Source organism: Arachis ipaensis, chromosome B5 (assembly GCF_059453495.1).
Source record: "Arachis ipaensis isolate K30076 ecotype BB chromosome B5, ASM5945349v1, whole genome shotgun sequence".
NCBI classification, from domain to species: Eukaryota; Viridiplantae; Streptophyta; class Magnoliopsida; order Fabales; family Fabaceae; genus Arachis; species Arachis ipaensis.
The window spans coordinates 141,086,805-141,158,893 of record NC_142440.1 but is presented as its reverse complement, the minus strand read 5'-3'; the positions used below and the strand labels follow the sequence as shown (position 1 = coordinate 141,158,893).

The 72,089-nt window shown below is 34.6% G+C and overlaps 4 protein-coding genes across 5 annotated transcripts; 3 read left to right on the top strand and 1 right to left on the bottom strand.

Annotated features, from left to right (window-relative positions):
* Nucleotides 1-1,677: 1,677 nt before the first annotated feature.
* LOC148565999 (uncharacterized) lies at nt 1,678-4,589 on the top strand. Of its 2 annotated transcripts, none has more exons than XM_088487927.1 (2): nt 1,678-3,383; nt 4,336-4,589. In XM_088487927.1, exon 1 carries the CDS (start codon nt 1,719-1,721, stop codon nt 3,372-3,374), a length of 1,656 nt encoding a protein of 551 aa, XP_088344053.1. In that variant the 5' UTR covers nt 1,678-1,718; the 3' UTR covers nt 3,375-3,383; nt 4,336-4,589. The 2 variants fall into 2 exon arrangements, with proteins under 2 accessions (XP_088344053.1, XP_088344054.1); XM_088487928.1 differs by lacking the exon at nt 4,336-4,589 and having other exon boundaries at nt 1,710-1,961; nt 2,234-3,549.
* Nucleotides 4,590-28,850: 24,261 nt separating this feature from the next.
* Nucleotides 28,851-29,872, bottom strand: LOC110265399 (uncharacterized). The gene is made up of 5 exons (XM_088487929.1): nt 29,747-29,872; nt 29,522-29,656; nt 29,274-29,386; nt 29,110-29,203; nt 28,851-29,024 (listed from the first exon to the last, which is right to left on the bottom strand). The coding sequence occupies exons 1-5, from the start codon at nt 29,870-29,872 to the stop codon at nt 28,851-28,853; spliced, it is 642 nt and encodes a 213-aa protein (XP_088344055.1).
* Nucleotides 29,873-37,379: 7,507 nt separating this feature from the next.
* LOC107644156 (putative serine/threonine-protein kinase SIS8) lies at nt 37,380-39,236 on the top strand. Its single transcript, XM_088487930.1, has 5 exons — nt 37,380-37,551; nt 37,705-37,782; nt 37,886-37,984; nt 38,092-38,160; nt 39,090-39,236. Exons 2-5 carry the CDS (start codon nt 37,768-37,770, stop codon nt 39,141-39,143), a joined length of 237 nt encoding a protein of 78 aa, XP_088344056.1. The 5' UTR covers nt 37,380-37,551; nt 37,705-37,767; the 3' UTR covers nt 39,144-39,236.
* Nucleotides 39,237-50,919: 11,683 nt separating this feature from the next.
* LOC107644161 (uncharacterized) lies at nt 50,920-53,156 on the top strand. Its single transcript, XM_088487333.1, has 2 exons — nt 50,920-51,055; nt 51,879-53,156. Exons 1-2 carry the CDS (start codon nt 50,920-50,922, stop codon nt 52,805-52,807), a joined length of 1,065 nt encoding a protein of 354 aa, XP_088343459.1. The 3' UTR covers nt 52,808-53,156.
* Nucleotides 53,157-72,089: the final 18,933 nt, after the last annotated feature.

The following is a 72,089-nucleotide window of genomic DNA, read 5'->3' as shown; positions in this document are numbered from 1 at the left end:
TAAATTGGTATTTTCTTCTTCTTTGAAAATTTTTATTAAGCCCATATTTTTGGGGTATCTCTTCATTATCCTGACAGCAAATTCTAATTATATTTGCAAATCTTTTTTGAGTTGCTTCTTGCATACAACGTTCTTTTATTTCCTCTCTTATTGCAGAGGTTGCTCCACCAAAATTATTTTCAATTGTCCCTCTATTTATTTCTCTTATAAATCTTCCCATTATAAATTCATTAGCAGGATATGGAAGTTTTGTTATATACATACTAAGATAATGATTTTTATCTTCTTCTTTTAATTTGTAATAATGTATTCTATATTCACATATATAAGACTCCACATTACATAGATCATATATCTGAATATTAGCTAAATAGTTTTTTGCTTCTTGATATTCTTTATTATAGACTTCTTATCTATGATCTATAATATTTTTTCTAAAAAATTCTTTATATAGAATCATCATTATATATAATATCTTATCATAAGCTGTTGTTTTTGTTGCTAATTCTTCTATTATTTGGTTTTCTATTGATGTCATATAATCTCTTATAGTTCCTTTAGTATGAAACCCTATGTAATTTCAAATATCTCTTCCAGACAATTCACTAAGTTTTGGATTAGTAAAGGCTTCAAATAAAAAGGAATTCAACCAATTTTCGAAAATTTCTTTTTCATTCTTTTTACAGTCTAAGTCAAGCATTCTTTCTCCTTCCATTTCCTGGATTTTAGCAACGTATTTTGATGGTATTTTTGTATATTTTGAATCTTTATTTATAAACCCTTTTTTAAAAGCATAATTATCAAAACCTGTTTCCATTTAAATTGAGATTGATTATCCTTAGATGTTCCAGCTTCATTTTTAACTTGTATTGGAATTGCTGGTTCTTCGTCACTTGAATAATTTAGGATGTGTTCTTCATTTTCTATATTGTCAGAATTTACTAATTCTTCTTCTATTTGAAATTCTTGTTCCATAATATTATTTTCTTGAGCCATTTTTAATTGTTTAAAAAGCATTGTAACTTCTTCTAATTTTTCTTCAATATTCATAACTTTAGTGGTGGTTTTACTTTTAAATCTGTTATGTTGATTATATTTTGAAATTTTTCTTCCTTGGAATTCTCTTTTTCCTTATTTCTTTGAAATTTTATGGATACTAATATTTCTTCAAGCATATCTACTATAAAATTTAATTGTGGGTTAAAAGTATGATAAAGATGTGGGGAATCATTTCCGTGGTAACATTTTTTAGAAATTCCGTGTGAAAAATAAGTTTTTTCAGGTTTTTGAAGTCATTCAATAAAACTTATAATAAAATAAAGATTTTGAGAAAAATCATTTTGTATTGATTTTAAGAATTCGGTGTCATTACAGTTAACATTAGTTAAAATCATTAATTTTTGATCTATTAATTTTGATAATTTAATTATTTCTTCTCTTAAATCTTCTAATTTATTTTTTTCCATTAGGTGACACTTTTCTTTATGAAGAGTTACGATTTTAAGTGAAAAATGTGTCTTTAGAATGTGTGGTTTAAATTTTGCCACGTAAGCACATCTTTAAATCTTGCTGAGTACCTTATAATTCACCTCCAATTATTATGTTATTAGGATTAAATCGGTGACAGGGGCAGGGGCAGGGGCAGGGGGGGGGGGGGGGCGGGCTTATTTCCGTAGGGTTAGCAAACTCCCTCAAACTTAGACGTGCGAATCACTAAAATGTTGTCATCCTCAACCTCAAGGATCACTTTCATTTTTAGGTATTCTCTTCTCCAAATCCCTAATTTTGTTTCCTTCCCTTCCTCTTCATCCCTTCACTCTCATTCTGAGCCCCCATCCCTTCGTCAAGTTGATGAAGCTGTTGATTCCTTCACTCGCATGCTCTCTATGCGTCGCCCTCCGTCCATCATCCAATTCACCAAGATTTTGGGATCTCTTTCCAAGACCAACCATTTCTCCACCGCCATTTCCCTTTTTCAGCAATTGCAAGCCAGGGGAATCGCTCCCGACTTATTTACTTTGACCATCGTAATTAATTGTTGTTGCGGCATGGGTTGTATGACGCTTGCTTTCTCTGTATTGGCCAAGATTTTCAGAATGGATTATCAACCTAATACGGTAACATTGACAACAATCCTGAAAGGTCTCTGTCTCTGTGGTAGTGTTGAAAAAGCAGTGCGCTTTCATGACAGACTGCTGGCTCATGGATTTCACTTTAATCAAGTCACTTATGGGATCTTGATTAATGGACTCTGTAAGACCGGACACACATCAGCTGCTATTCAAGTGTTGAGAAAGATCCCACGGTATGGCATTGCTCCTGATGTCTTCATGTACAGCGCAATTATTGATAGCCTCTGCAAGGATACACTTGTAAGTCAGGCTTTTCATTTATTCTCTGAAATGCTTGCTAAGGGAATTTCTCCTATTGTTATCACATACAGTTCTCTCATTTTTGGATTGTGTCTTGTGGGTCAATATAAGGAAGCCATTGATTTGTTAAGTGATATGGTGCTTAGAAACATTACTCCAGATGTTTATACCTATAGTATTTTGATCGATGGGCTATGCAAGGAAGGAAAGATCAAAGATGCAAAAAATGTGTTGGCTGTGATGACAAAACATGGTGTGAAACCAGATGTGGTTACTTATAGCAGTTTAATGGACGGATATTGTTTGGTTAATCAGGTAAATAAGGCAAAATATGTATTCAACACAATGGCCCAAAGTAGAGTGTTACTTAATGTTCAAAGTTACAATATCATGATTAATGGCTTGTGCAAAAGTAAAATGGTCGATGAAGCCTTGAGTCTCTTTGAAGAAATGCGTCGAAAGTACTTGGTTCCAAACACGGTAACTTACAACACTCTTATTGATGGCTTGAGCAAATCAAAGAGAATCTCTTGTGCTTTGGAGCTTCTTGTCAAGATGCACGAGAGAGGTCCACCCGCTAATGTAGTCACTTACACTTCCTTGTTGGATGGGATGTTCAATATCAAACAAGTTGACAAGGCACTTGTGTTATTCAAGCAAATGAAAGAGAGTGGCATTGATCCAGATATATCCACGTACAATGTACTTATTGATGGCCTATGCAAAGGTGGAAGACTTGTAGTTGCAAAAGAGATTTTTCAAGATCTTTCTGTGAAAGGCTATCCTCTAAATATGAGGACATACACTATTATGATCAATGGGCTCTGCAGAGAGGGCTTGTTTGAAGAAGCATTGGCCCTGCTGTCGGAAATGGAAGGCAATGGTTGCTTACCAGATGCTGTGACTTTTGAAACTGTTATCCGTGCTTTGTTTGAAAAAGATGAGAATGACATGGCGGAGAAACTTCTTCGAAAAATGGTTGCTAGAGGCTTATTGAATTGATAAAAGAAGGTAAAATACATCAACTCAAATTGAAATTACATCTCACTGTTGCTGAATATGTATCATAGTTTTGTAAATTCTGTGTCTGTTGGGTCAGAGGACTTTGGCAATACCATAACATTAATTAATTTTGCACTTCCGATTTTTGCAATTGCTATCATCCTTTTTCATTCCACTACATTATTGATTCTTTAGATGATATTCCTAGTTATAGCTTACAGATTTTGTGTTTAAGATCTCTTTATAGCAACAGAGTGTTATTTACTGTTATTCTATGAGATCATGTATTTATCATGTTAAAATTAAGCAAAACTAAAAAGATTGAAAATTTTGTTTTGTTGTTTGTTCTCTACTATTCTGTTGTGCAACTTATTTTTCCGTATCTTTATAGGTACACTATATATATATATATAAGGAAATTTAAATAGGTACTAAGGATTTATTCTTAGGCTATATAGTTTACACTTCCATCTTAAAAATAAACCCACCTTCTAAAATGCATGTCCCCTCTTTTCATCAACCTAAGCAACATCGAGTCAAGGTAATATGGTTTAGTTATCTCAAGATTTTTGGCCATTTTCTTAATTAATGCTACTCAGTTGTATTGCTTGGAAATTGCTGCTGAAAATATGTACATTATGAAATACTTTTTCGGAGAATGTTTTTCTGTTAATTCTTAGATAAATTACTTCATTATTTCTTGTGTACACGTTATTCCATTGTCTCTAAGTCTCTGTTTATTAGCATTTTAAAAAAAGTTACTGGCTTGGAGTTTTGTTATGGGGGTGTTAAAGTGAAACAATACAGAATTCTGAGTGTCGGCGTATTTTGCCTCCAAATACAAATTTTCCCTGCATATATCCTTCCACTTCCTAATTTTCGATCGTCATCATTCAATCATAATTTTTCTCTCCAAATAATTTTTTTATCACCATCATTCAACAATACCGAACACTTTCAGGGCTCCAATAATAGTACGAAAGCTCCAGCATCTTTGGTGGGGAGGGGTCCTCATCCCCGTGGGGATTTTGCGAGTTCCTTTAAAACTCCGGATAATCTCAATAGATATCCATGGGTTCAAGGTTTTTGGTCATCCCTATATACAACATATAAATATATAATGAACTAGTGATTCAACTATTTAGATTGTTATAGAATTCATATTCAGGAATACTATCTTCTTCAATTCTGCAGAATCTATCCTGCTTTCTTTGCATCAAAAAAAATGTTAATACATTGATGAAGATACTGTAATATGGCAAAATGATCAAAGAATTAAAGAATCATTGAATTGCTCTATGATAACTCTAAGTACATGTGTTTTGGTTGCAATTGATGAAATGAAATCTCATAATATAATCTCATCAAGCAAGCCCCCATCCGAAAAACAATAATAAAAAAAATTTCAGCATCAAATAAACAAAGATTCATATATATAAATTTTGTTGGACTATTAATCTAAAATAGAGCAGCAGGCAACAAAGCAAAAAAGCTTGGAACACCAAAACGAATGTCTTGTTGCACTTGATGATTCAGCAGGGGGACCAAACATTTTAGGGTCTAACTTTATATCTGAAACCAGCAAATCTAGTTTGAATTTTTGTCATTATAGTACTATCTGATAAATGTACAATTGACAAACTAATTGATTTGAAATTAATAATAAATTAATTTATTATTGGATAAATTTATTCACTACTATGCATTAATAAAAAAATATAGATATATTTATCACTTTGTATTTGTATCCGTAAGTACTCTTATAATTCCAACATTTAAGTTAAGTTCTAATTCTATTTCTAAGGTTTGATGTTTTATTTCCAAACATATTTATTTGGTTCTAATGATTTAAAAATAAAAGTAACAGAAGAATAAAAGAAATAAGAAGGCAATAATAGAGAGAAAATAATATTTTTGGAAAAAATTTTAATTTCGACCAAAAGATTAAAATAGAATGAAATAAAATGTTTGTAAAAAAAAGAATTTTTAAGCGTTAGGAACTAAATTAAAATGTAACCGAAACTTTAAAGTCCAAAATAATATTTTTATCTTGTATAAATTATCCATAAAAAAATTGTGCTAATTTTTTGTCATCTATTTTAAGAGAATTTAGTTGTATTCAAATCTAAAAGGATGATATTTTTTCTATTTTTTAAGAAATAATTTTGAAAATTTACTTTAGATAAATATATTTGTCATAAATAAATTACTTCAAAATTGCTTAAATTTTATTTAACTTGTTCAAAAATTATTTCAAAATTTCAATGCCTTTTTTTTCAGACATGAAAATTTCAATGCTTCAAACAATAGTATTGGTTGATAATTTGCCTAATAGGCTGATACTGGTGGGCTTTTTACTGCAATGAAAATAAAACAGCAAGTTGAAGGTTAAAACCAAGCCATCCATTAAGTGAACAAAATTTGAAGAATACAAATTATAGACATGTTATTAATTCAAGGTTTCAACTACATTATGCGAAAGCTCAACACAAGTACACAACTCGGTGACCATTATAGAAGGTATATGTTGATTAGGTAAAAGCGAGGATAATATAATAGGGAACAATTCCACAAACTATAAAATGTTCATCTATTTGTTTTAATTTGTTTACTTAGTTGGTTTATAGCTATAATGGTTTTGTTCTCTTAATTTGATTGTGGATCTTTCAATGGAAAATGCAATTTCTCGGTTGTTAAATTTTTAAACCAAGAAAAAAGATATAATAATAAAAATGTTACTATGAAAATAAAAGGAAAAAATTATAAAAACAATCAATATTCCTATTTTCATGTGAAACAAGACAAATATTGCATTAAGTTGTGCAACTTGTGATATTAAAAGAGGGGAGGGGAGGGGAGGGGAGGGGGAAGCTATATATCCTTGTTTTAGAAGGGTACTAATACTTTTTTATTCTTTGATATAAAACGGGGCTAAAACCCAGGAAAAAGAAAAATATTAAACAAGAGTGGTTCTGCAGAACTCCCCTCCACGCTCATCAGTTTTCATCAAGAGAACCATTATAGCTGGGACTTCTTTGAACAACATGACCCTTTTCTCCATTCCTTGCCCATATTTGGTTAGAGCATCAACACATTGATTTGCTTCTTTAAAGATAAGCCGAATCACCACTTTTTGCGGTTTTATCAGTAGCTCCTTGATCGACCTCACCAGGGAAGTTCCAACGTGAGTCGCAACCGCCGTATTCTGGACGAGATTAATAGCACAGCTCGGGTCAGATTCAATTTCCAGGTAAGGGATATGCAAGTCTACTGCTAATTTCATTCCTATAAAGAAACCCCAAAGCTCAACTATAGTGATTGTATATTTTTCGATGTTCATACTGAATCCAGCGATGAATCGTCCTCTGGAGTCTCTGATTATTCCCCTAGTGGCTCCTTTGCTATCAGGTTGAAATACAGAACCATCAACATTGAGCTTGGCCTATCCTCTTTTCGGCGACTTTCACCCAATCAAGACTGTTCTAGTAAGACGAAGTGCTCTTTTATTCTGCTCTGTGATATCCAGAATGTGGTTGTAATTCTCTGCCAAGTTCCTAATCTTGTGATGCATCTGATTATTCTGGGTATTTAGGTTGCTAAACACTAATTCATTTCTGCATTGCCAGGCTAAGTTGCAGGTTGTCACGAAAGTGATGGTCCACGGAGTACTATCCTGGGATGGAGTATGTTTACTCAAGTTATTTTTAATCCATTCTGAATAAGAAAGGCTAAAAAACTCTTGTTATAAACTACTATTGACAAGGCTATTCCAAACAATGCGGATAAAAGGGCAGTCACGCAATGTATAGAGCAAAGTCTCTTCTTCTCCCTGGCATCTTGGGCAGTTGCCATCTTCGGTAAGTCCTCTCCTTCTTCTTTTATGATTTGTCAACAATGCCTCATGAGTGAGTAACCAGCAAAAAGATCCGAGTCTTTGTGGCAACTTGGCTTTCCAAATCTATTTGTATAGAGTATGCTCCTCTCCATCTTCAATACAAAAAGTTTCATAGGCTGATTTAATAGAAAAAACACCATTTGGGCAGGACATCCAACTGATAGAATCTTTCCCGATTTGCGGATTAAGAGCTTTGATTGTATGTGAAAAATCTGTGACCTCTTCGGGTAAAACACGATTCAGGGCTTCCCAATCCCAGTCACCATTTTCGGTGACATAGTCTGCAACCTTTTCATTGAGTTTATCCTCTTTTAGATTAGTTAAGGCCACCTCTTTCAGATTAGTGAATCCAGGGATCCATTGTTCCCTAAAAAAAGGGATTTATTCCCATCTCCAAACCTCCAGATGAGATTGGTTTTGAATTTCTCCCAGACCTTATTAATTCCGACCCAAGCATGTGAGCTACCTGATCTATGCTGAACCTTTGGCAAGATATCTTCACCGCAGTCATATTTGGCTCTCATGACTTTCACCCAAAGCTTGTCTTTGTCGTGAATTAGTCCTCAAGAGAGTTTCATGAGGAAGAGTGAGTTTGAATCCTGAGCCTTTCTCTAACCCAACCCACCTTTCTCTTTGGGCTTGCATATGCTATGTATTTTTCTACCCTTTTCGCTGCTTCCTCATAAAAAGTCTCTACAAATCTTGTCAACTTTTTGACACACTACTGCTGGGATCTTCATGGTTTGCATGCAATAGCTTGAAATAGTTACAAGAACCAATTGTATGAGCGTGCATCTTCCTGCTAAAGAGAGAGTTTTTCTGTTCCAACTAGATAGCTTGCTTTTCATCTTGTCAATAATAAACTGAAAGTGTTGTTTGTTGCACCGTTTGTGAATGAGTGAAACTTCCAAATACTTTCCTAAGTTAACTGTGAGGTTGATTCCTAGATCTTGACTCAAAAGATAGTGTTATGACTGACGTTGCTAGATAAGAAAACACAAGACTTCTTGAGTTTGACCTTCTGACCTGAACAATCACAAAAAAGAGAGAGAGCATTCTTGACGATCCGGACTTGCTTCATATCTACTTTAGCAAAAAGTACTAGGTCATCTGCCAAACAGAGATGAGAAATTTTAGGTCCACCCCTTGAAAGCATGATAGGTTACCATTTTTTGTCATGAATTAATTTATTTATCAAGTGAGATAAGCATTCAATACAAAAAACAAAAATATAAGGGGATAAGGGGTCTCCCTGTCGAATTCCTCTGGTAGGCCTGAAGGTCTCTGAAGGAGAACCATTCCAAAGAATATTCATGGAAGTCGTTGATATGCAGTAGCTGACGACTTTAGTGATATTCTTTAGAATTCATGCATCCTTAAGAGTGTCCATTATAAACACCCAATTTAGCCTATCATGGAACTTTTTTAAGTCAATTTAGCCTTAAAGTCCTTTCCATGTTTTTTATTTCTCATAGTGTGAACCACCTCTTGGGCTACAAATATATTGTTTGCGCTCACCCTGCCAGGCACAAAACTAGATTGGGTGTTAGAGATAAGTGTGGATATAAACTTTTTCAGTCTTAAAGCAATAATTTTAGTTACAAACTTATAACAAACGTTACAACGACTAATGGGCCTAAAATGCCCAAAATTTTTCAGCGAAGGGATCTTAGGAATTAAGGCAATTAGAGTCTTGTTAATTTTTTCAATATTGTTTGGTTCTCTAAAAACTCCTTTCACCCAGTCTATGAAAGAGGTAGCCACCACATTCCATACTTGTTGATAAAATTTTGTTGGGAGGCCGTCACTTTCGGATGCCTTCCAACTACCCATAGAGGAAACAACATTTTTAATTTTCTCATTTGTCATCTCTGTTGCAATCTCTTCATAATCTATTTCCTGCAATCTGGGGAACTGATTAGAAATACCAAAGGAATTAGAAACAAAATTAGAACAATAAAGAGTCTTAAAGAAATTGACACCCCAATTCTTTAACATTTTCACATCTTCTACCCAATCTCTATCTTCACTTTTAAGGGCGGTTATTCCATTCTTCTTCCTCTTCCCATCAGCCTTTAAGTGAAAGTATTTCGAGTTCTTGTCCCCAAAAAGAATTGTGTCACATCTAGACATTTGTTGCCAATATGTTTCCTTTTGAATCGCTATAAACTCATACTCCTTCCACAATTCTTTTTGTAGTTTATCCAAAAAAAGATTGTGATTAAAAGAACACTTATTGTTGATGCCTTCCAACCTTAAGAGGATCCATTTTTTTTTCTTGAAAATGTTTTCAAATACCTCTTTATTCTATATCTTTGCCTTTTTAATGAAACGTGTCATATTAAGTAAAAAAATTATTTTTTTTTCAGCCAGCTATTTTTAATCAAATTGTTGTAATCTTCATGTAGAACCCAAGAGGCAAGGAATTTGAAGGGTTTAGGTCCTTCATCCCTATAGGCCAAACGAAAATCCAACAAATTGGAAAAATGATTTGACTTTAGTTTGGGTAAGTGCTTAACACAAATATTTAGAAAATCATCAGAAAAATTTACGTTACTTAAGAAACGGTCAAGTATTCTCTTAATATTACCTCTTTGCCAAGTGAAAAGGGTTCAGTAAAAGCTAAATCTTTAAGCTCACAACAAATTAAACAATCGTTAAATTTATTAGTATCAAGAGATAGGTTAGAGGATCCTTCTGTGTCGTTTAGGGAGAGAATAGAGTTGAAGTCCCCTCCTAGGCACCAAGGACCACTTAAAGTAGTGGCAATATCTTTTAACTTGGTCCAGAATTTGTTCCGTCCCCCCATCCTCGGACTTCCATAAACCGCTGTATAGAACCAATGATCGCTATTTTGCCACTGGACTTCAAGGTGAATAAGTTGCATATGAATGAGCAACGGCTTAATTTTTCAAGAATTCTGTTTTCAGAGACACGAGATACCCCTGGAATATCCTTCTGTATCACTAATGCACCAAGAGTCAAATCTCAATTTTCTAATAATTGATTTTGCTTTCAGACCTGAGACATGGGTTTCCAACAAAACACAGAAATCAGTTCCATATTTGATCATAAGGTCATTAACAATAGATTCGAGGCCTTTAGCCGAGGCTCCTCGACAATTCCAAGTTAAAATATTCATGGATAACAATAAAACAAGAAAAATTTAATCATGGAGATATAGAAGAAAAAAAACTCCCTAGTTCAGAGAAGTTCAGTCTAGGCTTCTATGTCATTTGGTTCCTTAGCATTCTCAGAGTAGATTCTTCAATTTTATTAATATCGATAGCCATTCTATTAGCTTCACTGCTCATATCCCCATCTTCTGGCGGTCTATCTTTGTAATATTCGTTGCCTTGTGCTGAAGTTCCTCCACCCATGATTTTTGCGATAAGAGCACCTGATATTGCATTGCTAGAACCATTTGTAGGAATATAGTTCCCTTATTTGTGACTTAGGTAGACTTCCTTGGCCAGTCTATTGAATTGCCTCCAGTATTCCTGATGTCTTTGATCTTGATCTTTTTTGTTAGTCTCATACGAGTGTTGGCTGGCTTTCACAATAATGATAGCTTTTTTTTCTGTTTTGATTGTTGCTACCTGAATTCGGATTATCTTGGTTCTGTTTTTTGGAATTTTCTGGGCCCTTTCCTTTTGTGTTTTTGTTTGGAGGGTTTAATTTTGGTGCTCCTTTCTGGCTTTGGTTTCTGGTGTCCAGCATGTCGTGAGGCTGATTTGCTTTAGGAAAACCCTCTTTCTTTTTTAATCTACTCCTTTAACTTGCCTGATTGATGTTTTCTTTATTTTCTTCTCTTGCCTGATCTTTCTCCACTCTTTGTAGAGTATCAAATTTGGTATTGAAGTTGTCTTTTTTATTCTCCCCATTTATATTTTCTGATCCTTGTTTGTATCTTCTTGGAGGCTTTTTGACAACCATCAACAGGCCATAAGGATTTTCTCATAAATATCTGATTTTATTCCTGAAATTTTTGCCCCAGGTTGTTGTTTGTTACTATTATTAGTAATACTATCCTCTGATTCTGTTAATTCCTGAAGATCTGTAACATTAATATCTTTTCTGATTTGGTCACCCTAAACTTCCCGAGTTGTCTGGTTCTGATCTACGGCTACGCCGTTGGTGTTCTGGCCAGTCTGATGTGTTGTTGTTGCCTGATTCTAGTTGTTTTCCGTAGCATTCTTCGCTGTTTCAGGAAATACATCACGCTTGTGTCCATATCTTCCATATTTAAAGCAGATTTGGTGAAGGCCTTTGTATTCAAGCCAGAATTCCTTTTTAAAAGCTGTGAATGTTGGCACCAATTTTTTTTTCTCAAATAAATTTCCATGCAAATATGAACAAATTTAGCCCTTGAATGTATAAATGTGTGCTCATTCGCTTTTAACATCGTTCCAAATATTTTTTCTACTTTTCATAGAAAATACCTATTATACAATTCTACTAGAAGGTTAGGTATTCTTACCCAGACTGCCACTTTTTGGACCTCACACTTTTGGAAAATAAACAGGGTCTCCATCTTTGCACCAAAATGTAGTGATCAGCAATCATCTAGGAACCCTCGAATAAGGCATGAGAATAATCCTCTTGGCTCGAGAAACGAACTAGAAAGTATCTCCCCACAAAATTCATTACTCGAATTGCTTCTTTCTTCGTCCATCTCTTCATTGTTTGAAGATTTAGATTTTTTTCTAGAGGTTTGGTGACGAGTGCTTACTTCCACGGCCTGCACCATTCATCGTATTCTTCTAGAGAGACATCTATGACTAGATTTGGAGTGAAGGGAGTCTGGTGGCTCTCCATGGGATCCTCATCGAAGATATAATCTTCAGTGACCATCTCTACAATCCCATACGGGTTCATCTTATCCAAACCATCTATTTTAAGTAATTACTAACATTATATTTTTCTAATTATTTGCTTGTCTTATTTATTATTTATGCTTTCAATCAATTATATTAATAAACAAATAAACTAAATTAACTTCAGTTATACTTGGACTATTCAACAATTTAACATAATCTTTTTAATTTGGGATTAACTATTAATGATAGAAAATAAAAAAATTTGGAATAATTCAATATTATGAACGTTAATTATTATTGTGAAATAACCTAAAATTTTACAGTAATTTATTTTTAAAGAAATAATCAAGTATTATTGTTAATTATGAAATAACCTAAAATCATAATGCATTTTGTTTTTAAAGAAACAATCATCCATTAATATCTATAAATAGAAACTATCGTCAAAATGCTTTGATTAAAAATATGAGGGGTTAATTACTATTCATTATTAATAATATATCGATTATATCAAAAAGTGAAAATATAATTATCCGAATTTACACCATTAGAAGAATTACCATCATTAGTAAAATTTTGTCAAAAAAAAAAGAAGAATAAAATTGCAAACATAGTGAATTTAAAAAATAAATATAGTTAAGTATATAATTATGCTTTTTTAATAAATAGTAAAAAATTAAATATCATAAACTATATTCTTTCAAAGGTAACCCTTTTAAGTTGTTATGTTTGGTATGGTTTATTTGTATATCATTTAAATTGACATTATTTTTAATTATAATAATCATTTATCCATAATAATTATTATTAGAATTTAATAAATTTTCATACCTTGCAATAATTATCTATAAAAAAATATATATATCCTGAAAAAATTATTAAATAAATTTATTCTTTTTGCCTTATTTTCACATTAAAAAAATTTTTGTTCTGTCTTTTTTAATTGTTATTATGTTTTTAGAATTGTTAAATAATATTAAAAAAATTCTTTAAAAATAAAAATAGCAATGACACCTTGAATAATTAATTCAATAGAATTAAATTTAAACGAATAAGATGATTCAGTTAATTATTATACAAATAATAACATATTTATAAATATTAATAATAAAAATAGTCTCACTATTGTAAATTATCAATACAATAATTATATGAAAAAACAACTAATTACATAATTGCATAATTTTCAAGATCCTATATAGTTGAATCTAATGGACAAATAAAAAATATCTATATGATAATGTCCTAATATTTTAGTATATTATAAATCATATTATAAATTTATATATCATATTATAATTTTAAGTCAACTCTTTAAACACATTATAACATAAACCATCTAAAAAGATACACCAAATTAACAAATATCACATGGGTCACACACAACATATATACACTCTAAATTATTACGATATTTCAAATAAAAAGAGTATCAATACAGCGAAATTAATGAATATAATTAAAATTAGGGATGACAAAACTCTTCGAGACGCGGGGATACCTGCGGGTACTGCCTCGAATGGAGATCCGACTGTGGGAAATTTTCTCCGCAGAGATGGGGATGGGGGACAAAATTTCTCCGATGCAGGCGCGAAGACCCGAGCGAGGATCCCTGCCCCATCCCCGTTAATCCCCGAAGTTCATAAATTTACTGAATTGTCGTTAATAGTATATTTCTCATATATGTTTTTTAGTAATTTCACACACACACACACACACATATATAGATATATATAAACCCAAAACTCCTAATCCTAATTTGCATAACCCTTCTTCAATTCAGAGATCCCTAACGTTGTCCATACTCCATCCAACCTCTCTGTAGCTACCCCCTCGCCACTCTCCCTTCTCACCGCATCGTCACACCTCACCGTGCCATCACCCTCATCATGTCGTGCTCTCTATTTGTGACGTTCCTTTCCGTAACTCTGCCATCGTGTCCATTCTCCTCTCTGTTGCCGCATTTCCCACCTCGTCCACTGCTCTGTCCTCTAGCTCGCCATTGCATTCCACCACTACGTCATTTTGAAAGAAGTCATCATCTTGTCATCTAGATTTTTTGTATAAAATATTACTATTTTTGTATATGATGGATACTTGCAGCTCTATTCATATGAAAATTAATAATTAGTTAGAACTATCAGATAGATGGAGAATGGGGATGGGGATGGGTAGGAGGAGCAAATCTGGGGGTGGGGATGGGGAGCAAGGAGGCATCCCCGCCCCCGCCCTATCCCATTGACACCCCTAATTAAAATAAAGAGCAACAAAGAGACACACGAAAAAAATAATAATAAAGAGAATCAATAAAAATATTAAAATATAAACCACATACACGAACAATGTATATATTAATTGTGAATCACAAAAAAAAGACAATATATATATATATATATATATATATATATATATATATATTTAAAAGAGTATGCACCTAATAATAAGCAATTAAAATAAACAAAAAATTTAAAAAATATAAAAAATAAAATAAAATGTATAAATAAAGATAAAGGAAAAAAATAAATAAATTACGAAAATTGTATCCTAAACATGAGAAAGAGAGAAAGAGAGAGAGGGGGGAGGGGGAGAGGGAGGGAGGGAGGGAGGAAGAGAGAGAGAGAGAGAGAAAAAAGAGCGAATGAATAAAAAATATTTGATCTTGTATAAATAGATGGTATTTAGAAAAATAAACTAATTAAATTAAGGGGCCTGCTACACATACAAGCAATTAAGGCCTACAAGCCTTACAAGTTGGCCCAGCCCAGAAACAATCCACGTGCACTCAAGCCTTAGAATGGAGCGTCAATCTCACGCGCCTCACACAACGGTTACGCTCTCCAAAACACGCTGATTATGGGGTACTCTTCCTCTTCTCCCTCAAAGAAAACGCAAACCGTCAAGTTTCAAGGAAGATTCCAAATAAATTACAATTCTGAAGAGACGTTCGAACTCGTCGCGAAGATTAGAAGAAATCAAGAAAAAAAATAGAACTCTCCATCAAAAATCGCCGGAAAAAACGAAGAAATATTATTCAAGGTAAGTTACTGTTTTACTGATCTTGTAGATTTTCAACATTTCGAAATCGAAGAACTAGGTTTTACTGTTCTTCTAGGTTTTACTGTTCTTCTTGTTCTAGCTCTCATTTTACTGTTTTTAATGTACTTCTTGTTCTAAGTTTTACTGTTCTTCTAAGTTTTTTTAGGTTTTACTGTTCTTCTAAGTTGTTCTAGGTTTTACTGTTCTTCTTGTTCTAGTTCTTCTCCTAACGGATTTTTTGGAGTATATTGCGTAATTTGGTGGGTGTATATGGCATAATTTGTTGGGTGTATATGGTTGATTGTTGGGTGTATATGGAGTAATTTGTTGGGTGTATATTTCTGAACTAATAATGTAATATAATCAACTGTTGCAACTGTTCTAATATTGCTTGTCCTTGGGTGTATATTGCTTGACCTTGTATATTTATGCATGTTTGAGTGAATTGAACATCATTTTGAACTGATCTAATTAAATACTTATGAGAATCCATATAGGTGTATGTGGCTGATCTATGGTTGTATCTGACTGATATATGGGTGTATTTTTCATTTCAGAAAAAATGGCAAGCAAAAATCAAGCTGGAAAAAATGTAAGCACAAATATATGTCTTAGATCAAATCAGTTTTTCATAATAAAAATATATCTGACTCTAATTTTACTTTGTTTATAGCAAATCAAAGACCTTAAGTGTGCAACCCATTTGTTGAGTGAGAAATTCAGAAATATGAGCGAAGAGAAGAAAGCAATTGTTAGGGATTTGGGATTTGGTGGCCTGATGCACATCTCGCCGCTAAGGGTGCATCACAAGTTATTAAAGGAGTTGGCTAACTCCTTTAAATTAGGAAAAAACACACTCGAAACCGGCTACGGTTCGTTTAGAGTAAGACCAAGCACAATAGGGGCTGCACTTGGCCTCAACGCATCAGGTAAAACATAGGTGTATATGAGCCATATTGGGGTATATTTCAAGTGATTTTTGGGTGTATTTCAAGTGATTTTCATACTATGTTGTTTTCCTTTTTGTAGGAAATCTATTTCCTCAGAAAATCAATTATAAGGATCTTTCTGAAGACAACAAACAAATTTTTAGAAGATTCCAGGGGAAGACCCTAAAAAGTCTCACAGATGAGATGATGACTATTGCTGTTGATAATGAACAGGATCGCCTCATGTTCAAGAGAATTTTCATCCTCTATATACAGATGGCATTCCTCTTACCAACAACAATTAACAAAATCTCCCTTGTCTACTTGACACCAATTTTCAAGATGGACGTAATAAAAGAGGGAAACTGGGGAGCACATGTTCTGAATTTCATCATCAAGGGCATAACAGATTACAATCTGAAAAAGAAAAAGGCAATTGACGGCGGCCTGTTTGCCCTGATGATAGTTTACTTCCATCTATCAAAAAATAAAGACAAAAAAGGAGAAGAAAGACCTCCAGAACTCTGGATTGCCAACTGGATTAGAGAGCAGTTGGTTGAAAGAATGAAAGCAGAAGTGGATGAACATATGGTAAGTGAAAAGAATACCTTGGGTGTATTTTATTTACCTGAATGCTGCTAACTAAAATTTCTAATATTTCAGGAGATTGTAAAGATGGCTGAAACAAAGGAGAAGTTAAAACAAATGAAGAAAAAAGATAAGAAAGAAAAAAACAAAAAAACAAAAAAAAAGGAAAGCAAGTTCATCATTATCAAAGACTGAAACATCTGAAGCTAAAGTCTATTCTTCCTCTGATTCTGAGACAGAAGAAGACTCAGAGGGACCAAAAAGGAAACAACCCACCCAAAAGGCCAAAAAGTAAGTAACATACTTGGGTGTATTTTGTCACTTTTAGGGTGTATTTTGTCACTTTTAGTCCTTTTCTTAATAATGATTGTTTGCCTACGAGAATTGAATCCAAAAAAAGGAAGAAAAATCAGGAAGATTCCGATTCAGAAACTGAATCGAACGATGAGTAATGTTCTAAAATTATCATCGCTTTCTTTTTTGTTTATTCTCAAAATTTCTTGTATTAACAGTGCGTTTCTTATTAACTTTCAGAAGCAAAAAATCATCACCAATAGAAAAATAAAAAACAAAGAAAAAGAGCAAGCTCATTGTTGAGGATTCATCTCCTGAACAAACTCATACCTATCATGGGTGGGATATTTTATAAAACTATACTACCATTTGTGTTCAAAATTATATTTGTTAACATGTTGTTTTATGCATATGCTATCAGATCTGAAATTGGAACTGAAGAATTAGAAGAATTATTGAGGGAATCTAAAAAGAAGAAAAATAATGAAAAATCTGCTGCACAGGGGTTTGTAATTTTTGGGGTGTAAACTTTTTTTTGGGTGTTTTCGTTGCTAATAGCTGTTTTTGGTTTCCCAGGGAGAAGGGAGCTGACTTGCAATCGACAGAAGATCACTATGACTCATCTGAGACGTAAGAACCTTTATTTGATAAAATCTTGTTATTCTGATTTAACCATATGGTATTTTTACTGAATGATATCTATTCCATCTTTAGAATACCAGACGTAAACTTAGGAAGTGATGATCCTTTATCTCAAGGACACACGGATCAAAGCAGCATAAACAAACCAGCAGAGAGCATGTAATTTCTCTTTCTAATACCAGTCGCTTTTATCTTTTATTACCTTATGCTTCTAATTCTGTATATATTTTTTTTAGAAAAAAAAGCCTTTTTATGTTTTATTCGAGAAAAAAAAGGCAGGAAAAAAAAGCAAAATATGCAGGTACATAAGTTCTCAAAAAAACAAAGCTTGTGTTTCTTATGATTACTTCGGGTGTATTTTTTACTTTCTTTGGGTGTATTTCAGGTTGAGTCTGGTTGAAGAGTCAGCCAGTGAGCCAACTGAAGAGAACATGATGGTTGTCCGGGTAGAGACACAATCACAAACGGAAGCGCTTTCAATGTGAGTTTTTCAAGAAAATTTCAACCTTATAACCATTTTATTTTCGGGGGCGTTGTTAACCTTTTATTTTTCTTCTTATTTAGAGTTCCGATTCAAGTTTGTCTACCACTGTCCCAAACAACCACTGTGCCAGAAATTGAACCAGCCCCTGTGCCAGAAATTGAACCAACCCCTGCAAAGTCTCCAAGTGAAAAAATTAATGAAGAAACTACAAAAAGGTAAGGAATAATCTTGGGGTGTATTTGTTAATTGTTTGGGTGTATATTGTCCTTGTTGGGGTGTATATCCTCACAATTATTCTGTAACACTGCAGTACTCCAGAACCGCCGCCAAAAACTAAAGAAAGCACACCCACGCTTCCACCAGCTTCATCTAAAGTGTAAGTTCAGCAGAGTAAAATTTTGTTTTCAATATCATTCATCTATTCTTACTCTTATAGTATGTTATATCTCATCACACAGTAATCCAGCCTCAGAAGATGCTGCTGCACTAATGATGATGGCACGGACAGCATCGTACATTCCTAAAGAAGGTTCAATGCCATCATTCAGCCTCGGCTTGATTGATTCAAGCCAAGAAGAAGCAGCAACGCAAGAGGGGCAGAGGGAGAAAACTCCTGAAACGCCAAAACTAATAGAACAGTTAGGGGAGCTGGTGAAAAAAATTGCAAGCAGTGGGGTGAAAACAGAAGGTAAAACTCCACCTATTCATAAGCAAAGTGGTGAACAAAGTTTTGAAAAGTTTGAAACTCCTGCGAGGACAAATGAAATGAGTGCTGAAATGAAAGAGAAATGCTACATCTGGGCCACACGTGTCAAAACATCCGCAGATGGACGTACTAATGAGTATGACGCCGTGTGCACACTCATTGCCCAAGATAAATACATTTTGTCAAAACTCCACTTCGCATCTCTCCAAGCTGATACACATATAGAAGCTGAGGTAATATTAGAATAACATTAATGATTTTATCATGAAAAGTAACTGCAATATCAATTTATGTAAAATTGATTTGGGCTTTTATTTCTAGATTATCTCTGCCATGTGCCTCATCCTTAACTAGCAAAAGATTAAAAGGTTTCAAGAAGAAATATACTGTCTCCCCCCTGATATTTTGGTAAGTTGTACTGCAACAAATCTTGGGTGTATTTTCTGTATTCATTTAGTGTTTCACAATTTTTGCAGAACATGGCCATTGCAAATCATCCAGAAGGGGTATTCTTACAGCCTAAAACTAATAAGCCATTCAGGGTGGAAGACTACCCAATGTTTATATCCTTCTTGGACCTCAAAAAATTAGCATCGCATCGTTATGTAAGTTTTCATTTCTAAAACTTCTTATTACCATTCTTTACTTATGTGCCAAATAAATTAAAACACTGTTCAATCTGGACATACTTCAAATTTTTGCACCTATTTGCCATTCACAACATTGGTGGTTATGGGTGGCTGATACAAGAAAAAAAAACTTTTGTACTCGACCCATATCACACGACTTGTCCAGCCGATGAAATAAAGAACATAAATTTATTCGCTGTAAGTTGGTTTGTATTTTGTATTTTAATATTTGGGTGTATTTAATATTTGGGTGTATTTCTATTCAGTATAAGGTGTAGGTTTGTGCTCATTTGTTTATATTCCTTTATTAAATTTATTCATATATTACTGATTTGTTTTGTGTGTTAAGGGACATGTAATTTCAAGAATGAGAGTATATGCTGGGGGGCACCTCTGAAGAAAGACGATCACAAAAAACACCATACATTGACATCTCAGGCCAAAAGACAAGGTATAAATCTTTTAATCTGAAAGTTAAACTTTCCTAAATGTAATTTGCTAAGTTATTTCTTATTTTTCAGCTATGAATGTGCTATTTATGTAATGAAGTGGTTTGAGATAATTCAGCCCAAAAACATTAAAAGGGGGAAGTATGAGTGGGACAACTGGACCCAGGTAATTATGTTTAAAAATTATATAACTCTATATTACCTTACTAAATTAACATAGTTGATTAAAAAGAAAATTCTTTTAAACTTCAGGACGAGGTGGACCACTTTAGAGTAGAATATGCTTCCCGGATTCTATTCCATGAAATGAATCAAGACAAAGTTGAAGCCATTAGGGGAAGTAATGCAATAAGACTGTCCAAGCCATCCTCATTGTTATTGAGTCCATATTGTCAGATAGATTCTAATGATATTGACACTGATTAATGTAACTGTTATATAGTCTTGTAAGAAATTGAATAGATGCTGTAAAAATTTGCCAATTATGAGTAAAATTTTTTTCCATAATTAAATTCTCTCTGCTGTATTCAAAATGTCTGAATTATAGGTACTATAATATGAAGAAAAATATCAAACCAAATATACACCCATGCATAACCTGATATTTTACACCCAAAGAAAGTTGAATATACACCCAAACATTTATCCCCTGATGATTTATCCCTAAAACCCTAAACCCTAAACTCTAAACCCTAAAACCCTAAAATCCTAAACCCTAAAGCCCTAAAACCCTAAACCCTAAAAACACTAAACCTTAAACCCTAAACCCTAAACCCTAAACCACCCAACCTACTCTACACCCAAATCATTGATTCTTTACACCCATAAGATCTCATTTTACATCCAAGGAAAGTTAAATATACACCAGACTTCTATCCACTAATGCTTTATCCCTAAACCCTAAACTCCTAAACCCTAAACCCTAAAACCTTAAACCGTAGTAAAAAAATACAAACAATATTTTATAACATAAACAGCAGATTGTGAAATATATATATATATATATATATATATATATATATATATATATATATAATGTGAAACACAAGAAAATTCAGAAATACACCCAAAAAACAGTGCTTTACACCCATATTCTGTAACTATACACTCAAAAAGTTGTCCACTGCTACTGATTCCCTGAACTGATAATTCATAACACATCCTTGATATTGGCTGGAATTTGGACGCACCACAGATGCAGCATCAACGAGGTTTAACTAGATATAATAAACTCACATATTAGCTAAACTATTAACGAGAAAATTAAACTCAATCACCACATATTTAAAGAACATCACTTTTACCTCGTTTAAAGCTTTCGTTTTCTTCTTCTTTGAGGCATTCGCAATCTGTTTGTCCAACTTTGAACCTAGCCTATTTTTTGGACGTCCTCTTGTTCGAATCCTTGGAGGGCTTTGAAGCTCATTAACGGATTCCAAGTTGGCGTTTTCGTGAGATAAAGAAGATGTCCCCTCCTTTTGGCTTTCAATGATTCCATCTCAACCATGATGTTATCGTACGCACGGTGCAGAATTGCAGTCGGCTCCTCTGATTCTGATGCAAATTCGCAAATATTTTGCGAACGAAAAATTAATTCGTCAAACCTCTTACTTCTTGGCTCCAACAATGGCTCGTCGTGGCTGCTCTTGATGTGTGTGTGTCGCCTCTTTATCTTCTTGCTCCATCGTTCCAATATATATCTCGATGACACTTGGCTTACTCGTTCAAAGCTTAACACACTTAGTGCGTGATGACACAATATCCCTCTTGACTCGAATAATAAGCATTGACATTTTACCTCGGCTGCTACTGAGTCGTAAGTAACCACAAACTTGTTGAATATTGAGCTGGAAACTTGTTCTCCAACTTCGTATATTGAATAGCCTAGAGCGAAATTCGTTAATCTAGTGATGCAATTCACCTTTCTTCTAAATTGTGCTTGGACTTCCCTAAACTTTTGATGAGTGTACACATCTTGAAATTGAGCTTCAATGGAGGATTTGGTTGCACATGGTATGACCGTATGAAAATCTACAGCATCTGATTCTCTCTCTGCTTGCTCCCTACTTTCGAGGCAATTATCGTATTGTTTGACAAATTGAATAAGCGAGCTGTTCCGGGTAATAAACTTGTTAAAAAATGAATGCATGATCTCGCTGCTTTGTGTGCTTTTCATCCCTGCCCAGAAGTGGTGATCCAGATAGATTGGAACCCATATATGACGGTCTTCATAGAGATCTGCAGAATACACCCAAAAACAGACTATAAATACACCCGAAAAAATATGCAATTTACACCTCTACTGTAGATTTTAAACAACATTACCTGAAAGCCACTTGTTGTCCACAAGACCAAAATTTAGCAGAAAATCATTCCAATTCCTATCAAATGAATCTTTACTATGAGAGTTCCAAACAACTTGGCTCAATTCTTGTTCAATTTCAGCATGTCCCTTGTACCCATTTAATTTGCTTGGGATCTTCTTTGTGATGTGCCAAATACACCAGCGGTGAATTGTTGTTGGCATACAAGCCTCTATAGCCCTTTTTATTGACGCGCATTGATCGGTGAGAAACCCTTTTGGAGCATTTTCCCCATGCAACGAAGCCAACATTGAAATAACCATTTAAACGACTCAATTTCTTCGTTTTTCATCAAAGCGCATCCAAGAAGTATTGACTGACCGTGGTGATTCACCCCGACAAAAGAACCACAAACCAACTTATACCTGAAACAAATTACGACATTGCAGAATGAAAATCATTACGTACATCCATATAATGAATTTATACACCCAAGAAACATCCAATATACACCTCTGCAGCAGATTCATAGAACAAAATTAATTTAGCAACATAAACAAGAACAGCATATTACCTGTTTATATTGTAGGTGGTGTCAAATGAAATAATATCTCCGAAATACTCAAAGACAGCTTTGCTCCTTGCATCTGCCTAAAAAGCAAGCTTAATCGATTGATCGTCCTCGAGTTCAAGCTCGAGAAAGAAATTATGATTCTTCTCTTTCATTCTCAATAAATATTTCCCGAATTCCTTTGCATCTTCTTGTTTCGAAACATTCCGCACTTCTCTCGTGATGTAATTCCTCACATCTTTTTCAATAAAATTTAACTCGCGGTGACCCCCAGCTGCCGCAAAGAATGATTGGAATGTTTTGCTTGGTCTGATACCGACCTCCTCATTATTCTCTATTGTACGATGAACGGACATGCTTAGTTCCCTGTGCTGTTTGAGCATCTCTGCTTGAGTTGGATAACAAGGATGTGAATGATGTAGCACGACCTTTGAAATGATCCAAGCACCAACATCCTTCAATGTGTGTATATAAATTCTTGTAGGACAATTTAAACCAGCTGTGGGATTTGTCTTCTCGGTCGGAGATATTTTAGATTTCCGTTTTCCCTCTCTGCTACATGTAATCAATTGATTCTTACTTTCGTTTCTCTTTTTATTTGTGCTCCGAACTCTTGTAGAAAAACCTGCAGCCTTGGCATAGTCCTTGTAAAATTTGTCAGCATCTTCAAGGGTTTTAAAGGTCATTCCAACCTTGGGAACAAGTTGCTCATCAACAACAGAGAGGGGCTGCAAAAATACAACATGTTTAAAACAAGAAAATACTATAGAATTTCTGCACCTCATAAAAAAATAACAATCAAAGTAAAATACACCCAAGGACTCCTGATCTACATCCGTTACGACAACAAGTCAACTAAAATAATAAGAAAAACCATAAACTGTAAGTACACCCAAACTTCCCCTAAAATACACCCAAACTTCCCTAAAAATACACCCAAAAAGTTATGATCTACACCTGAGCGTCTGCTATAAATTGCAGATAATTAATCAAAACTAATACATTAGATTCAATCCACAGATTATGTTCACGCATTAATTTCACAGTCTATGTTCACGAATTATTCAGCTAGACAATCATAGACGAATAACTGCATCAAATTCAGATTAATCTTAATTAGCTGAATCTAAATCAAATCTCATAAACTTCATTCGATTCAAATTCAAAATCCACTTCACCCTGATTGAGCTGACAATCTGAGGTTGAATCATCCATTATCTTCAAGGTTCGTTCAAAATTTGATTTCAGAAACCAGAAAATCGAAATAAAATGAAGCTAGAGTTACAGTAAAAGAAACTGAGGTGAATGACGAAGAACAAATCAGTAATAAACGCAGAAGAAAGAACGATCGAAAATACAAGCAAAGAACGCAAGAAGGAGAACAAAGAAACTTGGCAAGAGATTCGAAGAAGGTAACGAAATCTTTTGAAAATTGGAAATTATATTATTCGCGCGTTAATTGATTTTGATTGATATAATATTCTGTTATATAGCGCGTGACTTGTACGTAACAATTGGAGCGCATTTAAGGTGTTAGTAAGCTTCAGGACTTGTAACACTTGTAAGTGTTAATCGCTTGTATGCTAAGATTAATCCTTAAATTAATTCATATATTTTATTATTATATTTATTGTTTATTAAATAATTTGATATTTACTTCAATCAAATCAAATAATTAATATAATTAACCAAATCAATTAATTGATATAATTAATTATAATTAATTAATTCATATAAATTATAATAAATGGTGAGATTTGAATGTCTAATCAAATTAATTAATTGATATAATTAATTAATTATAATTGATTTGCTTTAACGACTTAAATGAAATAAATTAGGAAACACCTTAAGAGCATGCCACATCAGTTCCATCATTAAATGCAAAAATTCGATTTTTATATAATAGAATAGAATAGATAGATAATAAAGATATTTTCTTAAATTAATATAATTATGCATTATTTATTAAATATTAATTGTAATATTGTAATATAATTATAATAAAGATATTTTTCTAAAATAAATTTATTTAGAGAAATATAAATTGGTTATTAATAACCAGTGCCATTATCATATAATTATCATATTTTATTATTATTATTATTATTATTATTATTATTATTATTATTATTATTATTATTATATTTTCGATTGATAATTGATAAGTAGTTTAATAATGCATTAAGTATTGATTTTATATAACTATAATAAAGATATTTTCCTAAATTAGTATAATTATGCATTATTACTTAAATGCTAATTATAGTATAATTATAATAAAGATATTTTTATAAACGGAAAAGCTCTGCATACAAGCCATTAGGGCTTGTATGCTTTACAAGCTCATTAAACAATAAAATCAAAATACGCGCTGCTCCACGTACGTTGATTACACGCGCTATATAAGATCCCGCGTATATCTAACTACCAAATTTAAAATATTTGTTTCCTTCTTCGTTTTCATTATTTTGAGATTTGGTTGTTCTTCTTCTCGCGCGTCTTCCCTCGTTCTTCTCTATCGTTCTTTTCCTCTCGCTTTCTCACTGGTATGTTCTTCGTTTACGTTACTTTTTTCTCTCTCTGCAACTCGATCTTCGTTTTCTATTTTGATTTGTTGTTTTCTGAAATCAAAGTTTGAACTCGTTTTGAAGATAATGGATCATTCCACCTCAGACTCGCAGCTGAATTCAGGCGAAGTGGATTATGAAGTTGAATCTAACGAAGTTCCTGAGGTTTGATCTACATAATGAATTTTCTTTCAGTAATTTGTATAGCATTGTGTAGTTGAAAAATTGCTGAACATTGACTGTGAATCTGTCGATTCAATGTATTAGTTGTGATTAATTAACTGAAATTTATAGCAGACGCTCGGGTGTAGATCAGCTCTTTTTTTGGGTGTATTTTTGCTAGAAGTGTGGGTGTATCTACACTACTGGTTTTGTTATTTTAATTGAGTTGTTGTTGTTCAGGTGTATTATATCAGACATGATTGGGTGTGTTTTTAGTTTTTGACATGGTGTATTCTGCAGCCTGTGTATTTACAGTTTATGGCTTTAAAGGTCATTGTGTAGTTGAGTTGTTGCGGTTCGGGTGTATCATATTAGGCATGATTGGGTGTATTTGAATCATATCTATGGGTGTATTCACAGTACTGACACGGTGTATTGTGCAGCCTCTCTCGGTTGTTGATGACGAGCTTGTTCCGAAGGTTGGAATGACCTTTACCACCCTTGAAGATGCTGGAAAATTTTACAGAAACTACGCCAAGGCTGCAGGTTTCTCTACAAGAGTTCGGTGCACAAATAGGAAGGAAAACGAGATTAAGAATCAACTGATTACATGTAGCAGAGAGGGAAAATGGAAATCTAAAATATCTCCGACCGAGAAGACCAATCCTACAGCCGGTTTAAATTGTCCTGCAAGAATTTATATACACACATTGAAGGATGTCGGTGCTTGGATTATTTCAAAGGTTGTGCTTGATCATTCACACCCCTGCTGTCTAAGCAAAGCAGAGATGCTCAAACAGCACAGGAAACTAAGCATGTCCATTCGTCGTACGATAGAGAATAACGAGGAGGCCGGTATCAGACCAAGCAAAACATACCAATCATTTGTTGCGGCTGCCGGGGGTCATCGCGAGTTAAATTTTATCGAAAAGGACGTGAAGAATTACATTTCGAGGGAAGTGCGGAATGTTTCCGAACAAGAAGATGCAAAGGAATTCAGGAAATATTTGTTAAGAATGAAAGAGAAGAATCCGAATTTCTTTTTTGAGCTCCAACTCGAAGAGGATCAATCGATTAAGTTCGCTTTTTGGGCCAATGCGAGAAGCAGAGCCGCCTTTGAGTATTTCGGAGACGTCATTTCATTTGACACCACCTACAATACAAACTGCCCCTGTTTATGATGCTAAATTATTTTATTTTTACGAATCCGCATCAGAGGTGTATATTGGCTGTTTCATTGGGTGTATGCGAAGCATTTGTTAAGGTGTAACTAATGATTTTGCATTCTGGACCATGGTAATTTGTTTCAGGTATAATTTGGTCTGTGGTTCTTTCGTCGGGGTGAATCACCATGGTCATTCAACACTTCTCGGATGCTCTTTGATGAAGAACGAAGAAATTGAATCATTCAAATGGTTATTTGAATGCTGGCTTCGTTGCATGGGAGGAAACGCTCCGAAAGGGTTTCTCACCGATCAGTGCGCATCAATGAAAAGGGCTTTAGAGGCCTGTATGCCAACGACAATTCACCGTTGGTGTATTTAGCACATCATGAAGAAGATTCCAAGCAAATTAAACGGGTACAAGGGACATGCCGATATCGAACAAGAAATGAGCCAAGTTGTTTGGAACTCTCACAGCAAAGACTCATTCGATAGGAATTGGAACGATTTTCTGCTGAATTTTGGTCTTGCGAACAACAAGTGGCTTTCAGGTAATGTCTTTTTAAAATCTGCAGCAGAGGTGTATATTGCATGTTCCCTCGGGTGTATTTACAGTCTGTGTTTGGGTGTATTATGCAGATCTGTACGAAGACCGTCACATATGGGTTCCTATCTATCTGGATCACCACTTCTGGGCAGGGATGAGAAGCACCCAAAGGAGCGAGAGCATGCATTCATTTTTTAACAAGTATATCACCCGGAACAGCTCGCTTATTCAGTTTGTCAAACAATACGATAATTGCCTTGGAAGCAGGGAGCAAGCAGAGAGAGAATCAGATGCTGCAGATTTTCATACGGTCATACCGTGTGCAACCAAATCCCCCATTGAAGCTCAGTTTCAAGATGTGTACACTCACGCAAAGTTTAGGGAAGTCCAAGCGCAATTCAGAGGAAAGGCGAATTGCATCACCAGATTAAAGAATTCCGCTCTAGGCTATTCAGTATACGAAGTCGGAGAACAAGTTTCCAGCTCAATATTCAACAAGTTTGTGGTTACTTACGACTCAGTTGCAGCCGAGGTAAAATGCGAATGCTTATTATTCGAGTCGAGAGGGATACTGTGCCGTCACGCACTAAGCGTGTTAAGCTTCGAACAAGCAAGCCAAGTGTCACCTAGATACATACTGGAACGATGGAGCAAGAAGGTAAAGAGGCGACACACACACATCAAGAGCAGCCACGACGAGCCACTAATGGAGCCAAGAAGCAAGAGGTTCGACCAATTGGTTTTTCGTTCGCAAAATATTTGCGAATTTGCCTCCGAATCGGAGGAGCTGACTGCAATTCTGCACCGTGCTTACGATAATGTCATGGCTGAGATGGAAGCATTAAAAGCCAAAAGGAAGGGGACATCTTCTTTATCCCACGAAGACGCCAACTTGGAATCCGTTAACGAGCTTCAAAGCCCGCCAAGGATTCGAACAAGAGGACGTCCAAAAAACAGGCTAGGTTCAAAGCTGGAGAAACAGATCGCAAATGGCACAAAGAAGAAGAAGACGAAAGTTTTAAGCGAGGTAAAAGTAATGTTCTTTAAATTTGTGGCGATTGAGTTTATTTTTCTCGTTAATAGGTTAGCTAATGTGTGAGTGTTATATTCAGATAAACCTGTTTTGATGCTGCATCAGCGGCGCATTCAAATTCCAGCCAATATCAAGGACACGTTTATGAATTATCAGTGTAGGGTACCAGCAGCAGGGGATAACTCTTTGGGTGTATAGTTTTATAGAATATGGGTGTAAAAGCACCGTTCTTTTGGGTGTATTTTTGTTCATTGAAAATTTACATATAGACACATATATAGATTCATATAGAACCAAAGCTCTAAAAATTCGCAGGTTATGGGTGTATATTTGATTTGATGTTTTTCTTCATATTTTAGTACATGTAATTCATACATTTTGAATACAGCACAGACAGTTTGGGTGTATATTTTACGCAATGTTGGGTGTATTATTAGACCTGCGTTGGGTGTAACAGTTTATAATTTGCGTTTATATATGCCTTGATTTTTTCTTCATATTTTACCATCTGTAATACAGCTTTTGAATACATCACAGACAGTTTACCAGCACAGATAGTTTAACTATGGGAAAAAATATACATGGAACAGAACTTGTTGATAAATGGCAAATATTTACATCATTTGTTCAATTTACAAACTACCCAGCAGTTGGATTACGCAGTTTCTATATCAGCAGAATTAATCTGACAAAACGGACTCAATAATACAGAGGATGGCTTCGACAGCCTTATAGCACTACTCTCCCTAATTGCCCGATCTCTTTCTCTATTCATCTCACTGAATAGTATCCGGGAAGCATACTCCACTCTATAGTGGTCCACCTCCTCCTACAATTAAAAAGTATATTCTGTTTAAACAGCAATATTAATTCAGTAAAGTAATACAGAGTTATATAGTTCTAAAGACAGTTACCTGTGGCCAATTATCCCATTCATACTTCCCCTTTTTTATGTTTTCCGGCTCAATTAACTCCATCCACTTCATAACATAGATAGCGCAGTCATAGCTGAAAATGAAGAAAATAAATTACAAATCTCATTTACGAAAGTTTAATGTTCAGACTCACAAATTTATACCTTGTTTTTTGGCCTGATATTTTAACATATGATGATTTAATTTTTTTCTCATTCTCCCCTTTCTGCAGAGGTTTCCCGCCGGTATATGTTATCAATCTTGAAAATACATATCCCTTAAATAGCAAAATAAATCAGTAATACACCCGAATAAATGCACAAGATACACCCAACTGAATGGACAATATACACCCAACACAACTAACGAAATAGACCTAAATATTAAAGTAAACAAGACAGAGGCAACTTACAGTGAATTTATTAATGTCCTTTCTCTCATCGCTTGGAGCTTTTTTGTGTAGCGGGTCAAGTATATGACATTTTCGCTTTCTTGTATTTATGAGCCATAACCACCAATGCCCCGAGTGGCAAACAGGAGCAAAAATCTGAAGGATTCCCACATTTCAACAGTGTGTTATTTTATTTGGCATATAAGTAAATAAGCGTACTAACAAATTTAGTAAACGAAAACTTACATATTGATGCGAAGTTAATTTTTTTTTATCTATGAAGGGAATGAAACTCGGGTAGGCTTCCACTTTGAATTCCCTTTTCGTTTTTGGTGATATGAATTCCCCCTTTGGGTGATCCGAAAGCGCCATGCACTGCAAGAATTGCGAAACAAGAAATGAAATACTAAACTTACACCCAATGGAACGTAAAAAATACAGCCAAATCAATACAGAAAATACACCCAAAGCTCGTAGAAGTAACACTTACCACAATATCGGGGGGGAGACAGTATATTTGTTCTTGAAACCTCTTTTCATTTTTCTGGTTGAGGATGAGGCAGATGGCAGATACAATCTAGAAATATATGCCAAAATCAATTTTACATTAATAAGCATTGCAATTGACTTTGGTGTAAAAACATTAATGTTGTTCTAATATTACCTGAGATTCTATATCACTTTTTGCCTGGAGGGATACAAGGTGCATTCTCATCAAAATGTATTCTCCTTGGCCAATCAGAGTGCACATCTCCTCATACTCGTTAGTATTGCCATCTGCATCTTCCTTCAGTCTCGTCCCCCAGATGTAGCACTTTTGTTTCATATCATCTGTAATCTGATATAATCCCCCAGGAGTTCGAAACTTTTCAGAACTTTCTCCCCCAGTCCCCCTCTCAATTTGTGGACTTTTGTTGTTTTCCTTCGCCGCACTGCTTGCTATTTTTTGGACCAAATTGTCCAATTCTTCTATCAAATTTGCAGATTCAGGAGATTTTGTCCATTCTGTCTCCTGCCTTGATGCCCCCTCATGGCTCGAATCAGTCAATGCAAGGCTGAATGATGGCACCCCTGGATCTGTTTTAGGAACATAGGATGCTGTCCGTGCCATCATTAACAGGGCAGCAGCGTCTTCTGCGTCTGGATGACTACGTCATCATGTATAAGAATAAGAATATACGGATGATAAGCAAAGATTGATTTTAGTCTGATGAACTTACATTTTAGTTGGAGCTGGGGGAACCGTGGGTGTGGTCTCTTGAAGTTGTTTGGGGGTTTCAGGAGTGCTGCACAGTTACCAAAAATTAATCACGGCGTAAAAAAAACTAATCAGGAACAATATACACCCAAACTGTTAGCTAATATACACCCAAACTCTAAACAAACATACACTCAATACTATTTCTTACGTTTCTGTAGTCCCTTCAATCTGTAGCATAGGGGTTGGTTCAAAATCTGTCTCAGTGGTTGTTTGGGATGCTGGCACAAAAACCTGAATCGGGACTCTAAACAAGAAGAAAAGTGAAAGGTTAACAACGCCTTTGAAAATAATAAGGTTATAAGGTTGAAATATTATTGGAAAACTCACACTGCAAGCGCTTCCGACGGTGTCTGTTCCCTCACAACCATCATATTCGAATCAGACGGACTCAACCTAAAATACACCCAAAGAAATTCAAGAAATACACCCGAACAATTCAAAAAGAAGACAGGCTTTGTTTTTTTGAGAACTTACATACTTGCAGTTTTTGCTTTTTTTTCCTGCCTTTTTTTTCTTGAATAAAATAATAAAGGGCTTTTTTTTCTAAAAAAAAATATATACAGAATTAGAAGTAGAAGGGTAATAGAAGAACAAAAGTAACGATTATTTGAAAGAGAAATTACATGCTCTGTGACGGCTGGTTTACACTACTCTGTTCTGTGCGCCCTTGAGAGGAAGGAGCATCACTTCCCAAGTTCACAGCCGGCATTCTAAAACAGATCTCATGTTATTCAGACAAAATAAGATACAGGTATAAAATACACTCAAATGAATGCACAAGATACAACCGACCGAATGGACAATATACACCCAACACAACAAACGAAATATCCCAACTTAATAAACAACATACACCCAACTTGATCAACACAATACACCGAAATGGTTCCACAAAATACACCCAAATCATGATAACAAGATTTTATTAAATAGTAAAGCTTCTTACGTTTCAGACGACACATAGCGACCTTCTGTCGATCGCAGGTCTGCTTGGTTCTCCCTGGAAAACAAGAAACAATTATTAGCATACAAAACACACCAAAATATGAAATAGACAGCTCAGCAAGACATACCCCTCTGCAGCAGATTTATTTTGCCCTAGCCATTCATCTAGTTCGTCACTTGATATTTCATATGTCTCACTACATTCATAAAAGAAGACGTTAACAAAAATAATTACGATGATAGACGGTAATATAGCTTACGAGGTACTGTACCGGTCAAAGTATTGATCTTCTTTAGGAGGTGAATCCTCCACAACAACTTTTTTCTTTTTTGGTTGTGTTCTGGGTGGAAAGAAAAGAGTACCAATCAGAAATAAGAAATTAATTTTATCACAGAATAGTCGTCTAATCTAATTATATGCAAAGAAGTGCTTACTTTTTTGGTGTTGTTTTTGTTTTTTTCTTCTCCTTCTCCTTCTCTACAGGTGATGATTCTTCGCTCCTATAAGTTAATAATAGACACTTTAGTTAATACACGAAATCTTTATAATGAAGCCAAAAGAAAGGAGTAATAATTTCAGGACATTACTCATCACTTGGTTCAGATTCAGATTCTGAATCAGAATCTGACTCCTCTTGCCTCTGCTTTCTTTTTCTGGAGTCCATTCTGGAAGGCAAACAATCATTATTTAGAACATACTAAAAATACACCCAAATAAATTCACAACATACACCCAACTGAATATACAATATACATCCAACGCAGCAAACGAACACACCCAGCTTAATAAACTACACACACCCAACGTGATGAACAAAATACACCCAACTCAAAAAAGAAATTACACCCAAGTATGGTACTTACTTTTTCCCCTTTTTGCTGGGGTGTTTTCTTCCTGAATCCTCTGAGTCTTCTTGAGTCTCAGACTCAGAGGTAGAAGTGTCAATGTCAGTAGCTGTTTCTGTCTCTGAAGATGATGTTGGACTCGCCTTCCTTTTTTTGTTTTTTTTATTTCTTGTTTTTTTTATTTTTTTTCTTTTTTTTTTCATTTTTTCTCTTGCTCTTGTCTCCGCCATCTTCACAATCCCCTGAAACATTAGATATTTTAGCTAGCAGCATTCAGGTAAATAAAATACAAGCAACATATTATGTTTACTTACCAAAATTTCCTCTCTTTCTGCAGTCATTCTTTCCACCAACTGCTCCTTAGTCCAGTTGGCAATCCAAGGCTTTGGTGGTCTTTCAGCCCTCTTCTTGCCTTTGTTTTCAGAAAGATGAAAGTATATTATCATCAGGGCAAAGAGGCAGCCATCAATTGCCTTCTTCTTCTTCTCCTGGTAGTCTGTGATGCCCTTGATCAAGAAGGTCAAAACATGCCCCCCCCCAGTTTCTCTCCGATATGCCGTCCATGTTAAAAATTGGGGCCAGGTGCACGGGTGATATTTTGTTTATCGTCGTTGGCAAAAGGAACGCCATCTGTATGTAGAGGATGAATATCCTCTTGAACATCAGGCGTTCCTCTTCGTTGCCAACGCCGATTTCCATCATTTCATCGGTAAGACTTTTGAGGGTCTTACCCTGGAATCTTCTAAAAATTATTTTGTCATCATCAGAGAGTTTCTTATACTCAACTTTCTCAAGAAATAGATTTCCTACAAAAAGAAAAACAACAAAGTATCAAGGTCGGTTCAAATACACTCAAGCATCAACCTTAAATACACCCAAGCATCAACTTAATATACACCTATAATTTTGAGCTAGTTACCTGTTGCATTGATGCCAAGCGCATCACCTATTATTTTTGGTGTTATTTGGAAAGAACCATATCCTGTCTTCAGTCTGTTCTCCCCAAGTTTGAAGTTATTTGTCAGTTCCCTTAAGAGTTGGTGATCCACCCTAAGTGGTGGGATGTGCATCAACCCACCGAATTCAAGATCCCTCACAATTGCCTTCTTCTCCTCAGTCATGTTTCTGAACTTATCACTCAGGAGATGTGTGGCACACTTAAGGTCTTTTGTTTTGTTTCTTGCTGCCATTTTCTCTGAAACGTAAAATACACCCAAAGACATCAGTACGATACACTCATATATATGAGTCAGATACACCCATTGATAACAGTAAGATACACCCATAGATATGATTCAGATACACTCATTGATAACAGTGAGATACACCCATAGATATGATTCAGATAAATCCATTTATATCAGTCAGGTATCACTCAAACATGCTTCAATATCAAATTAATTGAGATCTCAGTAAGATACACGCATATATGAGTCAGATACACCCATTGATAACAGTAAGATACACCCATATGTAAGAATCAGATACACCCGTTGATAACAGTGAGATACTCCCATAGATATTATTCAGATACAGTATCCATATATATCAGTCAGATATCAGTCAAACATGCTTCAATATCAAGCCACATTACAAGTTCAAGCAGTATACACCCCCCAATCTACGGAATAAACCCCCAAAAATCAACAACAATAGCAGGAGAACTTAAAACAAGAACGTAGAACGACGTAGAACTTAGAACAGTGTAACAAAGAAGCAAGAAGTAAACCCTAGAAGAACGGCGTAGAAGAAAAGTAAAATATACAGGAATCTTAACGAACTTACGTTGAGTATTGTTGCTTTGCTTCAGATTCTTCACGGAGAGTTTGATCGTGTTTTGATGGAGGTTTCGAAGAACGATTTGTATGTTTTGAACTTTGATTTTCGCTCGAAAATGGAAGGGTTTCCTTGTTTTCGAAGCGTTTTGAGAAGTGGAAGAAGTGGAAGAGTTTTCCATACGTAACGGTTGTAGTGTTGAGTGCGTGATTTTGACGCGCCATGTTGTCTCTCTTTATGCGCGTGGCTTCTGTTTGGGCTGGGCCAACTTGTAAGCTTGTAAGCTTGTATGTGTAGCCCAGCCCTAATAAAATAAACTTAGAAGAGAAAATAGTATATTCATTTTGGCGGGAAAATGGATTAATGAGAAATCGACACCTCACTTCCATTAGTTGAGGGAAAAATCCAATTTTAGTATATAAAGTAGAAGTAGATAGATAAGTAGATATTTTCTCTTGATCCCATCTATAAAATATATGGTAAGAGATCACATTTTATCCCCTCAAATAAAAAAAATTAAGAGGATCCAATCTCTTAGTTCTTTAGTTTTGACAAATTTTAAAAGTAGAAACAACTAAACAAAGAATAAATATCCATCTCCATCCCTAGAAATTTCTTCTAAGGACCAGGAGCCCCAAAAAAAAAAAATATCAATTTTGGCCCTCGTTCTTTAACATTGTGAGACTAATTAGTCCTCACGTTAATGATATCTCGTCAGAATATATTTATGTGACACATTAATCACGAATATATTCTCAATTTAATTTTTATAAGTAAAAATAAATTAAAAATTACTAATATTACTTAATTTGACATAGTAAATTTAACCAATGTATTTAAAAACGGTAACAAAAATATATAAAAAAATCTAAACGACCCCAACAACTACCCAAAACACCAGACTCCCAACAAAAAAATCTATCAATCCTAATTAGTTTTTAACAGATAAATCAATAGTTTAATATGTTACACAGGTTTATTTCATTAATATAGAAAAAAATATTAACAAAAAGATTAATTAGTTTTACAGAAATAAAGATTAAGGATTGGAGACATAATTTTTGAGTAATTACCCAGATCAATCCCCAAAGATTTTAAAAACGGACATTTTAGTCTCCAAAAAAATTAATGTATAAACCAATCTCCAACATTTCTCTCCATTAGACATGACAGTCCTTCATCCAAAAATAAAATAATAATAATAATAATAATAATAATAATAATAATAATATTATTATTATTATTATTATTATTATTATTATTATTATTATTATTATTATTAATTGCACAAGGTGTATTTTTTTGTATTTTTTTAATGATAAATTTATTCATTAGATTCTTTTATATATATATATATATATATATATATATATATATATATATATATATATATATATATATATATAGTCACTTAATAATAATAATAATAATTTATTATTATTATTATTATTATTATTATTATTATTATTATTATTATTATTATATTTTTAGAGGAAGAATTATTATGTCTAACGGAAAGAAACATTGGGGATTGATTTGTACATTAATTTTTTGGGGGACTAAAATATCTATTTTTAAAATCTTTGGGGACTAATCTGGGTAATTATTCTGCCGGAAAATGAACTGGGACTGATTTGTCTGTCAAAGTAAAATCTTGGAGATTAATCTGTGTATTAATTTTTCTTAGGGACTAAAATGTTCAATTTTAAAATTCTTAGGATCTGATTTAAATAATTACTCCGTAATTTTTTATTAAACCTCACTGTCGTTTAAAATTTTCTCTTAAAAAAATAATCTCAAATAAATTTGATACTATTCTCACTCTCTAATATGTTTAGTTAAAAGAAAAGAAATAAAAAAAATAAGAAATAAAAAATTAAAAATTAAATATATTTTTATTTTTCTTAAATATATTTAAATAAAAAATATTATAAAAAATAATTTTATTTTTATATTATAAAATATATTAAAAAAAAAAGAATACTATTAAAAATAAAAAAAACATAACAAATTTTTTACTCCTTTTCTTTTAATATTAAAAAAAATTTATTAAATCCCATCAATTTTTTTACATTATTCAACTTTTTATTTCTAACTTTTTTCTGACTAAACAATAAAAAATAATCAATTTTCTTTAATTAGTAATTACCTTTCCTCTCTTTTTCTTTGCTTCTATTTTCCTCGCAAACCAACATGGTAAGGTGGAAAGCACTCTTCGACTCAACGCATTCCATTTTACCATACTCTCTTCAGTGGCAGAACTTAGTTCAGACGAGGGGGTCATGGCCCCCCAAACTATTTATAAAAAATTTACTAGTATTTTTTTAAAAGATAAAAAATAGTTCAATTGACTTAAATACTTTACTATGACTTAAAGTATCTAATAAGTTCAATAAACAACACTCTCTCTATCTTTAGTTCAAATATAAAAAATTAGATATTTTTTATTTATTTAATTTAATATTATTTTATATTTTACTATTTATTTAATTTAATTTTTTATATGATAAAAAATAATAAAATATTCAATAAGTATTAATATTATTGTATTTGTATAAATTAATAAAAAAATTCAATAAATATTATAAATTTTAATATTTGTCCTTCTAACTTCTTCTTTACATATTTTACAGGATATATATTCAAATTTTTATATAAAATAATAATAAAAAATCAAAGAATTGATACATTTTTTAAGAAAAAAGCTAATGTTTAAGAAGGAGAACATATAACTTTTACAATATCAACACCTGTAGATAGTTCTTCTACTCTAATGAATTACGAAAAAAGTGGGATATAACCTTCAAAAGTTCTAAAAGTTACATCTCATGACTTTAACCTTAACTTTTTGGAACGAGATCTTAAAAAACAGTTTTAAGTTTGACAATATCACCCAAACCAGAGAGATGAGATTAGACGAGGGTATCTGAGATTCATATCAAAACATTTTGACAATTATTTTCTATCTGTCCCCAAAATTTTGTTTCAAGTTCCACCACTGCTCCTCTTGAGTTTTGATTGCAAGAATGTTGTCATTCTTCTCATCCTCACCAATCAAATTAAGGTATGCTTTTCAATTCCCAAATTCTGTTCCCCAGTCCGCTCTCCGTCTTTGCTTCCCTTCAACTTCATCCCTACACTCTCCCTCTCAGTCCCAATTACTTGATGAAGCTGTTGATTCCTTCACTCGCATGCTCTTGGATTGTGTGTTGTTGTGACGGAGGTGTTAAAAGTGAAACAATACAGAACTCTTTGAAATTGAATTTGATTTTATTTGATGAATTTCTTTACATTTATTTATTATTTTGATTAATGTTGTTCTAGAAGGATTACTTTTAATGACTCAGAAGTCTGAACTTTATATTTGCTAGTGCAGAGGAAGTTTGTATAGACTAATTCATCTGCCAAACAATCAACTAGATGAGCAAAGGCAGTTGAGATGGCCCTCGATACTGTAAGATTCGTTTTTCTTTTATTGCGATGTAGTTTCATTAAGAAAATTATTGCCATAATTAGTGAAACTCAGTTGACGTGACATATATCTCTTGAATCTACAGGCCCGAGGAATAAACCATTTGCACAACTGCACTCCAGTGATTGTACACCGTGATTTGAAGTCACTAAATCTTCTTGTTGATAAAAATTGGGTTGTGAAGGTGTCAACTAATTGTCATGTTTGAATTTTCTTGATAGCATGCTGAATGCTACCTGTAGATATGGTTTAATTGGTTTTTTTCACCCTTTCTTTTTTTCTTTCGTATAGTTATGTGATTTTGGCTTATCAAGAATGAAGCACATTACATTCCTTTCTTCCAGATTAACTGCAGGAACAGTAAGCTGTCATAATCCTTATTTCTAAGCTCAAATACTGTGTCATACCCTCTGCATTCTGAATTATTCGTTCTTTCATGTTCTTGTTCTACATTTTGCTGCATATTTTTTATGTTCGTTGTGCTTTATATTCTTCTAAATCTATACAAACATACACAAATGGAGGCATTTGCTATTATCTTTTAACAAAAAATTTGGAAAACCAGGAGCTTCTTGCCGTTTAAAAATTCATTATGTTTGACATGTTATATTAATCCTTTTGTGATGATGAATACCTATCTTTAGCCTCGGCTTATGTTATGTTCAATTTATAATACAATTACAAGTTCTATGTGCCAAGAAAATGTCAATTGAATAAGGTTTGAGAGAATGAGAGAAGGAAGAAAACAGAGTGAGAAAGAGAAGAGGATTTGAAGAGAAAGACAAGAAATTTATGATCTGCATTACTAGTGAGCTTATCACTAATCTGTGCTTATGTATAGAGAAGGGTAGCTTGCTGTGCAAGCTAGTACAAAAGGCACAACAGTCCGTTCATTCTTAAAATTATTTATGATAGCTGTAACTAACAGCTCTCCTATGTAGCTGGCACTGTTCTAACAGCCAACAGTTCTTTCATAACCAACTCTTGTAACTCTTCTCTAGACTTTACCAACTTACTCTACTACGATGAATGTTCTTTGGTAACAAATGAGCAAATCTTTCTTAATTTTGTTGAGGCCTAAAGTTATTGTTTGGTAAGAGTTTCAAATAGGTCTGTGTCCTCTGATAATTGCCAAATGGGGCCTTAGTGTAACTACATGCTTTTCATCTCTACCTCAAGCTCCTCTCTTTCGTATGCGTGATCAGTTCCAATATTCTGCACGCATTTAGTTTTGCTGCTAAGCGTTTGTTTGGCATTGCAATATATTCATTTTTTATGACATGTTGCAGGCCGAGTGGATGGTGCCTGAAGTATTAAGAAATGAACCTTCAAATGAAAAGTAAGCTCAGTTATCATTGGTTTTCGTCATTAAATTTTTCTTTATTTTGCTTGTGGAGGAGGATTTCATAGTCTGTGTTCCTCTCTAACCTGAATCATCTGGCATAGGAAAAAATAAGTTGGAGTTTTTATTACATATAAGTGTTGTTCTTTGGCTTCCTTGTCTCGTCGTTCTTCTCATTGGTTTTGCCACCCTTTTAAGGCATTCATAATTTTATGATAACAAGTGGTGATTGGATATCCCGGTGCGATGTTTATACTTTGAGTCATATTATGGGAGCTCTCTACTTTGCAACAGCCCTGGGGTGGAATGAATCCGATGCAAGTTGTGGGTGCTGTCGGTTTCCAGCATTGTTGCCTTGTCATTACAGATGATATGGACCCTGCTATCACGGATATTATCAATCAATGCTAGCAGACGTGAGTGTACTCTTCAATCATTTTATCCGTATTCTAAGATATCAGAACTCTTGCTTATAGCATTCTGAAAACCACTTGTTCTATCTGATATGAATAATCACATGAAAGGAAATACACATTTGATCTTGCCAAGGTACAGTTTTGTTTCAATATAACCATTTTTTTAATAAAAAATCTTTATAAAGTGCAAGCCAGTTTCAAGAAACCCCTTAATGACGACTCGTTTTCTCTTAAAGATTTTTATGCATGATAGGGACTTGATTACACAATTCTTAAAGGAAAAGTCTAGGAGGCCAGTAACTTTTTCAAATTCTAGCCAGCATGTAACCAGCAAAGAAATGTGAGCCATTGGATGAAATTTCATGCCAATCTCACACCATTAAAATCATCATTGATAGTTATTTGATGGCTACAAATCACAAAAATTGCTGGCCCCCTAGCACTCCTCATTTTTAAACTAGAATACTTGGTTGAAAACTAGGGACTTGACGAGTTGTATAGTATTTTTGCTCATTCAGTCCTGTGAGGCTCTGATTCTTTTCAGTCTTGACCCTTTCCTTTCTTTTTTTTTTATTTTCTTTCTTCCCAGTTTTTTTTTTCTTCGGTGGAGTCATTATCAGTTTGTACCATTTGTTTGTGTACACAATTCTTTATAATTTTGCTGTAATCAATTCTAAATTTTGATGTGCATAAATTATGAAATGTTGCAGTTGTAGCTTGAATGGGAAAAAAATTGATAGTGCGTGGAAATTGTTTGGTGCTGTAAATGCAAATTGGATAAGCTTTTTATTCTTTTTTTGTTTTTCATTTTTTTATTTGGATGGGTCCAAGTGTTATGTCTAAGGCTTGGTTTGGTAAAATTTTTTGAAAAAGTATTTTTTATTTAAAAGTACAAATTTTTTATTTTGCATTTGGTATATAAGAAAGATTATGTATTTGTACTTACAAATTTTAAAAGATAGAAGTGTTTTTAAAAGCATTTAAAATGGAATTTTTCAAAAATAATTTTGCATATTAAAATTAAAAAATCTAATATAATCTTATACATTAATTGATATCTAAATATAATTTTTATATTAATGTATATTATAGTATTTTTAAATTTTAAAAATTATTTTACTAAATGCTATTATTACTTCTATTTATTGAAAATTAGTTTTAATTTAATTTATTAATGTTATAATTTTTAAAATGTTATCTTTTAAAAGTTAATTTCTATAAATTACTTTAAAAAAAAGTAAAAATTTTACTAAATAAAACATAACTTCTTCACCTTTCTTGCTAAAAAAATAATATTATTTATATTTTTATCAAACTCGTAAAAATAATGTCTTTTGGTGTAAATTTGATGGAAAAAAAAAAGTATAAAAGTGCTTTAGTATTTTATTATATACATATATTTAATACGTGATGTTATATTTGTAAAAATAATATGAATAGTTATTTAAGATATAAAATAATTTATATTTTCTGTATATTAAAATTAAATGTCTTTTATCTTTTAAAATGATCTTTTTAGCGGATCAAACATAAATTTTTGTTAGTTTAGTCAACATTTCTTTTTCTTTTAGAAAAGTAATTGAGAAGCCAATTTAAACGGATTAATTGTAGTAACAAAGGGAAAAGAGTAAATACTCAAATTGATGCCTGAAAGATTATTCGATCTTTAAAATTGGTCTTCGAAAAATAAAATTAATCAGAATTGTCCCCAAAAAATTTAAAAATACTCATGTTAGTCTTTCTGTCTGTTATTTGACAAACAACGTCATCATTTGCTTACCTGTCTGTTAGTGTCACAAGTCAACAAAAGCTTCAAAGGCGTTGTTTTCTTTGGTCACCCTTTTCAACCCTTTTTCATTACGGTCTATTCTATCTTTCTTCTCAAAATAGAACATCTCTCTAATCCAATCCTTCGACTTTGGTTCTCACCTCCAGCAGAAAAGGATGTTTGGCTTTGTGACGTTTATTGATCCACAAACGGTTAAAACCATTTTAGACAAAGGGAATCCCCATTATGTTCGTGGGTCTCGAGTGCTTGTTAAATCTTATCGGGGAGAAGTCAAAGGTTATTGAAAAGTACTTCCTTGTCTAATGTTTCTTCGGTTAATTTATATTTTCAGCTTAGAATTGAATGCTTAAACTCTGGATTTAAACTTGAAATGTGGGTACAATTGCACTTGACATTAGAAAGGGTTGTTGTTATAATTTGATTGTTTCTTGGTATAATTGTATCAATATCATTATCTTAAAGGTTAGTTTAGAGAAATTTATATACGATAATAGTATATATTAATTAATTTACTTTCGTCCTTTGTGTATGAATGAAATTTAGTAATTTAATTTTATCTTTTGATCATGCTAGTTATGTTGACAGATACTTCTTTTTTCAAGAAACTTTTCGTATCAACTTTAATTTGGTTGCAGAAAATATGCTGATAGAATTTAACACTCTATGTGTTACTCACCTCACCACATAGACATGGATTCTGAAATGAACTCAAGTGAGTATCATATTATCTTGTTTGGAATCTATATTACTTGTCCTGTTCATATGACTTGTTCTGTGATCATTCTCTCATTAGTCATTAAAATAACAATTTTCAATTTTTTTTGTAATTCTAAAAAATTGTGGCAATGCTAGATCTCTTAGGAGACGTTTGGCAGCGTTGCAGTTTGCCCAAAATTTTTCTGTCTATTTCACCCCATTTTCGCTTCTCCACGAATGTAACGAGAGCTTCAGAATGTATGTAGTAGTAACATGAATTGCATTTATTTATTATGAGTACATTCTTTGTATCATTCTTTATAAGGCTACTTTACATTTTTCAGATCATTTTAATTTCAACTTTCATTCTCAAGAATCTTTCAAAAACACACACGGAAAGAAATATAGAGTTTAAATAGCCCAAGGCCAATACACTATACAGTACCAAGTAGCTTTGAAGTTTAGTCAAAATCTCTGACTTTTAAGATGAAGGTAGCAGCAAGAGGATTATAAGTTATTAGCAGGAATATATATTATATTATGCATAGTTTTCAACCATATTGTATCCTTGTCTAGACTCCGGCCAACTAGATGCTGCCCATGATGTAGTTCAACAACAATTTTGGCCTCTGCACAATTAATTTGTTGCTGCAACAACAATGGCATTTAACGAGAATAAGAGATTAGGATTTATTCTCTTTAGGACTAATTTGACAAAAATTTCTAAACATATCTTGTCATCAGCCATTCTGCACCAACCTGTCATGTTAATATGACACACTAACAACCACATAAGTAAGATTTAACGTCGTTACTGACAGAATGAACGGAGGGGAGACGGAAGGACTAACGTGACCATTTTTAAATTTTTTGGGTACAATTTTGATTAATTTTTTTTTCGAGAACAAATTTGGAGATCGGGTAATTTTTTAGGAACCAATTTGAGTATTTTTTTTTTTTGTGACTGAAATAAATTAAACAAAGAAAAACAAAAGAAACAAAACAAAGAACTGTTTAAATAGAGGGACAGTCCTGTTTAAGACTACTCTTAAACTCCTCCCAAGGTGAAAGAAGCTCCACATGCGAAAGTTGTAACTTCATCGCCATCTTTGCCATAGTATCTGCCACCGTGTTTGCATCTCTCATAATCAAACGAAAGTCAACACGCCAATTCCAATGCATGATATCTCTTATTTTGAGCACCAGTGGATCAATAAACCCAAAACCATCTTGAGTAACAAGATTAAATGCTTCCACACAATCCGTCTCACAAATAACATCTCGTTGACCCACATCCCAAGCTAAGAGATATCCTCTCCAAATAGCAAACAATTCTCCTTGAAGAATACTATTACTCTCAATCATTCCCAAACACCCCCTTTGCCAGCTCCCATTACAATCTCTAATAACACAAGCAAAACCAACACTATCACCCGAACCAAAATAACTAGCATCACAATTAATCTTAAAAGTACCAATGGATGGGGGATTCCAAAAATCATTTAGAGTAGAGGGAAGGGACATACGTTGTAATTCAAAAATATTTCTAAGCTCCTTTTTTGAAGTTAATGCCAGACAAATGACTTTTTCCGGAGGCCAAGTTTTATGGGGATTAAAGATGTCGTTATTCCTTGCTCGCCATATCCACCAAAGTCCCGAAAAGAACTTGAACGGGTGCTCTCTGCTATGATACAAGAACCAGTTCTTCAAATCCAAAGGATGACAAGGAATATCCAACCTTTGCCAGACAAGCTGAGCTTTTGGACAATCCCGAATACAATGTATAACCGATTCCTGGCTAGAAAGACATCTTGGACACCTATCCGATGACGACATCCCTCTTCTAAAGCGAAAACTTGCAGTAGGAAGAGCCTCCTTAAGACACAACCAAGCCAAAAACTTATGCTTTTCCGGAACAAGCTGACGCCAAAGCCAAAGCCAATTCTCCCTCTCCTCCCAACCAAACAGCTGCTTACACAACCACAAGTAACCATTGCGTGAGTCATAGACTTTGGCAGCAGACCCACTCCAATACCAACCCACTTCCAGACCTGCTTGTTCATCTGGATTGTAAGAGAGAATATTATCTTTCAGATTTTGAGATAAAGGAGAATAAAGAGTATCCAAATGCCACCTACCAACCGACCAAATATCCTGTATCCGGAGATTCGAATCAGAGATGTGGACATAATCCATCTCATTAGATAACCGTCCTTCTCTCCTCCAGCTAGAAAACCAAAAATTCTGGTTCAAATCTCCAATACACCAAGCAAACTCATCCTTCAACACTTTCCAAGCCTTGCAAAGACACCTCCAAATGGGAGAGTCCTTGTTCTTAGGATAACTAAAACAGTCATATAGAGATGATCGGTATTTGGCATCCAATAATTGGACCCATAGCTTGTTTGGCTGCTGGAAAAAAGTCCAAACTAGCTTCCCAAGAAGAGCAATATTTACACAATAAGGATCTCTAATCCCCAAACCTCCATATTTTTTTGGAGTAACCAGTACCTTCCAACTAACAAGATTCAATCCTCTTCCATCAACTTGTCCTTTCCAAAGAAAATTCCTCATCATAGACTCCAATTTACTAATGATTCCTTTGGGAAAAATAGAGACCTGCATCTGGTACGTGGGAATAGCAGCGGCAACAGAATTAACCAAGCAGAGTCTACCAGCCCGATTGAGTAAACTCCCTTTCCAGCTTGCTAGCCTACTCCGAATCTTATCCAGGACACCATTGAAAGCTGAACGAGTCACCCTAGAATGGCTAAGGGTAACTCCAAGATACTTGCCCAAATCCTGGACAAATCTGATAGAGGATACCCCAGTGAAAACCTCTTTCCTTGTTGCAGAGACATTCTTGGAGCAAAGCGCTTTAGACTTCTCCACATTAATCTTCATCCCAGATGCTTTGCAAAAAGTCTCTAAAACCAACATCACATTTTGCACTTGTCTCTTTGTAGCTTTACAAAATAGAAGCAAGTCATCCGCAAACATTAAATGGGATATTCTTGGTCCCCCTCTAGAAATAGCAACCGGCTCCCACAAACCCAAATCAACCTGATGACTAATAAAGCATGCCAGTCGCTCCATACACAACACAAAAAGATAGGGTGACATAGGGTCTCCTTGTCTAAGACCTCGGCTAGGAGTAAAGCCATTCAGACGACTCCCATTCCAAAGAATAGATAAGGAAGAAGCAGTGACACAATTCATAATCAAATTAAGTGTAGGAATAGGAAAACCAAAGCTCTTAAGGGTATGAGCTAAAAACCTCCAGTCAACTCTGTCATAAGCTTTCTCCAGATCAATCTTAAAGGCCAGTGTGCCTTTCTTTGATTTAGTCTTCTTCATAAAGTGGAGGACTTCTTGAGCAATAATGATGTTGTCAGGAGTTCCTCGTCCCGGAATAAATCCTCCTTGAAGCGGGCCAACAATCTCCGCAAGATGAGGACGAAGCCTATTAACAAGGACCTTCGTGATGATCTTGTAAACTACATTGCAGAGACTAATCGGCCTGAAATTTTTCATAGATACCGGTGATTCAACCTTTGGAATGAGAACCAGTAAAGTCTCCAACATTCTCGGATCAATAGTAACACCGGAGAATGCCTGCTTAACCATCTTCCAAACATCAAGACCAATGATCTCCCAATATTCTTTGAAGAAGAAAGATTGAAACCCATCAGGACCCGGAGCTTTAAAAGAGTTCATGTGAAAAACAGCTGTTTTGACTTCCTCCATAGTAACCGGTGCCGTAAGATTATTGCAAGCTTCCTCATTCAGAGAAGGAAGAGGCACATCACCAAGGCAACCCAAATCAACATCATCCAAATGACAGAATAAGCTTTTATAGAAAGACTCTGCTTCTTGACTCAGAACCTCTGGATCAGTTTCCCACACTCCATCCTTGAGAAAAAGGCCATGAATCTTATTATGCTTCCTTCGCGCAAGAGTTTGAATATGAAAGAATCTTGTATTCCTATCCCCGAACCTTACCCACTGCTCTCTGGACTTTTGGAACCATAGGAGCTCTTCTTGCACTAGAGTATTATTATAATCATCAACTAACTGTTGCTCTTTCTGACGCAAATAAATACTATCCACCACTTCCAAACGCTTTTGTAAATAATTAATCTGCTGCTCTAATTCACATTTCTTAACAAAAATGTTACCAAATACCTTCGAGTTAAACTCTAGTGAATTCTTCTGTACTTCTGAAAGCTTGCCATGAATTCCTCTATTACCAGACCACCATGACTGGTTCACAATATCTTTATACCCAGGATGAGTAGCCCAAGCAGCAACAAATTGGAAAGGTCGATTCCCTTTAGGCTGAGGACGACCTTTACAACGCACCAGAATAGGGCAATGATCAGACTGAAGCCTATTTAAAACTTCTGCATAAGCCTCTGGAAAGATAGATAACCAACTACTATTTATACAGACTCGATCAAGCTTTTTTGCCACGTCAACATAATTTTTCACCCTCCTGTACCAAGAAAACTGCCTCCCGATAGTCTTCAGATCAAACAAACCACTATCTCCTAATGAAGTAGCAAACATGTCTGCTCTTTGATGAGAAAATTGACAGCCCTTAGATTCATGAGAAAATTTGACTTCATTAAAATCACCAAGAACAATCCAAGGTCCTTGAAAAACCATGGATTGTGCAACAAGATAATCCCAAAGGAGAACCCTTTTATTAAATTGAGGACTGCCATAAATACCACTACACCTCCAAATTAAATTATCAAAGTGAACCTCAACAGTAACACCCTGATTAAAAGCATCAATGAACTTACAACAAACACCCTTCATAGAGGATAGAAACCAAATACCTCCCTTATGCCCCTCTGCCTCTTCTATACCAACAGAGTGATACCCCAACCTTTCCCAAAATAATTTTAAATGCTGAAAAGGGGAGTGAGTTTCAACCACAATAAAAAAAACAGGTCTAAATTTCCTAACAAGTTCCTTACAATGCACCCGGGCTAACTTATTAGAAGCACCCCTAATATTCCAAACAATCATATTTAAACTATCCATAAATAATAGGGACAGAATAAATAAGAACATAAACTCTAAACAGAATCACCAACCTCAATAGGTGGTTTGTCCTGCGGTACTAGCACACTCTGATCCTCAATAATTGCCACTTTTGGACCCCCTGACACTGCACCTGCCATGCTTCCATCTACTAAGGTTTCCTCCGTTGCACCACCATTTTTATCAACTGGTGAGTTCTGCAAGGAGGAAGGCCGAGGACGCTTCCGTAGAGAAATTCCACGACGTGCAGGAGTTCTGCGCGATGGAGATGGCGCAATTTCATATTTTTCTTGTTTCCCCATCCTAATGCCAGTTGATTTGCCTCCATCACCATGCAAATTGGGCCTTGGAACCCTTCTCGAACCAAACTTGTGCTGCTTTCCATCTTGGTCCTTCAAACCTGATGACTGGCCCATTGTAAATTTTTTCTTACGCAGCACTTGTTGCCAGCCCTCTCCATCATCCATGCATGCCTCATTAACAAGACCATCAGGCACGTGAGGAGCCAATGATTCCGTAACCACATCCTTCCCTTTAACAACTCCTAATTTCTCACCCAAATCACGAGCTTCTGATTCAGCCTCTTTTTGAATCTCATGATTATTGTGTGGCACTAGTGTTGGGGCTTCATTATTTTTTCCATCACCAAAGGAATTTATGTTTCCTTCCAAGGACTCCTTCTCCATGCACAACGATTTATCATGCCCATACCGTGCACAAGTAGCACAAATCAACTGTAAACTCTCGTACTCCACTTCATAAGTCACACCCTCCACTATAATATGTTTGATTACAGGCAACTCAAGATTAATTTGAACACAAGCTCGGGCATATTTTTCTCTTTCTGCAAGCTTAGTAGCCAAATCTACTTTCACTGGAATCCCAATTGCAGAAGCAATTCGCAGCATTGCTTGTTCCTGGTAGCACTAAATTGGAAGTCCCGAGACTCGAATCCATACCAACGTTGATCCAAAGGATTTTTCGCATGGCCTAAAATCCACATCCCATGGCTTTACTGCAACATAGTGACCGTCTATCAACCACGGGCCACCAAGAATGACTTTCTCACGATCCCCAGCAATATCAAATTTAACCAAAAAATATCCAAACCCCACATCCAACAAATCAAACCCTCCTTTGATGCGCCATACTATCCGGAGCTTATGCATGAAAGCCGTGTAGCCATAATACTTATCCAGCACCTTGATCACGATGGCTTCCTTATAAGGTTCAGCTAGACAACTCTTTGCCTCCTTGGTAAAACTGACACTTGGTGGACGAGAATCACCCTGCTTACCTGTCACCGTCGCGATACCATTCCCAGATAAAGACCCTACTAATGCAAAGGCCTTAGACTTTTCTGCACCAATGACTTTATCTCTAAAAGAGACCTTGGATGGCTTTCCTAACCCCTCTCGAGAAGAACCCTCCTTAACACCGGATACACACCCACCCACGCTCTCCCCCTTATCTCTTCCGATGGCATGGCCATCTTCCTCACCGTGTTTCACCCTCAACCGCTCGCCCCCGCTTTCTCCTTCTCTCATTCTCTTTGAGTACGGAGTCAATTTGAGTATTTATTCAAAGAGAAAATATATCTTTTCAATTTGCTTTTTTTAATTAATGTTATAAAATAGACTTACATTAAATTATCTTTATATAAAATTAATAGTTAAAATTTTTGTTAGATAATAATTTAGTAAAATTTATTAAATTATTTAATAATTTTTAAATATTATTTTATATAAAAATATTTACATATAAGTTGTTGTCTATAAAATATAATTTTTATCGGTATTTTTTAAGTGAAATAAAAAAGTAAAGAAAATGTGATATAATAAAAGACTATTGCTATGCTAATGAAACTTTTTTTTTTCTTCACATGATGAACACAAGTAGCATACTCTAGAGCAAATATATTTACCAAGTCTTGGACAGCTTTTCTGCTTCGTTACAGAAGTTTTGTTTCCTCTATAGGATAAATAATTAGTGAAGTTTTTCTACAGATGGGCTTCGAGACCTTTTTTGTGTGTTTTTTTAATTTTATTGATTGTTGTTCCTATACTTTTTCTATGCTTTTTGTGAGTTTTTTTTTGGAATGATGTATATTAGAATCTCTTTTTTTGGGGGGGGGGGTGGTTTATTTATCAGGACCCAGATTTGGTCTTCTGCATGTTTTTCATTGTATGTCCAAGACTTCAAATAGTAGTAGCTATTAGGTTCAGTTTGGTAAACAATTTAATTAAACTTTTTTTTGAAAAAATAGCTTAAATAATAAATAATTATATTAAAAGTAGTTTATAAATAAGTTATTTTGTATTTGAATTTTTAATTTTAAAAGTGCTTATTTTATAGAAATATAATAAAAAATAATAGTATTAAGAAAGAAGTCATTTTTTTAAACTTCTTTATAAGCTCTTAAATAGCTTCTTAGAAAGTTGCAATTTGATTTTAAAAATTGCACTAAACATTAATACTACTACTTTTCATAAGTCAAAAGTTTAAAAAATTTATTTTTGAAACTTCCCAAGGTCCTTAATGTTTAGAAATACATTTTACCAAAAAAAAAAAAACATGTTTAGAAATACATATTGTTGAATGAAGGTTTAATTCATTTCGCGAAATTTTCAATTAGGTTCCTATACTTTTTTTTTCTTTTTAATTAGGTTCTTGCACCAATTTTTTTTTTCAATTGAGTTCTTACATTTTTTTCTTTTATTTAAGTTTCTGCACCAATTTTTTTTAGTTAGGTCCCTATATAATTAAGTCAATTACTACCAAGAGAGACCTAATTGAAAAAAAAAATTGGTGTAAAGACCCAATTAAAAAGAAAAAAAAGTATAGGAATCTAATTAAAAATTTTGCGAAACTATAGAGATCAATAGAATGATTAAACCTTGAATGAATTCACATTAAAAAAATTTATTGAAATTAATAGACCTGAAAAGCAGTCATTATTTCTTGGTAAAAAATTATTATTTTGCGTCCCTAATTTTAATGATAATAACTAATAGCTATGGGGTGCAATATTTTATTAGGTGACAATTTTTTATTTATTCCATTCAATTTTTTTCTAATAATAAGTTGATTTGTCAATATTATTTGATAATTTTTTTAATATAAATAAACAATTATCAAGAGATAGAAACAAAAATTAACTCTGATTAATTGTTAGAGCATGAATATTCTCCAAGTATAAATTTTCTAATATATTCTTTCCTAGCATAATATTAAATATTTTTGGTCTTCCACTTCACTCGAAAAAATATATAGTAGAGTTGGACAAAATTTTATAAACAGGTGTATATTAAGTGTATCAGCAAAATTATAATAAGTGTGATGCTAACCACTTCAAACATACTAATTCAGCCTCTTTTAACTTTATACTATTCAACAAATTTTCTAAACCATAAATCTTAAAATCATCTGATCATGTTATACTTTTCTAAAGATAACATATCTCTTTGTTGTTATTATTATTATATTTAATTATTTTATTAACATTTATAATTTTATCAAGTTTTTAATTAATTTTTTATATTTTAAAATTTGTAATTAAATCTATATACTAGATTAAAACTTTCAGTTAGATCATCTCATTTTTTTAATTAAAAAATACTATTTATTTTAAAAGTAAATATTTAAAATTATTAAAAAATTTTAAATAAAATTAAATTACACAGTTGATTCCTATACTTTGATAAAATTGTAAATTAGTCCCTACACCAATGAGAATCTTTGATTCTGCCAAAATAACGTCGTGTTTCTGGCATTATCACCATTAATTTCAAAAACGGCTTGGCGGCGAGGCATTGGCAGAAGTTATGGGATGGGAAGAGGATGAGAAGCTTCCTGCGTTCCAAAATGGTGCGTTTGAGGTTGATGGCGGTGATGGTGTTGGAGCAATGGAGGAAAAGACGTTGATGGATTGTGAATTCTTGGATCGGTATGTGTCTATGGGTGGGATCCAAAGACATACTATGAGGAATTTTTTTTGGTGACTTTACTACGAGGGATTTGATTAGTAAGATTGAGTTGTTAGAGAGAAGGATTTTGTTTATGATGAGGGAAATATTTTAATTATTGATAATTTAAATATAATTGGGATGAATTGAATTTAGTTCATTCATGATAATAGTTCATATTATCGTGATAGTTTGTATAATTTCCGTTAATTTTGGTTTTTACTGTGTGTTCATAAATTTGATCATCAGTAATGATTTTGGCATTGTTGTTGTTAAAGTCGTATTATTATTAAAGAAGAATAAAAAAACAGGAGAAGAAAAAAAAGAGAAAAAAAAGAAGATAACATTATAATAAATTTGCGTTTTTTTTTACGATAAATGTTATTAAAGACTTAATTACAACAAAATTATATTTTGTACAAGAATTTAATTATAAATTTTTAAAATGTAAAGATTAATTTGTAATTTTAGTAAAAATATAAAAATTAGTAATGCAATTTGATCTTTAAATAACAATTAATAAAAATTTAATTATAAAAATTTAATTATAATTTTTTAGATTCCAAAAATTTAATCAAATGATAAGAACTAATAAAATAATTAAATTTTATTGTTATTGCGTCGTTGTTTGATAGATCACCTTTTTTTCTCGAGCATAATGAAACCATTACTCGCCCAAGCCTTGTAATTTATTTGGTATATACGTCCAATTCATAAAATTGATAAAAAAAAAAAAGAAAAAAAAAATCAATAGAACCCAATTAAAACGGAACTGGAGTCTGGAGACCTTTCATTAGTATGGGGGGTGTTCGAAACAGAGGACTATTTCCGCAGAGTTAGCAAACTCCCTCAAACTTACACAACAGCGAAAGTGCGAATCACTAAAATGTTGTCATCCTCAACCTCAACGATCACTTTCATTTTTAGGTATTCTCTTCTCCAAATCCCTAATTTTGTTTCCTTCCCTTCCTCTTCATCCCTTCACTCTCATTCTGAGCCCCCATCCCTTCGCCACGTTGATGAAGCTGTTGATTCCTTCACTCGCATGCTCTCTATGCGTCGCCCTCCATCAATAATCCAATTTAACAAGATTTTGGGGTCTCTTGCCAAGACCAACCATTTCCCCACCGCCATTTCCCTTTTTCAGCAATTGCAAGCCAGAGGAATCGCTCCCGACTTATTTACTTTGAGCATCGTAATTAATTGTTGTTGCGGCGTGGGTCGTATGACGCTTGCTTTCTCTGTATTGGCCAAGATTTTCAGAATGGATTATCAACCTGATACGGTAACATTGAATACACTCGTTAAAGGCCTCTTTCTCTGTGGTAGTGTTGAAAAAGCAGTGCGCTTTCATGACAGAGTGCTGTCTCATGGATTTCACTTTAATCAAGTCACTTATGGGACCTTGATCAATGGGCTCTGTAAAACCGGACGCACGTCAGCTGCTATTCAAGTGTTGAGAAAGATCCCACGGTATGGCATTGCTCCTAATGTCTTCATGTACAGCGCAATTATTGATAGCCTCTGCAAGGATACACTTGTAAGTCAGGCTTTTCATTTATACTCTGAAATGCTTGCTAAGGGAATTTCTCCTAATGTTATCACATACAGTTCTCTCATTTTTGGATTGTGTCTTGAGGGTCAATATAAGGAAGCCATTGATTTGTTAAGTGATATGGTGCTTAGAAACGTTACTCCAAATGTTCGTACCTATAGTATTTTGATGGATGGGCTTTTTAATTTTTAATAGACTTTTCCCTTTTAAAAAAAGTTACTGGCTTGGAGTTTTGTTATGGGGGTGTTAAAGTGAAACAATACAGAATTCTGAGTGGTCGCTAATTTTGCCTCCAAATACTAATTTTCCCTGCATATATCCTTCCACTTCCTGATTTTCGATCGTCATCATTCAATCATAATTTTTTCTCTCCAAATAATTTTTTTATCACCATCATTCAACAATACCGAACACTTTCAGGGCTCCAATAATAGTACGAAAGCTCCAGCATCTTTGGTGGGGAGGGGTCCTCATCCCCGTGGGGATTTTGCGAGTTCCGTTAAAACTCCGGATAATCTCAATAGATATCCATGGGTTCAAGGTTTTTGGCCATCCTTATATACAACATATAATGAACTAGTGATTCAACTATTCAGATTGTTATAGAATTCATATTCAGGAATACTATCTTCTTCAATTCTGCAGAATCTATCCTGCTTTCTTTGCATCAAAAAAATGTTAATACATTGATGAAGATACTGTAATATGGCAAAATGATCAAAGAATTAAAGAATCATTGAATTGCTCTATGATATCTCTAAGTACATGCGTTTTGGTTGCAATTGATGAAATGAAATCTCATAATATAATCTCATCAAGCAAGCCCCCATCCCAAAAACAATAATAAAAAAAATTTCAGCATCAAATAAACAAAGATTCATATATATAAATTTTGTTGGACTATTAATCTAAAATAGGGCAGCAGCCAACAAAGCAAAAAAGCTTGGAACACCAAAACGAATAAGTCTTGTTGCATTTGATGATTCAGCAGCGGACCAAACATTTTAGGGTCTAACTTTATATCTGAAACCAGCAAATGTAGTTTGAATTTTGTTATTACATATGTAATGAATGAGTCTCTGATAAATGTACAATTGACAAACTAATAGATTTGAAATTAATAATAAATTAATCTATTATTGGATAATTTTATTCACTACTATGCATTAATAAAAAAATATAGATATATTTATCACTTTGTATTTGTATCCGTAAGTACTCTTATAATTCTAACATTTAAGTTAAGTTCTAATTCTGTTTCTAATGTTTGATGTTTTATTTCCAAACATATTTATTTGGTTCTAATGATTTAAAAATAAAAGTAACAGAAGAATAAAAGAAATAAGAAGGCAATAATAGAGAGAAAATAATATTTTTGGAAAAAATTTAATTTCGACCAAAAGACTAAAATAGAATGAAATAAAATGTTTGTAAAAAAAGAATTTTTAAGCGTTAGGAACTAAATTAAAATGTAACCGAAACTTTAAGGTCCAAATAATATTTTTATCTTGTATAAATTATCCGTAAAAAAATTGTGCTAATTTTTCGTCATCTATTTTAAGAGGCTTTAGTTGTTTTCAAATATAAAAGGATGATATTTTTTCTATTTTTTTAGAAATAATTTTGAAAATTTACTTTAGATAAATATATTTGTTATAAATAAATTACTTCAAAATTGCTTAAATTTTATTTAACTTGTTCAACAAATATTTCAAAATTTCAATGCTTTTTTTTCAGACATGGAAATTTCAATGCTTCAAACACAATATTATTGGTTGATGATTTGCCTGATAGGCTGATATTGGTGGGCTTTTTACTGCAATGAAAATAAAACAACAAGTTGAAGGTTAAAACCAAGCCATCCATTAAGTGAACAAAATTTGAAGAATACAAATTATAGACATTATGTTATTAATTCAAGGTTTCAACTACATTGTGTGAAGGCTCAACACAACTACACAAGTACACAACTCGGTGAACATTATAGAAGGTATAATGAAAATGTTCATCTATTTGTTTTAATTTGTTTACTTAGTAGGTTTATAGCTATAATGATTTTGTTCTCTTAATTTGATTATGGATCTTTCAATGGAAAATGCAATTTCTCGGTTGTTAAATTTTTAAACCAAGAAAAAAGATATAATAATGAAAATGTTACTATGAAAATAAAAAAAAATTATAAAAACAATCAATACTCCTATTTTCATGTGAAATACTTGTGGTATTAAAAGAGGGGAGGGGAGGGAAGGGGAGGAGAGGGAAGGGGAGGAGAAGCTATATATCCTTGTTTTAGAAGGGTACTAATATTTTTTTATTCTTTGATACAAAATGGGGCTAAAGCCCAGGAAAAAGAAAAACACTAAACAAGAGTGGTTCTGTAGAACTCCACTCCACGCTCATTAGTTTTCATCAAGAGAACCATTATAGCTGGGACTTCTTTGAACAGCATGACCCCTTTCTCCATTCCTTGCCCATATTTGGTTAGAGCATCAACACATTGATTCGCTTCTTTAAAGATATGCCGAATTACCACTTTTTGCGGTTTTATCAGCAGCTCCTTGATCGACCTCACCAGGAAAGTTGCAATGTGAGTCTCAACCGCCGTACTCTGGACGAGATTAATAGCACAACTCGGGTCAGATTCAATTTCCAGGTAAAAGATATGCAAGTCTACTGTTGATTTCATTCCTATAAAGAAACCCCAAAGTTCAACTATAGTGATGGTACATTTTTCAATGTTCATACTGAATCCAGCGATGAATCGTCCTCTGGAGCCTCTGATTATGCCCCTAATGGCTCCTTTGCTATCAGGTTGAAATATAGAACCATCAACGTTGAGCTTGGCTTATCCTCTTTCCGGCGACTTTCACCCAATCAAGACTGTTCTAGTAAGACGAAGTGCTCTTTTATTCTGCTCTGTGATATCCAGAATGTAGCTGTAGTTCTCTGCCAAGTTCCTAATCTTTTGATGCATCTGATTATTCTGGGTATTTAGGTTGCTAAACACCAATTCATTTCTGCATTGCCAGGCTAAGTTGCAGGTTGTCACGAAAGTGATGGTCCACGGAGTACCGTCCTGGGATGGAGTATGTTTACTCAAGTTATTTTTAATCCATTTTGAATAAGAAAGGCTAAAAAACTCTTTTTATAAACTACTATTGACCATGTTATTCCAAACAGTGCAGATAAAAGGGTAATCATGTAATGTATAGAGCAAAGTCTCTTCTTCTCCTTAGCATCTTGGGCAATTGCCATCTTCAGTAAGTCCTCTCCTTTTTTTATGATTTGTCAACAATGCTTCATGAGTGAGTAACCAGAAAAAAGATCTAAGTCTTTGTGGCAATTTGGCTTTCCAAATCTGTTTGTATAGAGTATGCTCCTCTCCATCTTCAATACAAAAAGTTTCATAGGCTGATTTAATAGAAAAAACACCATCTGGGCAGGACATCCAACTGATAGAATCTTTCCCGATTTGCGGATTAGGAGCTTTGATTGCATGTAGAATATCTGTGACCTCTTCGGGTAATTCTTACCCTTTGAATGTATAGATGTGTGCTCATTCACTTTTAACATCATTCCAAACATTTTTCCTACTTTTTATAGAAACTACCTATTATACAATTCTACTGGAAGGTTAGGTATTTTTACCCAGACTGTCACTTTTTGGACCTCACATTCTTGGGGAATAAACAGGGGTCTCCATCTTTGTACCAAAATGTAATGATCAGCAATCATCTAGGAACGCTCGAATAAGGCATGAGAATAATCCTCTTGGCTCGAGAAATGAACTAGAAAGTATCCCCCCACAAGATTCATTACTCGAGTCGCTTCTTTCTTCGTCCATATCCTATTTATCCATCTCTTCATTGTTTGAAGATTTAGATTTTTTCCTAGAGGTTTGGTGATGAGTGCTTACTTCCACGGCCTACACCATTCATCGTATTCTTCTAGACAGGCATCTATGACTGGATTTGGAGCGAAGGGAGTCTGGCGGCTCGCCATATGCTCCATGGGATCCTCATCGAAGATATAAACTTCAGTGACCATCTCTACAATCTCATACGGGTTCATCTTATCCAAACCATCACTTATAAGCCTATCCTTATAAGAAGGTTTATTGCTGATTATTGCAATATTAGCAGCCTGTATCTCTCTCATAGGAGTACCTTTTGGTTCCTCCATAGCAAGTTCTGGTGCCTCTTCTTCTTGGGTAGCCTCCATAGTTGTTTTTTTTTTTTAATAGTTCTTTGTCATTTATTTTCACTTTTTTAGTGCTCCTTTATACCAGATCCTCCTCTTCTGGTGATCTTTTTTCAGGTTCAGCGCTAGTTGTTGCTGGGTTCATAGAGAGCATTTCTAGGATACTAATACTTTTAATATATTGGAAAACAATAATTTTATACAACAACAACAAAGCCTTGTCCCACTAAGTGGGGTTAGCTACATGAATCAAACGACGTCATTATGCTCTGTCATGTAACATGTCTATAGAGAGACCGTTTACATGTAGATCTTGTTTGACCACCTCATGGATGGTCTTCTTAGGTCTTCCTCTGCCTTTCGCCCCTTGTCCATCTTCCATCTCATCTACCCTCCTGACTGGATGTTCTATCGGTCTTCTTCTCACATGTCCAAATCACCTGAGACGCGATTCAACCATCTTTTCCACAATGGGTGCTACTCCAACTCTCTCCCTTATATCTTCGTTCCTTATTTTATCCAATCGCGTATGACCACTCATCCATCTAAACATCTTCATCTCTGCCACACTCAGCTTATGTTCGTGTTCCCCTTTAGCCGCCTAATACTCCGTACCATAAAGCATAGCCGGTCTTATAGTGGTGCGATAGAATTTACCTTTAAGTTTTAAAGGCACTTTTTTGTCGTATATAAAACCAGATGCACTCCGCCATTTTGACCAACCTGCTTGGATCCTACGATTTACATCCTGTTTAATCTCTCCATTATCTTGTATGATGCACCCAAGATACTTAAAACTTTTAACTTTTCGTAGGCTGTTTTCTCCAATCTTCACATCTATATTAGGGTTTTCCCTTCTCAAACCGAACTTATATTCCATATATTCCGTCTTGCTACGGCTTATGCGCAGATAATACATTTCTAGAGCTTCTCTCCATAACTCCAACTTCTTATTTAGGTCTTTCCTTGACTCTCCCATAAGGACGATATCATCGGCAAAAAGCATGCACCATGGCACAGGCTCTTGGATGTGCTCTGTGAGTACTTCCAAGACTAATGTGAAAAGATATGGACTTAAGGATGATCCTTGGTGTAATCATATACCAATAGAAAATTCCTCTGTCACACCACCTTGAGTCTTCACACTAGTTGTGGCCCCATCATACATGTCTTTAATTGCACGAATATATGCAATCCTTACTCTCCTATTTTCTAAAACCTTCCATAAGACCTCTCTTGGTACTCTATCATACGCTTTTTCCAAATCAATAAACACCATATGTAGATCTCTTTTATTACTACGATACCTCTCCATCATCCTTCTTAAAAAGTATATCGCTTCAGTGGCAGATCTGCCTGGCATAAATTCAAATTGGTTTTCTGTTACTTGTGTCTCTTTTCTCAACCTCTGTTCTATCACCCTTTCCCATAACTTCATGGTATGACTCATAAGCTTGATCCCTCTATAGTTTCCACAATTTTGTATATCCCCCTTATTCTTATAAATAGGTACCAAGGTTCTCTTTCTTCACTCATCAGGCATCTTCTTTGATCTTAAAATCTCATTCAAAAGCTTGGTTAACTAGTTGATGTATTTTTCTCCAAGACCCTTCCAAACCTCAATCGGGGTATTATCAGGTCCTACTGTCCTGCCATTTTTCATCTGCTTTAGAGCCTCTTTTACCTCGAAGTCTCGGATCCTCCAATAGTAGTCAAAGTTTTGATCTTCTTCCCTTGTGCATAACCGACCAAGGCTTGGAAGAGTCTCCTGTCCCTCATTAAATAACTCGTAGAAGTAACTCTTTCACCTTTCATTAATCTTCTCCTCTTGAGCCAACACCTTTCCATCCTTATCCTTTATGCACTTAAACTGATCCAAATCTCTCGTTCTTCTTTCACGGTTCTTTGCGATTCTATATATACCTTTTTCTCCTTCTTTCGTGCCCAAAGACTGGTAGAGACCCTCATATGCTCTTGTTTTTGCTTCACTTACAACCACTTTTGTCTCTTTCTTAGCCGCCTTATATTTTTTCCAGTTATCTGCGTTGCGGCATAGAGACCACTCTTTAAAGCACTCCCTTTTTATCTTTATCTTATTTTGTACACTCGCATACCACCACCAGGACTTCTTGTCTCTTGGTCCTATTCCTTTAGATTTACCAAAACTTTCTTTTGTTTTTCTTCTAATAACTTCTGCCATCTCCCTCCACATCTCTTCCGTGCTTTCATTCCCATCCCACTTTGCTTCTTCTCCTACCCGTCTTAGGAAGTTTCTTTGTTCCTCACATTTCATCCACCACCACTTCGTCCTTGGGTTTTTTGTATGATATCTTTTCCTCAACTTTTGCTCAACGCAGAAATTCATGACGAGCACCCTATGTTGTGTTATCAAATTCTCTCCCGGGAAAATTTTACAATTAATGCAAAATTTTCGGTCGACTCTCCTCAACAAGAAGAAGTCCACTCTTATAGGTTATAAGATGTTCATCTCTCTTTTTAAAACATGTATTTGCGATGAGAAGATCAAATGTTGAGGAAAAGTCCAAAATAGTTTTACCCTCGGCATTGATCACCCCGAAACCATGGCCTCCGTGAATACTCCCATATCCAACCACTTCTCTCCCAACATGGCGATTTAAATCTCCTCCTAAGAAAATCTTATCTTCCAAAAGTATGTCTTGAACCAAACTCTCTAGATCCTCCCAAAACCTTATCTTGTGTTGTTCGTCTGAACCCACTTGCAGTGCATAGGCGCTAATCACATGGAAAGCACCTCCCTCCATCACAAGTTTGATAGAGATGATCCGATCTCCCACCCTCTTAACATCCACTACGTCCTTCTTCCACTGCTTATCCACAATTATTCCAACTCCATTCCTATTCTTCACCTTTCCTGTATACCAAAGTTTGAAACCAGAAGTATCCAACTCCCTAGCCTTCGCACCAACCCATTTTGTTTCTTGTAGGCACATAATGTTAATCTTCCTCCTTGTCATGGTGTCCACCACCTCCATGGACTTTCCTGTTAGAGTGCCTATATTCCATGTCCCAAATCTCAACCTTCTGTCGCTCCAACCTTTACCTTTTACTTTGTGAACTAGCTTATTTACCCTCATCCGTTCATGAAAATGCGAGAACCCTTACTCATTTAACACTACATCCGGGCACCGATGCGGCGGCTCTTGCTCATTTGACACCATACTCGAGCCATATAGCGCGTTACTTCCAAGCAACGACCTAGTTTTAGCGCAATAATGTCTTTGATTCATGTCATGGGGATTCGACTATATTTTTATGTTGGTTGTCGAAGACCTAACACAACCCTCCTCCTTTATCCGGGCTTGGAACCGGCTATGTACCGCAAGTGTAACATAGGCGGAGTTGGAAAACAATAATTTTGTATTAATTTAAAAAAATTAACTATTCTGTTGGTCTCTATAGTTTTATCAAATTTTTTATCAAGTTCCTACATTTTTTTCTTTTTAATTGAATCCCGACAATGCTTTTATTTTTGTAATTAAATCCTTTTTAGTGTAAAATTAGGCAAAATTTGTATTCAACACTATGGCCCAAAGTAGAGTGTCACTTAATGTTCGAAGTTACAATATCATGATTAATGGCTTTTGCAAAAGTAAAATGGTCGATGAAACCTTGAATCTCTTTGAAGAAATGCATAGTAAGGACTTGGTTCCAAACACAGAAACTTACAACACTCTTATTGATGGCTTGAGCAAATCAAAGAGAATCTCTTGTGATTTTAGAGCTTCTTGTTGAGATGCATGAAAGGGGTCAACCCACTAATGTAGTCACTTGCAATTCCTTGTTGGATGGGATGTTCAATATCAAATGAGTTGACACGGCACTTATGTTATTCAAGGAAATGAATGAGTGGCATTCATGCATATATATATACATACAACATACTTATACATGGCTTGTGCAAAAGTGGAAGACTTAAAAATGCAAAAGAAATATTTCAAGATCTTTCAATTAAAGGTTGTTCTCCAAATGTGAGGACTTACAATATTATGATCCATGGGTTCTGCAAAGAGGGAGTGTTTGAAGAAGCATTGCCTTGCTGTCGGAAATGGAAGACAATGGTTGCTTACCAGATGCTGTGACTTTTGAAACCCTTATTCGTGCTTTGTTTGAAAAAGATGAGAATGACATTGCAAAGAAACTTTTTCGGGAAATGATTGCTAGAGGCTTATTGAATGGATAAAAGAAGGTAAGATACATCAACTCAAATTGAATTACATCTCTATTTTTGAATATGTATCATAGTTATGTAAATTCTGTATCTGTTCGGTCAGAGGACTTTGGCAACGCCATAGCATCAATTAATCTTGAACTTTCGAATTTTGCAATTGCTACAATCCTTTTTAATTTCACTGCTTTATTGATTCTCTAGAGGATATTCCTAGTTATAGTTTACAGCTTTAGTGTTTAAGATCTCTTTATAGTAATTGCGTGTTACTTATTGTTATTCTATGAGATCATATATTTATCATGCTACAATCTAAGCAAAACTAAAAAGATTGAACATTTTGTTTTGTTATTTGTTCTCTGCTATTTTGCCGTGCAACTTATTTTTCCTTATCTTTGTAGGTACCGTATATAAATCAAACTAATTCCTATGACTGTTTTATCATATAAGCAACCATAAACTATTGTTTATTAGATTGTATATTTGTATCCTCCAAGAATGGTCGTAAAAGGAAATTTAAGTACCTGTTAAGGATTTATTCTTAAGCTATATGGTTTTTCACTTCCATCGTAAAATAAAACCCACCTTCTAAAATGCATGCCCCTTTTTTTTGATGAGTTTAAAAAACTTGAAATTATTGTGATGATCAAACATTATTAAAAATATTAATTAAAAAAATTATTTATTTAATTTTTACTTCCAATTGTTTGTTTAATAATTTTGTTAATGTGTAGATTTTTTGTTAATGGACCAAAAGCACTTTTTAGTCCAAATAACTAGCAGTCTTGGATGAAGAAAAATTTTGTTACTTATGGCTGAATGTTTTTAAGGCTCAGCAAAGCTAATTGGACTGGTAATTTAATACTAAGCCCAAGTTAACATTGTCTTGGCCCAATATCATCATGGTCCGAATTTGAAAGAAGAAAGAAAGTAGTGGAACATGATGAGTTTGGTTACCTACTCCCCTAGTGGAATGGAATTCAAAATTAAATTAGTTTAATTACATGCATTGGTAACAGGAAAGAGAAAATTAAAAGTGATTTGATTGCTTTCAATGACTCCACACGTTACTATGCATACGGGAATGTAAGTGGGATTTAATTAAGTTTTAATTTTCATTCATTGCTTCCAAAGCTTTTTCTTTCTCTTCTCTCTCCTCTTTCTTTTCATTCGGTCTTGTCAAATAGGAAGGAAGGAAGAAGAAGCTATCAGAAAAACAGTGAAGCTAGAAGAAGGAAAAAGGTTAGGATGATGATGGCCTTGAGAAAAGAAGATCTAAAGCATGGATGTGGCAAGATTGTTACCACTAAAGGCAAGGTGTGAAGAAGAAGCTTCAAGATCTTCATGCTTAAAGTAGAAGCAATCGCCTGGGTCAGAGAAGAAGATCTCTGAGGTGAAGCTCGTTTTCACTTTTGTTCATCCATCACAGAAGGTAGCTACTAGAGCTACGTGGAGGAAGAAACAAAAATGAAACAGATGGAGCTGTCAAGGATCAAGAGTTCATCAAGGGTCGGAAATCTTTCTTAGGGACAAAGTCAAGATGGAAGGCTCAGATTGATGAAGTTTGATGAGAAGGGATGAGAGAGAGGTACATGCATGTTGATTTGCTTTCTGTTTTTCCTCTCTCTTCTCTCTGTCTGAACCGATTATGTGTGATGGAGAAGATATTGATGGCTTGGTTGAACCGGTTTCAACTTTGGAAGCTTCCCCTTCTATAATAAGGGTGAACGGCCAAGGGTTGAAGCAAGGAGAGTAAGCACAGAGTTCTCATAGCTACCCAAGCTAACAGAAGTTCTTCTCCTTCAATGTTACATTTTGCTTTCTTTTCTTTAGTTTTCTCTGTCTGAGTCTCATAGTGAAAAAGGCAAACAGATGTCTAAGAGTTCCTTTGTACATTTGTGTTGTGTTTCATGATCCTGTGGGGATTCCTTTGCAAGTTGGGTTAGCACTTTGTGGTTGAAAGCTTCGTAGGTGACCAAGTCAAGTTCAGTTTTGGGAATAGATTCTGGACTTGTCCCAGATAAGAATGGGTAGTTCCTAGGGAAGAATTGGTGTATGTAATCTATTGATTAAAGTAAAATTCTGTCACTGTTGTGATGGAGACTGGACATAGGCTGCATTGCACTTAGCAGCTGAACCAGGATATTTCTAGGTGTGATTCTCTCTTTCTCTTCTACTCTATTTTTGATTCTGTTGCGTAGGAGACAAAATTGAAAAATATCTCCTAACCGCTTCCGAGACAAAAAGAAAATGTCTCTTGACTAGTTATGAGACAAAAACAGAAATATCTCCTGAAGTTATCTCAAAAGGTAGAAAGTTACACATAGCAAAAAAAAGGGCTAAGATTCAACCCTCCCTTCTCTTAGCCACTGATTACCATCAATTGGTATCAGAGCTTGGTCTCAAAGAGATCAAGCTTTGCAGCTTGGAGAAAAGATCCTGATGGCGGCTAACAGTGGCTCAAATCTGGTTGCCTATACTCTGACAGAAGGGCAGTCAAGCAACAGACCTCCAATCTTCAATGGAAAGAACTACAGTTACTGGAGAGAAAGGATGAAGATATTTGTTCAATCTGTAGATTACAGACTCTGGAAGATAATCCTAGAAGGACCATAGTTTCCAATAGTTACAAGTGCTGATGGTGTGGTTACACTCAAAGGCAAAGCCGATTGGAATGAGGAAGACAGAAAAAAGGTAGAACTCAACGCCAAAGCTGTCAACTTGCTCAACTGTGTGGTTAGCTTCGAGGAATACCGACGGGTATTAAGATGCACAACAGCAAAGGAAATTTGGGACAAACTTCAAATCACTCATGAAGGCACAAACCTAGTAAAGAAGACCAGAATAGACATGCTGAACAGAGAATATGAAATGTTCTCAATGAAGGAAGGAGAGATGATAGATGAACTGTTTGAAAGATTCAACGTCATCGTCACTGGCTTGGATGCTATGGGGATCACATATCTAGAATCTGTGCTTGTGAGGAGAATACTGAGATGTCTCACAAAAGAGTGGGAAACCAAAGCAATAGTAATAGTTGAGAGTAGTAACATTGATACTATGACATATGATGATTTGAGAGAAAATTTTCTTACTTTTGAAAACATATATTTAAAAAGGGATACAAAAAAGAAAGGAATTTCTCTCAAATCTATTACTGAACCTCTGGATAATGAATCCAGTAATAACTCATCTGAAAATGAATTTGTTTTGTTTGCTAAGAAATTCAGGAAAATGGTGAAGCTGAAGGAGCGAAACAAAGGAAGCAGCTCAAGGAAGACAAAGAAGGATCTCAGCAAAGTAATCTGCTACAACTGTAAAGAAGCTGGGCACTTCAAGACTAATTATCCAAAACTGAAGAAGGAGGACAAGCCGAAAAAGGGAAAGAAGAAAGGCCTCATGGCATCTTGGGAAGACTTGGAAAATGACTCTGATGAAGATGATGAAACAAAAATCAAGTCTCAAACGTGTCTCATGGCTAACATAGTTGATGAGGTAATATAACCTGAACCCTCAACTAAAGACTTTCATCTTATGATTGATCATCTTTCTGAAAAGATTAAATGTTTCCTAAGTGAAAACCAAGATCTTGAGTCTCAAATAGAAATTCTGAAGGCAGAAAATGGTATTCTGAAAGAAAAGTTGAGAGAGGCTGAAACCGCTGTTGATCTTGTTGAAGAAAACAAGCGGTTGAAAACTGAAATAAAAGCTTGTGAAAAACAGCATTCTGTGATTGCATATCTTAACTGTTTTGAAGAAAATGAGAAGTTGCTTAAAGAGGTAAAAAGACTTAAAGAGGCCTTAGCCACCTTTGCTCAAAGTTTTAAAAACTTAAATCAACTTTTAGCTAGTCAAAAACCTCTTTATGATAAAGCTGGCTTGGGTTTTTATAAATCTGCAAAATTTATTGAAAAACCTTCTTTTACCAACATGGCATCCTCTTCAGGTGACATAAGGTTTCAAAACCCAACTAACTTTAGAAAAACAGCAACTCAAAAATTTTGTAAATTATGCAATCGGATTAGACATTTTCCTATTTAGTGTTTCATAAGTGAAAGGATGATTGGAAATTAAGTTTACAAAATTGTTTGTGATTATAATGGCTTGGACAAAAGAAATGGTTTGATATCAAAGGATCCAAAAAGATTTGGATACCTAAGGTCACTTGAGCTTGTTTTGTAGGTTTGCCTAGCATCCAAAAGAAAGGACAACATGTGGTATATGGATAGTGGGTGCTCTAGGCATATGACCGGAAAGGCAACATTCTTCATCAAGCTTGATGAGTATGATGGAGGCTTTGTTACTTTCGGTGATAACGGAAAAGGTAAAATAGTGGTCATAGGTAAAGTGGGTAAGAACTTTTCTTCCTTCATTAATGATGTCTTACTTGTTGATGGATTGAAACATAATTTACTAAGCATTTGCCAATTATGTGATCTTGGATATTGGGCTATTTTTAGACAATTGGACTGCTTGGTTGTATGTGAAAAATCTGGTGACATTTTGTTTGAGGCTAAAAGGTGCAATAATGTGTATGGGTTAACTCTAGAGGACTTAAAGGATCAAAAAGTAACCTGTTTTACTTCTTTTAAATCTGAAAAATGGATTTGACATAAGAAATTGGGTCATGCTAGCATGTACCCAATTTCTAAGCTTGTTAAAAAAAATTTGGTTAGAGGAATTCCTAAAATTAAATTTGATAAGGATATTACTTGTGATACTTGTCAACTAGGCAAACAAGTAAAATCATCTTTTAAACCAAAAGAAGGAATTTTCACTAAAAGGCCATTAGAAATGTTATACATTGATCTCTTTGGTCCAACTAGAACTCAAAGTTTGGGGGGCAAACATTATGGTTTGGTAGTGGTGGACGATTACTCTATATTTGGTTGGGTTCTTTTCTTAGCTCATAAGAATGATGCTTTCCATACCTTTTCTTCTCTTTGTAAAAAGATTCAAAATGAAAAAGATTTTAAAATTTCCCACTTGAGAAGTGATCATGAAAAGGAATTTGAAAACCAAGATTTTAAAAATTTTTGTGATGAATTTGGAATAGCACATAACTTTTCATGCCCAAGAACACCTCAACAAAATGGGGTTGTTGAAAGAAGGAATAGAAGCCTTCAAGAAATGACTAGGGCTATGCTTTATGAGAATGATATTCCAAAAATTTTTTGGGCAGAAGTTATAAATACAGCTTATTATATTTTGAATAGAACCATCATTCGAAAAGGTTTAAAGAAAACCCCATATGAGTTTTGGAAAGGAACCCCACCTAATCTTAAGTATTTTCACATTTTTGGATGCAAATGCTTTGTACTCAAAAATAAAGAAAATCTTAAAAAATTTGATCCAAAATCTTATGAAGGAATGTTTGTTGGGTACTCCACCGCTAGCAAAGCATTTAGAATTTACCTCAAGGAACATAGAACAATAGATGAATCCATACATATATCCTTTTATGATTCTAACTCTATTCCTAGTGCTGTGATAGAAGATGATGCAGGTTGTGATACTGAGGTGAACCAAGAAGCCAGTCAAGTTGATCCCAAGTCCTTCCCAGATGCTGAACCTGACTGTCCAAAAACGTCTCGTCAGAATAAAGGAGACATTTCTGTTTTATCTCCTGACCAAGGTAGAGAACCCAGAACAAAGTAGTCAACTGAAACTCATCAAGGCATAACCATCCCTCAAAGGCCACGAGAATGGAAGTTTCTGAAGGTTTACCTTCATGATTTCATCATTGGTGACCCATCTCAAGGCATAACCACTAGATCCTCAAGCAAGAAACAAGTGGAACAAAGCAATGTTGCCTTCTTGTCCCAATTGGAGCCTCTTAATGTAAAGCAAGCCCTTGAAGATCCCTCATGGGTTAAAGTCATGGAAGAGGAGCTTGCTCAATTTGAAAAGAATGAGGTTTAGACACTTGTACCAAATCCTAATGGTAAGAAGGTAACTGATACAAAGTGGATTTTCAAAAATAAATTGGGTGAGGATGGTGGTGTTGTTCGTAACAAGGCTAGATTAGTGGCCCAAGGTTACGATCAAGAGAAAGGGATTGATTTTGATGAGTCATTTGCCCCGGTAGCAAGAATGGAAGCAATTAGATTGTTTCTTGCCTATGCTACCCACAAGGGTTTTAAGATGTTCCAAATGGATGTCAAATGTGCTTTCCTTAATGGTTTTATAGATAGGAAAGTATTTCTGGCTCAACCCCCTGGTTTTGAAAGTAAAGAATTTTCAAATTATGTTTTTAAACTCTCAAAGGCTCTTTATGGCCTAAGGCAAGCTCCAAGAGCTTGGTATGAAAGGCTTAGTGCCTTCTTGTTGGAAAATCATTTTCAAAAGGGTACCACCGATACTACTTTATTTATAAAAGAATCTAATGATGATATTTTACTTGTTCAAGTTTATGTGGATGACATAGTGTTTGGTTCGGCCAATGAAACCTTGTGTGAAGAGTTTGGAAAACTTATGACTAATGAGTTTGAAATGAGTTTGATGGGTGAATTAACCTTTTTTCTTGGTCTTCAAATTAAACAAACTCCTAGTGGTATTTTTATTTACCAAGGTAAATATGCAAAAGAATTAATTAAGAAATTTGGCCTTAAAAATTCCAAACCAATGGGAACACCTATGCATCCAAACACTAAACTTGATAAGGATAAAAGTGGCAAAGATGTGGATGAAACACGATATAGAGGAATGATAGGCTCACTTATATATCTTACTTCCTCTAGACTGGATATTGTTCAAAGTGTGGGTGTATGTTCAAGATTTTAATCACACCCAAAAAAATCTCATCTTTCGGCTGTTAAAAGAATCATTAGATACATTAAGGGCACATATGACCTTGGCTTATGGTATCCAAAATCTAATGAATTTTGTGCAGTAGGTTTTTGTGATGCAGATTATGCAGGTGACCGAGTGGATAGAAGAAGCACTTCCGGCATGTGTTGCTTCCTAGGAAGCTCACTCAACATGTGGTCAAGCAAGAAACAAGCCATTGTTGCACTATCCACGGCTGAAGCTGAATACATATCTGCCGCCGCTTGTTGCTCACAATTAATTTAGTTGAAAACTCAATTAGAGGATTATAAATTGAAAATCAATAGTATACCTTTATTTTATGATAATATGAGTGCTATAAACATTTCTAAAAATCATGTTCTGCACTCTAGAACTAAGCACACTGAAGTAAGATATCATTTTATTAGGGAACATGTGCAAAAAGGTACTATTGATATTCAATTTGTGAATCCGAAGAGCAACTAGCTGACATATTCACTAAACCTCTATGTGAAGATAGGTTTTGTTCTTTAAGGAACAGTTTGGGAATGATGGATTTGAGCTGTGTTGAAAAATTGTAATTTTTATGTTTCTGTTGGTTTTTGTCTCGTAGAAAGCAGGGAGACAAATCTGGGCATGTGATGAACAAGCTATGAAACAGGGGGAGACTGGATCTTGGTGCCTTCTAACTTAAGCCCAACCCAACCACTTTGATCAATTCCATGATTCTGGCCCGCTTTCAATTTTTCTTCATCATAGTTTCAATAAAATAATTTTTTAAATAGTTTTTGGAAAGATTGTCACATCATATCTTTAAAAGGGAGTTCATGTCATATCAAATCTCTTTTCCCTTATTCTCTCCCACGTTTCAAGGAAAAGGTTTTTCAATTACTTGTTTTAATTTTAAATTTCCTTAATTGAAAACCATTTCCATTAAATACTCATTACTTTAAATGTTATTCCCCACTAAGCATTTAATGCGTTGTATCCTCTCCTCACCTTCCTTACTCTTCGGCCTCTCTTCACCTTCTCATTCTCTACTTCATCTCTTTCGTTAACAGGAAGAAGTTAGCTACCCGTAGAAGCAACCGAACCCCCTCATTTTGTCTCATAATTTATGTCTCTTTTGCTACTTTTGAACTATTTCATTTTGGATGACTGTAATAACTCTTAATATTGATGCACTTCAGACAGCTTAGTTAGTACTTTAAACTGTGCTCTAACTCTTTTCTGCAGGATACAAGACTTTGTTTTTGTTGATTTCGTTTATTATCCACCCTTGATGACAAAAGGGGGAGTAATAGCAATAGGATAGGATAGTAGATCCTAGTACTTCTTTTGGTTTTTTGCTGCATTAATACTTGTTTTCACATGCTAAATCTGTTTGCTGATGGTAATAGCTTGATGTGGGCTGATTATGTGATGTTGCTTATCTGATATCCCTTAACCAAGATTAATGTATTTTATTTCTTTATTGTGCTCTCTTTAAAATCAAAGAAAAATAGGAACAAAGAGGAAAGCACAAATTCAGGGGGAGCTAATCATGAAAAGGAAAGGGGGAGCGACATAAAAGCAAAAGACAAAAATCAAAGGGAGTTTTCTAAACCTGACTCAAACTCATTTCCTTTTGATTATTGCTTAAATCATGTTTGTCATCAAGGGGGAGATTGTTGAGTTAAGAAATTAACCAAATTAATTAGTGATGACAAACATTATTTTTGAGTAAAATAAATAATTAGTGTTGATTAATTATATTTACTTATTAACTAATTGTTTATTGTTGCAGGCCAAATATTAATAGCCCAAATGGAATAAAAAGCAATCAGCAAAGAGTATTGGGCTGAAAGCAAAATAAAGAGCCCAAGCAAAAGCAAAGAAAGAAGCCAAAGAAATTAAATCGAGCCAAGCATACCAATACCCGATCCTAGCCCGATCTGGTTTTAGAAATGCAAATCCCCCTCTTTTGCTTAACCAAAAGCAACGTTCCTCTCCTCTCTAATCAAGTCAAATCATGGCATCAGAAAAGTAAGAAAGAGAAAGAGAGAAAGAGCTTCTTCCCTAAGCTAGTAACCAAAGAAGCAAAAGAGAGAGAGAGAGAGAGAGTTGAAGCACAGAAGCACAGAAGCTAAAACAGAAAATTCAAACCAAATCAAGCTTAAGAAAGGTAATCCATCTCATCTTGCATGCAATTAGATCTTCATCCCTTCTTCCCAACTCTCTGCTCTATCCGAAAATGGCATTCAAGGGAAAGTTGATCTCTGTTCTTCACTGCTACAAATCCACGGTCACAAGAGATTCTTGGGGACCAAGTTGCATCTCTATGGTTCAGATTTGGTTGACCATTGGAAGACAATTTCAGTTACTCCCACATGGCTTTCGGTCAAGTTGGAGAAGTCAGAAGCAAAGATCCTATTTTGATGTTTGAGAAGAAAAAGTGAGCTTGTGGGTTGGTGAAGCTCAAGGCTCAAGGTGTTGACCTTGGAAGAAGAACCAAGGAACATGCAAGGAGATAAAAGAGGTTTGCTGTTCATTCATAAACTAAGGAGAGAAAACCAGTGAATAGAGGTTTTGTTCTGAAGAGAGATCTTTGAAGAAGTTCAACTAACTGGACAGTGTAACCTAATCAAAGGTGCATTTCGCCAGTATGAAGAACTGATTCAGAGGCTTGCTAATCTGGTTTTTCGCATAGCAAAGAGGCTGCTGATGAAGTCAATCTCCTTCATGTTTTACTGATTGTAATGTACTTTTCTAAGTTTATCTTTCTGTAATTTCTTGAGAGAAAAGGCATTGTGAGAAAGCTCAAGTAAAAGCCATGAGTGGAAAAAGGTTGAGTGATACACTTGAGAGAAAAGCCTAGAGTTATTTTCTGATTTCTTTAGGTGTATTTATGTCTTATATCTTGTACCTGTGAGGTATCCCTTTCTTAGTTGAGTTAGCACTAAGAGTGAATAGTTAGGTATTAGCATAGCCAATGTCAAGTTAGGTTAGAACTTGAGTGTGAAAGGATTGGGTCAATCCTGTGTTATTGGTATATGTAATACTGTTAACTATAGTGAAATTCTTCCATAGTTGTGGAGGAGACTGGATGTAGGTTGCATAGCACAAGGCAACCGAACCAGGATACATGCTGGTGTTAGCTTTTCTCTTCTCTGTTGTGTTCTGTTTTCTGATATTCATGAGACAAAAATAAATTATCTCATAAATTTCTGCTGCTGAGTCCAAATAGAATCAGAATTGCAAATTTGTTTAAAAGGGTAATAACAGCTACTTAAAAGGAAGGCATAGATTCAACCCCCCTTCTCTAAGCCTACCACAACCTTCAATTGGTATCAGGAGCTAAGGTCTCAAGAATCAAGCTTAACCGCTTGGAGCAAAGATCCAATGGCGAACAATCTGGGCACAACCATTGTTGCCTACACCCTCACTGAAGGCCAGTCAAACAACCGGCTACCTTTCTTTAACGGAAAGAACTATTCCTACTGGAAAGAAAGGATAAGGATCTTCATCCAATCCATCGATTACAACTTATGGAAGATAGTTGTGAGTGGTCCCAAGATCCCAACAAAAACAAGTGCTGATGGAGTGGTGACTCCGAAAGAAGAAGCTGAATGGAATGAAGATGACAAGAAGAAGATAGAGCTGAACGCTAAAGCAATCAACCTTCTTCACTGTGCTATCAGCTTTGAAGAGTACCGAAAGGTGTCTAGATGCAAGACAGCCAAAGAAATCTGGGAAAAACTCCAGGTTACACATGAAGGCACTAAACAAGTCAAAGAAACGAGGATTGATATGCTGCGAAAAGAGTACGAGATATTTAGCATGAAGGATGGAGAAAGCATTGATGAAGCATTTGAGAGATTCTCAATCATAATCAACAACCTTGATGCTATGGGTACAAACTATGCAGAACAAACCTTGGTGAGAAAACTCCTTAGAAGCCTCACAAAAGAGTGGGAAAACACTGCCACTGTCCTAACCGAGAGTAACAACATAAGTCCCATAACCTATGATGAGCTGAGAGGAAAACTCCTTGCCTATGAAGCCACACACACAAACACAGACTCAAAGAAAAAGAGAATAGCCCTCAAGTCACAAATAGAACCGAAAGAGAGTGAGTCTAGTGATGGTATTTCAGATGATAAACTTTTATTTTTTGCTAGGAGATTTAGAAAGATGATGAAGAACAAGGGCAAATACAAGGGTTCAAGTTCAAAGGAGCACAAGATAGACTTGAGCAAAGTGACGTGCCATCATTGCAAGGAGGCTGGACACTTCAAG

What these genes read in the sequence shown, in the direction of transcription:
- LOC148565999 (XM_088487927.1), top strand. Translation starts at nt 1,719, where the DNA reads ATGTTGTCATCCTCAACCTCAAGGATCACTTTCATTTTTAGGTATTCT.
- LOC110265399 (XM_088487929.1), bottom strand. Translation starts at nt 29,872, where the DNA reads ATGGCGCTTTCGGATCACCCAAAGGGGGAATTCATATCACCAAAAACG. An exon ending in ATATCAGGCCAAAAAACAAG is followed by an intron (nt 29,204 to 29,273) that starts GTATAAATTTGT and finishes CTTCATTTTCAG; the next exon opens with CTATGACTGCGCTATCTATG. An exon ending in AATGGGATAATTGGCCACAG is followed by an intron (nt 29,025 to 29,109) that starts GTAACTGTCTTT and finishes TTTTAATTGTAG; the next exon opens with GAGGAGGTGGACCACTATAG.
- LOC107644156 (XM_088487930.1), top strand. An exon ending in ATAAAAATTGGGTTGTGAAG is followed by an intron (nt 37,985 to 38,091) that starts GTGTCAACTAAT and finishes TCTTTCGTATAG; the next exon opens with TTATGTGATTTTGGCTTATC. An exon ending in CCAGATTAACTGCAGGAACA is followed by an intron (nt 38,161 to 39,089) that starts GTAAGCTGTCAT and finishes GACATGTTGCAG; the next exon opens with GCCGAGTGGATGGTGCCTGA.
- LOC107644161 (XM_088487333.1), top strand. Translation starts at nt 50,920, where the DNA reads ATGGGATGGGAAGAGGATGAGAAGCTTCCTGCGTTCCAAAATGGTGCG. An exon ending in GGATCGGTATGTGTCTATGG is followed by an intron (nt 51,056 to 51,878) that starts GTGGGATCCAAA and finishes TGTTCGAAACAG; the next exon opens with AGGACTATTTCCGCAGAGTT.